The sequence below is a fragment of the Dreissena polymorpha genome, chromosome 2 (genome assembly GCF_020536995.1).
Source record: "Dreissena polymorpha isolate Duluth1 chromosome 2, UMN_Dpol_1.0, whole genome shotgun sequence".
Classification (NCBI taxonomy): domain Eukaryota; kingdom Metazoa; phylum Mollusca; class Bivalvia; order Myida; family Dreissenidae; genus Dreissena; species Dreissena polymorpha.
The window spans coordinates 133,533,387-133,594,158 of NC_068356.1; the positions used below are offsets into that span (position 1 = coordinate 133,533,387).

A 60,772-nucleotide genomic window follows, 5' to 3' on the forward strand; every position below is an offset into this window, starting at 1 on the left:
AATATTTGCTTACACGTGCTTACAATATGTAACATTAGTACAAAACATATACAAGTAGGTTAACAAACTTATATATATAGTGTATTTCATCTTGTTTTGGTTTTACATGTACATATTAAGTGAATATTGTTAGATGTGTGATAAATGTAGAAACTAATGTAGTTCACACGTGTACTTATAGGACGAAATAACCATTGACATAAGTTCGCTGCCAGTATACTGTGGATAATTACTGATCATTGTTGTTGTTGCTATTTTACTTAATGACATTTACTTGGTCAATCAACTTTATTAGACACAATTAAGCACTAAAACAAATATCCGTAAAAACAAATATACTGAATATAAAGCACATCATCGTTATATGGGAAGTTCGTTAGATACACCCTAAAATGTGATAGAAGTGTTTAAAACACTATACATGTATCGAACTCTACTACAAAAATGACTGGGCTCCTCGACACGTGTTATGTGATTTGCATATCGCTTTAACAAAGTCTTGAAAATATGTCAGCGCATTAAAAATGAACTATTCGTTATCTGCTGCGTTATCTTGTAAACTAATTATGCCAACTTCATTTAAGTTATACTCAAAAAACACACACAAAACTCAATTAAAGAAGGACACCCACGGTAAATTGGCGCATTTGTTTTTTTGCAATGGAACATTATTTCCAAATAATTAATTGCCATTTCTTCAAAACATTACAAAAGTTTATTCGTTTAAAATTTTTTTGGCCTTCCGACCACAAAAGCGAGATATTTTAAATGTGCATTGGCACGACGAATCGGTTTTGTACAATATATTCATTCTTACACTACGTACATCATGAGTATAAAATGAATCAATTAGTCGGTTACAAGTTTAAACAGCTATAATTCCTGTGGCTTTCTTTCAGCATCCTTTTTGAATGACATATTCGACAAATGCATAAGACCAGTTGGTTTATATGCAATTTCGAATGAGGCAGGCTTTCATGTTGTCAGGAAATCGCCAATGCGAAATCTGCTGGCTTAATTAAACACTATTTTTAGATTTGATATTTCTTGTCATGAATCAATATTCTCAAACTGGCAAATCATTTGCAGTAGAATCGTAGATTTTCAGTTACTGCACACATGCGTGTTTGCTATTATCTGATTGAGCTAAGTCATGGAAAAAAAGAGCAATGTATAGTCACTAGAGGATTAAATCCAACACAGACCACACCTAACGATTGTAAATTAAATATTCATCACGTAATATATTAAATCGGGTCTGCTTCATAAAGGCAAGTCTCATGTAAAGAACAAAGGCATTCATCGGTTTCAAACATATGAGACGCGTTCTCAGAAAACTGGGATTGATGCATGTGCGGAGAGTGTCATCCCAGATCAGCCTTTGTAGTCCGTCCAGGCTCATCAGGGACGACACTTTCCACCTTACCTTGATTTTTGGTAAGGAGGGACTTCATTGAAACTAAAAATACCATAAAAGCGGAAAGTGTCTGCCCTGATTAGCCCTAGCGGACTGCACAGGCTAATCTGGGACGACACTTTACGCACATGCATTAAGCCCAGTTTCCTCAGAACGCGACTCATATTTATTATAACGCACTTTATAAGATAGCGAATGCAATAAGAGAGGAATTAGAATCTCAATCAAATTATAGCAGCAATTTGATGTCCTAACCATGCTATATGGATTGACGAACATTTAAAGATTTTCAGTTATTGCCTTCATGATTAATCATTTGACAAATTGCATATTTCTCTCTTGAGGACGGTATGAAGTACATTGTCCAACAAACCCGACCGTCGTATGATTACGGCTAATTGAAATGTGTAATGCACATTAAATACGTATTGATAAATAATACTTGATCATTATGTTGTAAAATATGGTCAGTTAAATTTAGTTCAATTTTTGTTTTAAATATTTGTTTATTGTTTTAAGTAAATTAAAATAGTATGATACGTTGTTAGTTACATATATATTACAAATATAAACACGGAATATCAATTCATAAAGAAGCGTTCTTTCAGCGAAAAATTCCATATAGCCAAAAATGTCCTCCCTCATTAGCCTGTGCGGACTGAATATCATAATAAAAAAAAGAAATGCAAACTGGTCAACAGTATAGTCATAACCGCACAGCAATTGACGTACGTAAAGACATGCCACGTGTTTGACTGAAGAGAGACGCTGAATTTCTAACGAACATACCAAGTAACCGACGTACGTAAATAGATGTCACTAAAGAGACAGTCGCATCGACAAAAAAATGACCATTGGACATTGAAAATTAGATTAAGTAGTATAAATAAACAAATTTAAGTAATACTAGGGTAAATCACCCATCTCAAACAAAACGCCATTAAACAACTAAACAAAGGTGTAAACGTTCGATACAGACTGGACTAACACATGCTTAAATTTTCTTCTTATGTATGGATTTTTTTATCGTTGTATCACCCAGGAATCTTTAGGGAAAATATACCATGTAAGTATGCGCTCTTTGGAAGAAGCGGTTTATATTGCTTTGCACCTGTCCGGGTTTCGATCTGATGTTCGGTAACTGGTACTTCGACATGTTGTTGTAACTTCATCATGAGACTGCTTAGACCTTCCATTATGCGCATTGGCAGGCTGCGGACTTGATAACTCTTTGCAACAATCCATTTTAGAAACTATCAACCGATCCTTATCAGACCGTTTGATAGTAGCTTCGCTAATTATTGGATTCGTAAGCTATAATAATACTTCATCAATAAATGCGTTTAAACATGGTTATGAGACACACACGTACACCTTAGACCTTCCATTATGCGCATTGGCAGGCTGCGGACTTGATAACTCTTTGCAACAATCCATTTTAGAAACTATCAACCGATCCTTATCAGACCATTTGATAGTAGCTTCGCTAATTATTGGATTCGTAAGCTATAATAATACTTCATCAATAAATGCGTTTAAACATGGTTATGAGACACACACGTACACCAATGTTATTTATCATTTATTGATGTATATGGCTGGCTAATATAAAACTGTAGGGGGATTACAATCATTACCCGTAATTGCAAGTTTCTTTATGTGAATGACGCATTTGTTTACATGCTATTGAATCAAACATTATATACAGTGCTGAATATACTGCCAATCTCTTTATCTGGATATTGCACCTCCCATACATTCCTGTTAATCGCTGTCATATTTTCTGTTGTTCTATGCATTGGCGAAAGGTGCATTAGTTTCAAAGACTCGTGTCGCTGTTTCTTTTATATTTTAATCAATAAATTGTGTTACCATGTTCAAGTTTATTTACTTAAACTTCATATGTTCAATACACCCATTCCTAATATAACAACGATATAGTTTTCAAATGTAACCTATCGTAGTCTAACTCTAAGCACACAATGTAATGCATTTTACAGATATAATTTTCTTGATTTTCATGATTTTATGTTTGTATTTATTTGACAATATATTGTATATTAACAATATAATGACGTTAAAGCATCTTCAACGTCAAATCACATTCAACACTTTTTACGTTGAAATAAGATACTTTAAAACAATATAGGCATCTGTTATAAACAATAGAGAAACGATTCAAGGACATCATCAATAACGTTCAGATTTGCATGTTTTTTTAAGTTACATATATATTCATTTATTTCAAAACACAAGTATCTGTCACCTAAACACTAAATTATATTTATAATAAAAAACATTTTATAAGTTATTGCATGTAAAATTGTAGTTTGTAGCAAACTAGGATTCTGCTTCACTCAATATAAATTAGCTTAAATGTAAATATGTTTTATATTGTTGATTACACAGCATGTCAAATAATCATACTAATTAATGCATGCAGATAAAATTTTACAAACGGGAAATAAATTATAACAAAATGCAATAAAACAAACCTAATATATTGTTTGGTTAAGCAAGCATATTTCTCAAGGTATTCATTTATATGTGACGTACGATTAGGCTGATTACATGTTAATATTCTTTTCAATGTAATATTTCTATTTACAAATTTGCATTTGCAGTTAACTTCGAGTTTACGTCATACATTTCGTAACTACTTTAAGAAGCATAGCGCAGTTGATTTAAGAATGTTAAGGCAATACAACTAAATATAAAGCGTAAATTGTGTGTTGTCTTATATAAGTTGTTGGAAAACATTTCTTTTTTAAGGTGAGCAGCCTTATGAATCCTTAGTTACTGATCATCATTTCGAGGCACTCTATCCGATAAGATAACCCATCTTTAACTCCTTAAACGTTCGGCAACTATGCATTGACAACATATTACCAAAATTTAAAAAACAATATTTTTGAACGGTATATGTTTTATTGGTTATGAGTATGCATGGAAAATATATTCAAGTCTTAGTGGGTTCTTTAAAAAAATCAGAGTGTGTATACATTTTTATAGTTCATCGTTCTACTATGTAAATGCAAACAAATCAAAAGTAAAATAAACAACACCTGGTGAGAGATAATTCAGCCATAAACATACATTTAACTTACACGTTATTAATATCAATTATTAACACAGCGCACTGGTGTCTACGTTTCCAAAGTGCCTGGTATTGCATATCTTTATAAATCCGTGTTAGTTTTATAATTAATTACCTGTCATATATCCATCACTAACAAAAACCAAGATTAATGTAAGGAGCAGGAGTGTAAATATTATAATCAATAAGTTGTAAATAAGTTATAAAAGATAGTGTACACTTTAATTGATTCAAATCTCTTTATGTCTGCTATAAGAAAAGAGAGATATAGGACGGCACAATTGGCCTTCTACTAATGGTCATTAGTAAGGCTGCTGAACGACTGCCGTGGATGTAAAGGCGTGGAAACTTGCCAACCAATTAAAGACAGGATATAATATCATTATGGTTTGTGAAATTTCCTGCTTCAAACCCGCGTAAGGAAATATTAAAGTCTTACTCACCAATCATACATATTGCCAAAAACTAAAGTTAGTGGTCGTTTTTAACATAAGATTTAAAGCAAAAATATGTTCATTATAAATAAATGCGCAATGCTTCAATAGCAATGAGACACTTATAAATGAATCAAAATATTTTCGGTGGACTTCATATTATAAAATTCGTTTACTTTCATATCCGCTCTGTTCTTTTCTATAACAATTTTAATGTTAAACCTGATGATTGTATCGTTCCAAAGATGCGATATTAAATTGAAACAAATTCTGAATTATGTAAGATTTCTTAAGAACCAGTCTTTGCTTTTGCCATCATATGCGAACTGTAAATTGAACGATGTATGCCTTCCCCCCCCCCCCCAACACCCCCCTCCCACACACACAGGTATGTTAACATTTTCAATTATGTATGTATTTTGATATGCGAACTGTAAATTGAACGATGTATGCCTCCCCCCACCCCCCCCCCCCACACACACTGGTATGTTTACATTTTCAATTATGTATGTATTTTGATCTTAAAATTGTATGTATTGTCCTTCTCTCAACTCTTTCAATTATACAATATAATGTTTTATATAATTTTAGATACAGGCAGAAATTGCTTGCAAATCTCGTTGACATTGACCTTGGGCATTGACTTGCTGATATAAACGTGAATACATGACCTTTGGCATGGTGATTTTAAAACCAATTTGGATCTTCCTGTTTTCATAGTGACCATTAAATCTTTTTGGATAATAGTTTGCCAAAGAAAACTCGAATTCGTTTGCGGAAAATAAATTCATATGACATTGACCTACAGAACGAAAAATATAATGGACAGACAAGTGCAAATAGTGTACCCCTAAAGGCGTGAATACATATAAAATACGTCAAAATATAATTAATACAAACTTTCACAAAAAATTGAACAACGCCAAGATAATTGAAATATCATTTAAACAGAACTATGTATGACACGCTTTGTTACTCCTGCAACGTATAAGTTTCGAACGAATTATCGATATTAATATTTAATATTTTCTTCACGTTGTCGATCTGTGTTTCCAAATAGAATGTGTACTCACGTTTTGCCTTTCGTAAACACGTGTCATCAATCGCGAATATAATATCCATTATACAACTGAATATCTGAAAACGTTGTAGCCCGTTTTGTGACGGTACGCATTTAAATTAATTTTTAATCAGTCTACATAACGTGTGTACAAAATCAAGCGTCAAAATCAAAATGTGCAGATCAGTACGTAATGTGTGTATGACACATTTGTAGCGCAAGGTCGTTCTGTTTTTTGGAAAACTAGACAGAACAAACATGGCCCTCTCATTTCACCAAGCATATATATTAACTGATTTACCGTATAACTGTTCGTGTGGTTAATTTTTATTTTTCGCATTGTATTCATATTTTAAGAATGATTTTTAAGTAAAATTTTATATGACCACTGTATACAAGATATTTCGATAACTCCCTTAGCATTAGCATTGTTCCGTCCATGTCTTTATTAACGCGAAATAAAATTAAGAATATTCTGAGATTTCCACGTACGCAAATAGCTTAAAAGGTCCTCTAGTTATAACGCAATTTGTTATATTTCTAAAGGAAAGGTTAAGAATTACAAAATTAAAGCATTTTATTGTACCAGCAGTAACTTTTCCAATTATCATCTTTGTTCGAATTATTCGTCTGTTCAACTAAAAAGGCCGTTAATAACCGCACTTACAACCTTTTTCTACAGTGACTGATATTGAATTTGTGTTCACTTGTCTGAGTTCGTCATCTACTTCAGAAGCCATCAGAGAACTCTAGTACATATTACCAGTTGTTCTAAATTTAAATTGCAATGCGGCAACAGATTGTTAATACTTATCGGTATTAAATAAGTCAAAATATCCAACTTCGGCATACTGGAATGTCTTAATCTAGGAATAAGAAATGTTCACATTTAGATACATAATTAATTTAATAACAAACGGTATGTTATATTAGTTAATGAACTTTAAACGTTGTTTGTTAGGTATACGTGTATCACTTTTTCAAATTCCTAACTCAATTATACACCTAAATAATCCCATGTTAGACGAAATAAGCAATGAGTGTATGCTATTTCATCTGACTTTGTATAGATGGTTAACTTCATATCCAATGTCTGTATATGTATTGCCCAGCATTAGTACACGAACATCAACTCTAAATGGTAACATCAATAGCTACAATTAGTGTTCCCTTATGCTGTTATAAATTTAGGAATGTGGCATTTGGGATGCAAATGTCAATGAGATGGGATGTAGTAGATAATGAGAGGACATCACCTATTGGTTCAAGAAATCTTTAAGTAATATCTTAGAGAAATATGTAGAATAAGCGCTCTGTAATCTAGACGCGTTTGCGTTCAAACATTATTTAGCTCTTAGATTTTTTAATAAATTTGATAATGTCCATAAATGTAAACGTTGAAATATATGTTACTTTAAAAGTCATTCGGTATAAATATACAATATCGCACTGTCCAAGCATTTGGTTTCAAAATGGTTTATTAATATCACAAATTTTATGGTTAGATAGCAATGTGCGTCAATATGACGTGTTAATTAAACCAAATATAAACAATTTAAACGCAGATAGAAAACAAATCATTCCCAGTGTCCAACTTCCCTGGTCAGTTTTGTTGTAATTGTGCAATTTCTAAATGAACGGTGATAGAAACCGCCTTGGTTGAGTCACGCAAGGCATGGTACGTGTCCGCAAGTATGTGTTCCACTTCTTCGTGACATTGATCAAACACGGAGTTAACAAGCGGCCACCAAAGATAAGTATTCAAATACAGCTCTCAGTGTAGGCGTCCATTTTGATGAAAACATATATTTTGCAAAAAAATAGGTTAATGCATATTTGTATTTAAACACATGTATTTTCCATCAGATTAAGAAATGGGTACTCTTCTCCGTGAGTTTGTTTATGTAACAAATGTTTATATAATTGTTTCCGGACATTCAGGACTACACCAGACTTTCCATTTATATAGGATTGGCCAATGTATTGTAAACTGCTTAAAATGTATGGGCTTGTCTATCCAACAAAGAGAGCTCGTTGGAGAGAATTATGTGAATAATAAAAAGCTCATAAGTTATGTCTCAGAGGGAATTTTGTGATAGAAAGTAATTTAATATCATTGATCAAGAAATTTTACTATTTCGCTAAGACGTTTCCACAAATCAACAAATGAAGATACAAGCAACGGCCAGCTGTTACTTATTGTATTTAATATTTGCTTTTATGTTGAAGTTTTTACTTTAGATCATGTATGATTGATGAAAACAACGCAAACGTCGTCGATTATCATGTAGTGTCTACTGCATTATTTAAAACTGTTTCGGCAAATTAAGCTTACAGTCGTTAACGTTAAGAATAAATAATTTACGCGAATTTACTGGTAACACTTAAATCACGGGTTGATGTAAGCTACTAGCCTTACAGTTTTTAGCATTATGGCATTGTGCTAAGTTTTAAAAATGTCAACGGAATGCGCTAAACAAAAAGTATCTATTTTGGTTAATCAATCAATATATGTGCTTGTTATCAAACCAACCTTAGGCTCCATATCAAATCCATGACTTAACAGTGGCAAGTCATTGCGGTAAACGTTCTAATAAATACAACAGCTTGGTGAGCCAATCCTATTCGGGCGGGGATGGGCTGTAAAGCTTTGACCTCTTAGCTGGCCTTTTGGAGATATGTTTTAAGCAACAATTGATGGAACAAATTTTGTTTACTAAACAAACACTGTCATCTCCAGCTTTGCATTTATACTGATTGAAAAACGTAATATAGTATGTGGGATTATATGCATTCAGAATGGATATTTATTAAATCACACCATTACATATGTGTTCACATATCGTGTCATCAGGAAGCCAATACGAAGAACATAACCATTTTTTACCACGAAAACACTGTTTTCATTATTATTATTATTTTTATTATTATTGTTTTTGGTTCTTGTTCTTGTTTCTGTTTTATTATTGGCTAAATTTTAAACAAAATGTATTGAATAAGATTATTTGTTGAAATTCAGTTTCAACATAAAATATGTCTTATAAAAACGTTCATATTATTCTACACTTAGATGATTTGTCTTGTTTGCGTTTAAAGGCTTGTTGAGATTAATTTATTTATTTAAAACACAGAATGTCTACAATAAAAAAAACTATCTATTATAGATCAAAATAACTCAACAACAAAATATAGATGTAGAGTGTGACAATAATAAAGGTAAAAGGTATATGCAGAAGATGCACAAGTAATCTAAAGAATTACATTAAAAGCGATTTGCTTTTAACAATATTTTTCGTGATATATTTTTAGTAGTAACACACACCTAATACGTTTGGGCAAATGGTTCAGTACATTGTGTTTTTATTTAGAAATCGAGTTGTTTAGTTAAAAACTTGATTTGGTTGTTGTTGTTGTTTTAAGATGTACATTGTTATTTATTTAACATTCTTGTTTATTATATTTCAGCATCAGTTTTACAATCTAAGTTTCAAATTCTGTTAGTAATGTTTAAACTTAAAAACAGTACAAAATGTTCAAGAAAAAGTTGCGAGACTGTTAATGGTGTTTGAATGGTCGTTGAAAATGTTTGAGGGGGGAGTACTGTGAAAGATAAGCAAACGTCATGGTGTGAGCGCATATTAAGGGGCCTTTTCACAGATTTTGGCTTTTTTTTAAGTTTGTCAGTAAATGCTTTATATTGATAAATGTAAACATTGGATATAAAAAGCTTCAGTAAAAAATCAAGAATAAAATTAAACAAAGAAAAAAATGTAACCCTCAGCAGGGCTCGAACCACTGACGCCTGGAGTACTGGAGTAAAAAGTCTACGACTTAGACCACTCGGCCATCCTTTCTAAGGCTTTCAACAGAGATTTATCTAAGTTTGACATCGTTAAAGAATTATATATGGCGTGTTGCGTCTAACCCAATTGTTGAACTTTATTGATGTTAAACGTTTTATATATTTTATTTATAAATATAATCGTTAAATTGGATGCATGAACTTTTCGTCTTGATCAAATTTCAAATACATTGGTTTGTCTAATTAACATGATATACGTACCCATCCCTATAGAGGGAAACAACGTATGGTCAATCCATTGGTGGCAGTCAACCGAGAAATTTCGATTGGTTGACTATGAGTTATATAACCCTGTATGGGTTTTGATATTTATTTTATTATAACGAACAAGCAACCGTAACTTTGTTTAGCGCTCATTATAAAAGTGTTGAATCCGCAATCCGTACTTTCAAATATACTTAGCATGACGAGTACAGCTATTTTAGTCTTATACATAGGTCTATACCGCAAAGTAACTCTAGTTAACAAAATTCACATGAAATCTCAAACATACTGCTCATTATAACTGCAAATGGAATTTCAAATGTTTCTTGATAGATATAATTTGCTAAAACCAGATAAAATACTTTACTTCTTTCGGACACTTAAGGTAATTTAAAAGATCACACCAGTTTACTTAACCGATCAAATGAAATACGACAAATAAGTTTGTGTATTAAAAAAACATGTACATTGTTGCTAAATCCACACTTTTTGTGCTTTGTTCATACGATATAGACACATGCTATGCTTTTGAAACAAAAGGTTTAAGCATAATAGTTAGTTGATATCAAGAAAATAAAATCATACAAAAACTTAATTGATTATGGTAAAACATTTCCCATCTCCATGCACGCTATATTGAAATAACACCCCATCTTATGAATTAAGGTGTTTTAAACACTGTTCATAACAACTATACGCGCCAGTATACTGACGTCTTTTTATGTCCCCCAGTCTATACTGGGGGGCATATTGTTTTTGCGCTGTCTGTTTGTTGGTTTGTTTGTGTCAAGCTTTAACATGCCATAACTTTTGCAATATTGAAGATAGCAACTTGATATCGGGCATGCATGTGTATCTCATTGAGCTTTCAATAACAGTTAAAATATATATCAAAATGAATAAAATATACCATTCCTAAATTGTTGAATAAATGTTCAAATTGTTGGAAAATACCTACACTTCCAATTGCATTTTTGGCGAAACTAAAACGTGTCCCTTAATCGCAGGTGCTTTCACTACCTTTCATTTGTAAATGATTTATTTTTTTTATTCTTAATTTCTTGCAAAGTCGATATTTAAAAAAAACACAACAAGTTTGAACAGAAATTCTTCCATTTATAGATGAACTTGTTGACCACACAGAATCCCAGCTGGACGCAAAACTATGCTAAATTATTTACTGCAATAAACACATATATATCAGTCTGCATTTTGTTAAACAGGTATCCACTGTTGTTTATATGGATAGTATAATAATACCAAACCCATGGATTAATATTACAATTATTTCATGTTTAACTGACAACTTTTCACATCAATTACTGACTTACAAACACACCATATACGTATGTGCTACTGCTTTAGAAATATGTATGTACACTTTATTTAAAAAAAAGCCGTGAAATCATTACTTGTGTAAATCGTATTATTCGATGTAAATTCATATTGGAGAACGTGCATTTAAATATTCAAATGCAGCAAAATGTTTGTGTTTTATCTGCAATTTTGTTTTAAATAGTATCAATCTTGTCTGCGCTACAATTGTAAAAAAAAAAAATTTCCTGCACATGCATGGGATAAACATAAAGTGTACTGAGATGCAAAATTGGTATATATTCGAATCGGTCGCAAATTCATGCAATTGCAGGAACGCGAGTTGCTCGAAAAGCGCGATATAAGACCTTCATCAAAAATAAGTAATTACACAGAAGTTTGTTTGGAGCAAACTGTAGCATTTATAAAACTCAATATCTTTTATCTAGTGTATATAATTTTTTAGTTTCTCATTTTTAGGTCTCCCACCACTATAGTGGGGAACATATTGTTTTTGCCCTGTCTGTTGGTTGGTTGGTTGGTTGGTTGGTTTGTGCAAATTTTAACTTTTGCCATAAATTTTGCAATGTTGAAGATAGCAACTTCATATTTGGCATGTATTTTTATCTCATGAAGCTGCACATTTTGAGTGGTGAAAGGTCAAGGTCATCCTTCAAGGTCAAAGGTCAAATATATGGGTCAAAGTCGCTCATTTACTGTACACTTTTGCATTATTGAAGCAACTTTTTAGCATGCATGTGTATCTCATGGAGCTGCACATTTTGAGTGGTGAAAGTTCAAGGTCAAGGTCATCCTTCAAGGTCAAATGTCAAATATATGGGGACATAGTGTTTCACAAACACATCGCTTGTTGGTATTGTTTTTACATTATACAATTGTTTAAAAAAATAATATCTAACAGGTTAGGGTTAATTTATTTTTGGTCGTCAGTTATACTTATGTATTATTTTTGAAAAGACAATCCTTAATTACGACATTTGTGTAGGCTTTGTTTTCACATTTCCAATAAATGTGAATCATAAAGTACATGTGCAATGAGTATATTGCACAACGGGTTGTTATAAAAAGTTCATATTGAATTAAGATACTCAAAACCGGTTTTCAATGTAATTATTGCAAATGCATCTGTGATGATCTTATATCAAAACTTGTTCATTGCAAAACGGATTGTTATACAAATTTCACATGGCAATAATACACTCCAATCCGTTTTGCAATACAGTTATTGCAAAACATGTTAATTGCAAGACGGGTTGTTTTGGTCAACGTTTGGACAATCTTTAATTATCCTCAGAGTACAGTGATTCACAGTGACACAATAGGATTAAAACGTATTCTAGAGTGTTTGTTTTACCTAAATGTATATGGCTTTGAGGCGAGGTTGATTTCACGTATAATCTTCTTATCACCAATTAGACCAACATCAACGCCATATATATATATATATATATATATATATATATATATATATAAATTTTATTTTTTTTAATGGTTACAGGCATTCATGCACAGTCAGATTGACGTAATATCACAAGTTTTGGTATTATAAGACAGTGAAGGCGTTCCATATTTAACGGTCAATGACGAAAGCCTGGTACTCGGTGCTTACATGTACGAAGATAGTACGTCCGGTACAAACCACGATTATGTCGATTAATGATTAATAAATGGATTATTTGCAAGAAGAAAAATAGTAACTACTTTACACTGCGGGGCCGTACCCTGACCCTGTGCCCCCTAGTCGAGTTAGGTTGTGTTTTTTAATTATCGGTCTACTGAAATTGTGTCCCTCATGAAAGGGTCCACAGTACACTTTCCCTCAATACAAAAGAGAATATTGTTTTATTGTCCCTGATAAACAAGGGGATTAGCGCTAAATTACTCGCCTTTTTTCCAACACATTTAATTTCGAAATTGTAAACAAGGACATATACAAAATACATTGTAACAATAATTATTTGCAATACGACACAACAAAAAACAAGCATGTAATGCAACCAACTCATATCTGAAGTTATTTATAGTAGTAGTCGACAGTAGGCAATGTTTTCTTATTGCCTTGAACACATCCCCGAACAGTCTCTTGTGATCCTGAATGCTTCATTTAGGTCAGAATACACTAAATAGTTTCCTATATAATTCAATGTGAAAGCGACAACTTTAGGCCAAAATAAATGCAACATTTTGCACATAAAGACCCCGATAACCATACCTTTTCTTAAAGGCCATTCTAAGCGGAATCGATTTATGCAATAAAAAAGATATGTCATGTACAATGCAAGAAAGAACTTGACACAAATCAAAATCGACTGTTTTTGCAACTTTTTTTTTCGGCCGTTTCTTAGTGGAGTGTAACCTTTTTCAGTGCAATGGTTTACTATAGTCTTCATGTTTATCATATTTCAGGGATTCAGTAGTGAACACCTATTCATGCCCTACCATTATCTCCGAAAGATAACACCCGAATACGAATTAAAAGTGTAAAACATGCCTTCCTGTCAACTATGGTATTTTTTAGAGAGTACAGCCCTTCATGAAATTCATGAAACGGTCATTTAGTGTACTGTAACCTTTATCGATGGTTGACGTAACACTTCTTTTGAACGGAACGGAAAGAACAGCAGCAAATATAAGCAACTGATACAGGAGGACATAGGTCTGAAAATTACTGACGTTAATAATTTGTGAAAAATAAATAATGTTGGTAGCAATAAGAGAGGTATGGATAATCGTCGTGCAAGGCCCATAACGTCAAAAATCAATGGACCGGAACAAAATTCATACTTCATCTGTAAGTCAAGTAGGTAGACTCACACAACAAATATCAGTTCAATATTTGTTACGGAAAATAACATGCCGGGCAAACGGAGAGACGAAAAGTCCAACTGCTATATGCCACCCTATCGGAGGCAAAAAATAATAGCTTAATATCTGAAAGAGTTGCGTAAAAAACTATGGGAAAATGTTATTATAGAGAGAGAAAAATAAGTCCAATGCCCATAACTTTGCCAGAAAACAATGGACCGTAACGAATTTCACACTTTATCTGTAGCTCATGTAGGTGGACATACATACCAAAATCAGCACAATTTATGAGAGCGTTGCGTTAAAAAACTCCGAAAAACTGTTTTAAAAGACAACATGTATAAGTTCAATATAATGTCGGAGTTGTAGACGATTGCGATGGTGAATATCTGTTTGTATGACGGTGAAATTAAAAATGTGTAGTAGATGATTTTATTATGAATTTAATTTGAAACTTTAGAGGAGGCTTAAAAGCAAAGAGAGAAGACTTTTATGGTTATATGTCAGTAATACTTTATGGTACATTTCTTCATTAAGGATTTTGATTTTCGAAGTTTGCAATCCTTCTTTGTCAACATCATGCATTCCTGAAATCTAAATGTATAAACATTGGTGTGAATTTCACAGCAACGTTTAAAGCTTTTGACTTCAGAATGGTACTGATTTACTTGTTGTATACCATAAATTTGTATCACAAAAAAATCAGCATTTAAATTCACATTAAAAAGTGCCAAATTCATTAAATTGGCAGGGCCCCAGGTCAAAGATTTCTGCGTACGGCCCTGTAGTCATTTTGTCCGTAAGATGGAGCAACTATGACAACAAGACACAGATTATATCTGTTGTTGTCTCCCGTGATATGAAAGACTTCAAGTAAAATATAGATCAAACTTTTCGTTATTCGTTTGTTAGGTCATACAGTTGCTGTTTTGTTAAAATACACTTACTTGATGTAAATGAATAATTAAAGATCAATAAGCACTCAAAATCAACTAATACTTGGTTAAATGAGCCTTGTTCTGAGAAAATTCCGCACAGGCTAATCAGGGACGACACTTTCCGCTTAAACTTGATTTTCGGTAAGAAGGGACTTCCTTGAAACTAAAAATACCATAAAAGCGGAAAGTGTCGTCCCTGATTAGCTTGTGCGGACTGCACAGGCTAATCTGGGACGACACTTTACGCACATGCATTAAGCCCAATTTTCTCAGAACACGACTCAAATAAAGTTAACGCATAAACAATCAGTATTCCTTATACCAATAGCAAAAATTTCCACGCTAGATGTGGTCTGATAATATTGATCTAACAGGATGAACATTGCTCGTATGAAGTGACAATATATATATCCCAATTTGAATTTCCGGCGACGATATCCGAACATTTACGAGCGAACGCGAGATTGTCTTCGGGAGACGTCAGAAGCACGACGTCGTTCTCATGAATAATCATTATGTTATTTACTAGGACGTCCTGCTCTCATCGATTAACAAAAAAAAGAGAGCGTGCAAAAATGAAAGTGATACATTGCTGAATATAACCTCGTGGAAGTAAGAAAATGGTGTTTCCAATGATTTTGAAGTTGCCAGTTAGCATGTATATCCGTAGTATCGGCTCTCTTAATGAAAACATCTTAAATTTAAAGTGAACAAATTAAAAACACGCATGGGTTATATGTCAATCTGTAGTTAAAGTGTATTCTTGGACCTAACAACGAAAACTGCATTTAAATCGGCATTGTTTTGACAAAATAATGCCTAGACTTAACTCCACGCCGGGTTTGCGGATACTTTGATACCAGATGGCACTTCGATGCCAGATCACAACAAAAGCCACGCGCGAGAGGTGAGTTCTTCAAGTTTTTTGCATTTATATTCCGTTCCTTTGGTTTTCAGACACGTAACATTGTTTGGTCGATTAATGGTTTAGTACTTCGTATTGAGGAACAAGAAATTCGTGGAAAAAAAAGTGGATTATAATTTTAAAAAGTTAAAATTCCATTGATAATCATCATGAATTCGATGATCAGCACGTATTTCAACAAAATAAAAATATTTGGAAATAAATAAAGAACGTGCCAACTAATCGAAATAGAAGATCAATATGTCCATCAATGTAACAAAATGTTAAATTTTAGTTAACTTACGTATTTAAGGAAATTCAAATGTTTTAAGAGTCGGATGCCAAATTTTCATGGACACTCTCAAAGACAATGGCACTTCGATTCCACATTAGTCGACACTTTTTATCAGATATTACACACTCTATTTAGTGAATCAGAAATGCAGAATTCGCTGTGGAATACTGTTATAGTAAGCAGGCAACACATAAAAAAGTATGTACTGACGTAAATTAAAAACGAATTACCGAAACATGTTCTTATTCCTTTGGAATATGATAATGATTTTGTATAAATGTGAAATCACATGAAACTCATTCGATATGTCTGATAGTACAGTCTGTATGAGTCACCCAACAGCTGGATTCGCATAGTGCACGAGCTTAAACTTTTTAAAATTACATTAAAGATGTTACTCATCAGACAAATCGAAAATGGTAATTTAAAATGATTTAACCTCGTGCACTATGTAATTTTAAATTACATTCTTTATAGCGAAACGGCTGATTTAAAGCATGTACATTTATGTCCTAATGAAGGTACTAAGGCCATTTAATCATATACTAGATAGCGTGTCATGAAACATCACTCTGCTAAAACTGCACTTTAGAGCTTTAGAACATTTCATGCACGCATTCCTTTTTCCAGAATCGCTTGTTTTATCAATTTAATTCAACTTTCTTACCCTTAATTTTTAATTCAACCAATTAAGTCATTTAGGGTCAGGTGAATCGCACTGCGAGCTAACGTTATCGTTGCTTTAAGGGAAGTGCTTCCTATAAGTAGAGCTCAATTAAAAGGGGGTTTTCCAATCTCTTTGACATTTTGTGGCTACGCATTAGTATTGTCTTCATGATGCGATTCTAACGAGCACAAATGACAAAGGATTTTATGAAGAGCAATTTTGTATTTGCCGCTTTAAGACCCCTTGCTCCCCTTATATAGAGTCTTGCTATAAGTTCAATTGAACACAGTCGTGTTGATCTACATGATCCGTTGTATTTTCAATACTCTTAATCTCAATTTATCAGTTAAAAACAAGTTGATTATTTAGACAATTATTTTCGGTCGTCAATTGAAATATATTACTTCAGAAATAAACATTTGAATATTATTTAGAATTTGCACTTATAATATTAATTATACGAATTAATAGTTATACGATTTTTGAAAACGAACATATGGTAATATTTTACATGTGTATGTAATTACGCGCTTGCCAATGCAAATTTATTCGTACTTCAAAATGTTTGGTTAGAATAGCCATAATATACATAAATGCCTTTCAGGTAGAAGAAAAAACTCGGTTATCATAGTGCCCGATTTGTTGAAAGTATCTGTTATCCGAAGTGCCCTATATCGGGTATCAAAGTGTCCGCAACTTTATGCATACCACCTATTAAAACATGCTCTATTTTCGTTTATATTTCATTGAATACTATCAAAATTTCAGTATTTGAAGCACAGTGATTACTCTACATGCTGGAATATCAAACAATTTATTGCAATATTTCTAAGTAGTTTTAGTTTGTTGAAATGTTTACTGTTCATCCAGTTTATGCTGTTTTCCGACCGATTTTCCTATTTTTGGGGGGAAAAATTTACCATTCTTCCGTGATTTATTTCTTTCCAATAGAAAAGGATACACCATTTATAAACTCGACCATTCTCCATGTCTAAATAATCAATCTTTATGATATAACTTAAAAAAAAACACTGATGAACTTACCTCTCGCGCGTGACTTTTGTTGTGATCTGGTATCGAAGTGCCATCTGGTATCAAAGTATCCGCATACCCAGCGTGTAGCTCCCTGTAGTAGTCTGTAGCTCACGATATACCAAAAGATTTCCTTAACAAATTCAATTTAAAACCAACAACTTCAACGAAAAATAAAGTCAAACATTTGCGCGTAGACACCCTCATAACCATACCTTTTCTTAAAGAGCATTCCAAGCTGAAGTGATTTAAACAATTAAAAAGATAGGTCATGCAGTATGTAAGAAAGAACTCGACGCGAATCAACGGTCACTGTTTTAAGGCCATCTTTTTACCGGCTTATCACCAGTTGATGATGGTTTCCCGCCATCTGTCAAAGTATCATGCAGTCTCCAACCTAAAAGCAAAACATTGAATTTGTAGTATACAACAATGTTTTCCCTACCACATGCACACAGAAATATTCAAAAGTAAAGTCATGACAAGTGCCCATAGAGAGAATTGTGTCTTCAAATAAATGACGTTCCATTTTTTCGAGGTTAAAGCATTGAACACCAAAAGTATTTAGTATACTGTAACCTGTATCGCGAACAATGTTGCTCATAGTATCGGCCCTTCTGATTGGTTACTAAGGTTTGTTAATATGCACTTGTGCTAGTTTTAAAAATAGTATCTTAATGGAAAAACGAAACCCTGGCTTATGTTGTTCTTAAAATACTTTTACATTTTATTAAAAATAAGCGGTATATAAAACATTTGATAAAGCTACTATTAATCCATAAATAAATAAACATGTGGTAGCGCGTGGCTATGATATTAATTATTTCAATAATCATTTTGAATGAAAAATAATCAAATTATTGCGAGAAATCAACTTCTCTAAAAAAAACTCACTATCAATTATTTTATAACAAGAGATTCAACTCATCGTGACCCGAAAACAGGGTGCATCGCTTTGGACAGCCATAACTTCATCAAGTGTGCAGCGAATTCCATGAACTCGGTCTTATTCAAAGACGAAATGAATTTTCTTTCTAGAAATGTATATGCTGGGTCAAATTTTAAGAAATACCACAATACACAACTCGCGTGACATCGATCAGACCAGATCCAAGACTGAAATCTTCACGGAGTAAATGGTATTTTCCCTGCAAAGTTCACGGAACTGTCCAGTGCCGTTTTTAGTTGTTCGCTTGCGTTTCAACCCAGTTTTCGTAAATACGATAAACCTGATAACTGCCACATCCGCACCGAGAAAGAGTAGTATAATTAATGCCAGAGTTTTGAGTTCTTCAATTATATTCATTCACAAATGAAAACATAGTGTGAATATCGTGTTTAATGAAATATTTTTTTACGGAGCGTATATAGAAAAGAATCAATAAATAATGTTAGAAATATACGTGTCGCGGAAGAGAATGTTTATGAATTATTAAAATAGTCCACTATCTGCTGCGTCTTAATCACCTGGTATTTAAACTCAGCACAGGACATTAATAATCTGAGGCGATTAATATCCAGAGTCCAATACACTATCACGCATGTGCTGGCTTCTTCAGCGGGTTAAATTTGATATGTCTGGGAAACGTTATTTTGTTCTCAACAGGTAGCGGTAGTATCACATGTATTCCCAATTGCACGAGTGATAACAACGCAATAGTATAAGGTAAGGCTTGTTTATATTCACAGTTCTCAATTTATAACACGTTGAATATAAGTTGCGAAAATGCTGACTTTGAAATAAAGACAGTTTGAAATTTTCGTTTCTTCATAATTTAATTAAAACAAAAAGTTAAACTAGTGTGTGTGTTTCCACTTGTCTGTCGCATACTATTATTCACATCATTAAAAGTGTGTTATTATATAGTCAAACCACACATTAGTGGTAGTAGATACAAATTATACTACGGGAGTTCACATCATATGTGCCCCCACATGGCTTATTATGAGTGTATGTATACCCCATCGAAATATATCGTATGTTAATATATAACACGCAGTTTTCTTTCGAAACATTGTCATCAAACATTTATAGCCGCGTCATGCGAAAATGGGTCTTATTGCGTTTCGGCCAGCGTAGCTCAAGCCCAGCCTGTGCATGTGCATGTGCGTAGTCTGGTCAGAGGCGATGTTGTCCGTTATAAAAGCAGTTAATGTTTAATGGTCTCATTATGTATATCCTGACCAGACTAAGAGATGAGCAGGCTGGGTGGGCTATAGCTATAATTGGCGCATATGGCATAAAACCCATTTTTGCATGACGCGGGTCTTTTAAAATCTTATTGCCAGTTGTAAATGGCATATTTTAGAACAATGCATTTCGATATAAAATTGAATAAAAAAAGCAAATACAGCAAATACAGCAAACTGGAAAATAAGGGTAGCCTATTTATGCGTTCAGGAACGAATTCCAGACGTGCTGACCGAGTACGCAAATATTTGTGGTAAGATAATTAAACGGTTTTCTCTTGACGTGAATTTATACTATTTCGGTAGTGTGTGTTTTTCTCATGTTGAAAGCAAAACTGTGTTTATCGATAGTCAAGTATGTCTTCTCCTGACGATTTAGTGACCGAGTACAGACCCTGAAATTCTGCTAGATGGATTTTAACGCGTAATTGTAACTGGGCCACAATTTGTGTCTATGTGTCGTTTGAACACGCAGAGAGTAGTCCGGAATTCCGTTCATTGAAAAGTGTTACATCCTTTACGCTGCGCACAGACACAGTGATGCAGCAAAATTTCAGGGGATTTCTCTCCGCCTTTAAAATATTCGAATGTATTCATTCGTGACTGCTGGCGTTATGTAGATGTCATTTAAGGTGAAAAGCTGGGTAAAACAGCGACGCCGAAAAAGCGCGCGAGTGTTCTATACCGATGTTAAGGTAAGAGACTGGTTGACACCGTGTGAACTGCTAGGGTAACAAGTAATGCATCACCAACAAAGTTAGAGTAAACAGCGTTTTCTTTATGACTACCTATTTCGTGAGTAAAAACTAGTGCTCGCAGATTATTTTTTTTTTATTTTCATCAATTATTTTATTGTATATTTTGATTTGTATATGATGTAAAAAAAAGTTTTATAAAGGGAATTTCCATCATGACATTATATTCTCAGTGTGATAGGTATTCGATATTCCAACAATATTCATTTAATGTGATGGCGATTGCAAATTTTATTTTATATTAACTGGTTCTCATTATACCATTGCCATCATATTTTTAGAACGTCAAAAAAGAGACATGTTGTTGTTGTTTTGTCTAAGTTATCTCTATACATAAATATGAGGATAAACAGTGCACACACATCTCGTTTTATATAAGCATTGGCAGTTTATTCGGACAACCGCTATGCTGTATATCTTTTGCTCGATCAAATTTATGTGGGCATCGAACGGTTGGTGATGACTGACCTCGGAAATAAGGAGAGTTTAGACCGGCGGGAACCGAAAAATGTCTGGATGGCGCTCCTGTGATATGATTTTAACCTAGAGAATCTTTCTCATGCAGGATTGTACATTATTGCAAAGTGAATTCGCTGAAAGAGGAATCGAGTTCATGCCGCCGCATTTAAATTCTGATTTCTGTACAGGTGGCCGTCCGATGTCTGCACAGGCTTTGTCCGATACCTAGATGATAACTGAACATTGCTCAGTGCCTTTCCTGCCACTAGATGCCTACACGATCTTATTCGAAATCGGACGATGTTTTCCCGTATAAAACCTTCACCCGATTTACCCTTTCCCACTCAAAAGCAAATTAAAAATGCCTATGTGAGTAACTCGCAGTCTGTTCAGGTTTTATGCTGGTTGCTGCTCATCAGTATGTAAGGGTTGGAAATGAAGCCTTTAATTTTTAATTTAGTAAGAAAGGCCTTTAATTTAATTTAACTTTCTATGGGACTACACATGCGTCCAAAAACGTCCGTAATTGGTAAAGGGTTAAATATGTACCACCACTTCATCTGTTGAGTTGTTCTAATGGCGTGACCGCACCTTTCTGAGATGTGATCAGGTGATATGGTAAGGTGTGAAACTTGATTGTTTAGACCATTGGTTATCGGGATATTGAATTTGATAGATGTGTAGTTCACATAATAAGGTAAATATGAAGTTGTGTTACGCATGCTGTGTCGATGTGTCTTTGCAATTGTATGTTATTTGTATTCGCTATGAAAAAGAGAGTACTAAACAATTCTTATGTTCTCCCAAATGTGTATGTGTACTTTAACGGATCGTTTTGCGCTGCAACTTATTTGGAATAAATATAGCAAATTGTCAGTTGGAACACTTTTCAACTTTAATCAATAGATTTGGGCAAAAGATATTGGGGACAAATTCTTTGTCTGTATCAAATATACGTCATGGGTGGTATCTCTAACATATTTTTGTTCAACAGCTGTCCGTGCATTGGGATACGGGCAGGAACTCTAAATGGGCTCCGATACACCATGGTCAACCGCTGAAGGTCACATACACGTATACCAGTCTGAAGTGTGGACCGTCATCCCTGCTATTGATGTGAATACAAAGATAAGTGATATTTGTAAAGGTCAAAGATGACGTAAGACAGGTATTCTTAAAGAGGTACTTGTGATGTGAGATTGTCGTTGACTTTCTTTGGTAAGCATTACTGCTGTTGGTATGCAGTCAGACAACACTGTCCATTCGACTTGATTTATAAAGCTAGGACGTTTTAACATTGTTGGCGCTAAAACTCGGGCAAGGCTCCTCAGTTTACAGCGAGGGACACACTTTTTTGCCCGCAAGCGTAAACACACTGACGTGGGTCGAATGTGCGAAAGCGAGTCCGAGTCAGCGTAAACAGTGTTAAAACGCCTTAGCTCTGAAAATCAAGTCTCATCGATAGCGTGTTCGTTCTGTTTTCTAACAGCAATACTGTTTACCAAAGGCAGTAAGTAAGGTCTTGCATCATCTTATCTCTTGTTTTCAGTGCAGCGGTATAACGTAAACTCTGATCTTTTGTTGCAAATGGACATATCCTATTTTTTCTATATATGCTAATACGTGTTAATGTTATTTACCTGCAACTAATTTGGAAAAAATATAGCACATGGTCATTTGGAACACTTTACAATTTCATCAATATATTTGGACAAAAAATATGTGAGACGTATTCTATGTCTGTATCCAATATAAGTCGTGGTGGTATCTCTAACATATGTTTGTTCAACAGCTGTCCGTGCATTGGGATACGGACAGGAACTCTAAATGGGCTCCGATACACCATGGTCAACCGCTGAAGGTCACATATACCAGTCTGAAGTGTGGACCGTCATCCCTGCCATTGCTGTGAATACAAAGATAAGTGATATCATTTTTAAAGGTCAAATAATACGTTAGACAGGTATACTTAAAGAGATAATTGTGATGTGAGATTGTCGTTGACTTTCTTTGGTAAGCATTACTGCTGTGTGTATGCAGTCAGACAACACTGTCCATTCGACTTGATTTATAGAGCAAGGGACGTTTTAACATCGTTGACGCTCAAACTCGAGCAAGGCTCCTCAGCTTACAGCGAGGGACACACTTTTTTTGCCCGCAAGCGTAAACACACGGACGTGGGTCGACGGTGCGAAAGCGAGTCCGAGTCATCGTAAACAGTGTTAAAACGCCTTAGCTCTGAAAATCAAGTCTAATCGATAGCGTGTTCGTTCTGTTTCCCAACAGCAATACTATTTACCAAAGGCAGTAAGTACGGTCATGCATCAATTTATCTCTTTTTTAAGTGCAGCAGTTTAACTTTAACTCTGATCTTTTGTTGCAAATGGACGTATCCTAATTTGTTCATATACGCTAATACGTGTTTATTTTATGTATCTATTTTCTTATTTTATTGGTTACTCATGTATGGTTTTGTTTAGCTGTGCGCTTGACGTAATCTTGTCATCGCCAGAAACATGTAGATAACGTAAACACGTGTAAAGACCGCAAATAATGTTGGGCGAACATAAAACCTACCCTTTTTTCATGTGAGTGGATTCGATATAAAGCTGTGATATGTATACATGTATATCTCATTTATACATCCTTTAATCGGCATATTGACAACAAATGCAGTATCATGTTTTCAAATGATCTTTTAGTTGGCATTTATCTAAAGTAATTGATTAAATCATATATCTCGCTTTATATTTATAAGAAAACATATTCACTTTCATAATAGTTAAACTTCGTTCACCCTGACACTTGGTTTGAGTGGGAAATATATTGCTGGTATTGTTCATGTATTAAGTAAATACAGTAATGGTTTTGCGTGTAAAATGCACGCGTTACTAGTTTTTGCATTTATATGAGGTGTAAAAACATTGATCTGCTTTCCAATGTGTGTATTTGGTGGGGTTAAGATATGGAGAAGGAGAAAAAAGCGCCAATTGTTGATTTTCAATAAAGTAGCGTTTAATTTATTTTAAGTTCAGTTTTCAGGTCGTGTCAGATGGAACCCTAACACGATCCGGTTCCACTGCTGGAGAAGTATTCTCCAAAGAAATTGTAGCGACTGAATAATATGTTTAAGGAATCCCGTTAAATACAAACACACATGCTTTATTTGTCCATGTATAATTACTATTTATAAGAAAATACATTTTGTTAAATCAACAAGGAAAATAATGATTTGCAAGATGATGAGGATTGCGATGGTGGTTGAGGAAATGGTGATGGTGCTGTTGATTGTGGTTATTGTGGTGGTGGTGTGGATGGTTGTGATGATGGTGTTGGTGATGATGGTGGATATGGTGGTGATGAATGTAATGGTGGTGTTGATGATGAAGTTGATGTTGGTGGAGATGGTTATGGTAATTGTTGTGACGGTGGTGGTGATGGTTGTGATGGTGGTAGGGATAGTGGTTACGGTGGTGGTAATGGGAGTGGTGGTGATTGTAAATTTGGTGATGGTGGGGGTGGTGATGTTGGTGATGATGGTGGTGATGGTGAAGGTGATGGTTGTGGTGTGATGGTGGTGATGGTTATGATGGTGATTGTGATGACGGTGATGGTGGTAGTGATTGTGATGGAGGTGGTGATGGTGTTGAACGTGATAGCGGTGGTAATGGTGGTGGTGATTGTGATGGTGGTGATGATGGGGAAGATGATGATGGTGGTGGTTATGGTGGTGGTGATGATGGTGTTGGTGATGGTTATGGTGGTGGTGATGGTAGTGATGGTTAAAGTGATTGTGGTTATGATAATGATTGGTGGTGATGGTGGTGAAGGGGGCGATGGTGGTGATGATGGTGATGGAAGCGGTGAGGGTTCATAGTTGTGGTTATGGTGGTAATGTTGTTGGTAGTGGTGGAAATGTTAATGGTGGTGATAGTGGAGGTTATTTGTCATGTTGTTGCTGATTGTTGGGGTGGCTGTGGTGGTGGTGGTGATGGTGATGGAATGGGTGGTTGTGATGGCGGTGTTGATTGAGATATAGGTGGTGATTAAAGTTTTTTGGGTGATGGTGGTTGTGATGGTTGTGATGGTGATTGGAATGGTGGTGGTGATGGTGGTGGTGTGGGCGATGACGACGATGATCGTAATGGAAAATGTAGTTGTTATGGTTGGGTTAATGGTAATTGTGATGGTGTTGGCGGTAATGGTGATGGAAATGGCTGTGATGGTGGTGTTGGTGGTGATGGTGGTAGGAATGGTGATGAAAGTGATGGTGGTGTTAGTGATTGTGGTTGTTGAGGTGATGGTTGTGGTGATGGAGCTTGTTGTGATGGTGGTGTTGAAGGTGTTGGTGGGGATACGCTGGTGATGGTCCTTGCAGTGGTGGTATTGGTGATGGTGGTGATGATAATTGTGGTGATGGTGACGGAAGTTTTGGTGGTGGTGATAATTGTGATGATGTTGGTGGTGGTGGTGCTTGTGGTAGTGGTGCTTGTGATTTTAGTGGTGGTGGTGGTGGCGATGGTGGTGTTGGTAATGGTGGTGGCGATAGTGGTGTTGATTATGTTGGTGATGGTTTGGTAGTGATTGTTATTGAAGTCGTGATGGTGGTGATGGTGGTGTTGGTTGTGATAATGTTGTTGATGGATATTATGGTGGTGATGGTGATAGTGGTGGTGATGATGGTCATGGTGATAGTGAGTTTGTTGATGGTGGTGATGATAGTTATGGTAATGGTTGTATTGGTGACGGTGGTGGTGGTATTGTTGAAGAAGGTGCTGATGGTGGCGGTGTTAGTTGTAGTGATGTTCTCAGGTTACTTTCGGCGCAAAACTGTAATTTTCACCGTCCAATCGGTTCCGAGAATGCTTATGAGGGCGGGGTTATGTGGCGACTATTATTTTTGATTGACGTCGGTCAATAAAGTCAGCGTTTACAGCAGATTGTTTAACAAATAATTACAGTTTTACCATTTACGTAATATAAAACGGTAATTAATACTGTACATTAAAGACAATGTCGGGCATCATCCTCACCTTTTATCTGTAATTACTTATGAACAGTTAAAAGCAAATGGTGAGAAAATTGAATCCTTATGGCGTGTTATTTGATAAAACAAAAACTTTTAATGAATCTACGCGGTAGCAATTTAATTTCAGTACATGTATATTTCGATTTTCTATAGCCATGTGCTAATATTTTCTGATTTAAGTCCCTTCGTACGAATCTAAAAAATCGTGTTTTATTAGAGTGCGACATTGTTACTATCGTCTTCCAGTTCCACGCATAAAAAGCGTGCGTTTTGCGACAACAAGGTATACATATAGACGTGCAAATTAAGTACATGTAGTATTTTATGATGAAAATTGTAAATCGGAATAAATGCACACGATGAGAAAGGTTTGACCCATTTAAACTATAGAAAACAATATGTTAATTTACGACTTAAACATTGCATTAAATGATACGTTCATTAAAATATTTGTGACGGGTGGGAGAGTAGAGGAGTTACACGTTAATGTCAGTGCATGATAATGAAAAAAAATGAAATGGAAATACATTAAATGAAGCATTTAATTTCAGGCAAAAAATATTAAACATTTTTTAATGTGGTTTGATTGAGATACGATGCTCGTTGATACCAATACATTTATTATTAGAATTATGTTGTGGATCATTCTTTGTTAGACTCACTGACTTTTCTTTAGCGCCAACTTAGATATACGTTGATTTATTTTTCATCTTTGCTATCATAAATGGAGATTGTGTGAATCGTGTATAAAATTATGAGAGTTAATAAATGGCATTTTGCTCCTTGGTGTTTTTTTTTAAATCTCACCACTGTATTAAAGGTATATTACATGGGTGTTTGCAGTTTTCGTAGCCGGTCGATTGGCCTACGTTAAAAAGTCGAACTTAATGTTCTGTGGCTGTACGTAATATTAAATACGTTCAAAGAGTTAAAAACTGAAGTGCCTTCAGCGCTTTGATAAACCTTTGTTTACATACATTTCTACTGGCCGACATTTTAATCACACGAGTGATTTTATTGGTCCAACGCGAAAGTGTGTCTTTGCTTCTGAATATTTCATACTTGAATCGGGTCTTATCGATGCGATCATCCGTAAAATAAAACAAGATGACATCGTGAAACGATTTTTAGATGCTGAACGGTTGCATAATGTTTGTATTTTAAGGTTTTTTAACCAATATTACTTGTGTAAGGGTATCCCTATTTTGAAGGGGCCATCGAACAGATTTTGTCATGTATTGAAGCTTGCCATTAAATGCTTAAAATGCTTTATATTGATAAATTTAAACACTTCAACTAAAAATCTCCAGTAAAAAATTAAGAATACAATTTAAAAAAATGAAAAAAAGTAACCCTCAACGGGGCTCGAACAACTGACCCCTGGATTCCTGGAGTAAAATGCCTCCCGCTTAGACCACTCGACCATCTACACTCATGTTTAGAGCGGATGTATTTTTTCGGCGAAGCTGTATACGCCAGCTTTTCACCCTACGTGACCTTTGTAACTGTCCAATAAAATTCAAATAAAACTTCCCGCGGCTAGGTCAGAATGAATAGACTTCATTTATCCCATAGGCTGATTTGAGCATTCCACCAGAACATTGGAAACATGTCCGCGTTGTAATACTGTTTTACTGTGTGTTCAGCATGAAACATTTTTATCTCTAATGAAAAGGCTTAATAGATAAAACAGTTTTACACTCAATCTCGACATCAATACAGTTTGTGCGTGCACCTTTTATTTTCAGAGGCAAGCGTTTATAAAGGTTATGTTCTCATATTTAGTACTGACTTCCATATTCCTGTCAACATGTTAACATGTAAAAGTATAAAGAGCAGTGGAAGCGTGGCCTCACTTTAATGCATGGCATCGGTATCACGGGCCAGTTTGCGGTTAGTGTGTGGTTTATTTACAGGTCATAGCTTCGTCTTCGAATACGCTTATGTGCTGACCTGAGTTCGCGGCCAGTGAAAGAATCGTTATATAATATAGACGCTATCCGTGAACTAGGTGAACCGGAATTTTCTTTAGACCAGAAAGATGTTAAATGAAGATATTCAGCGATATTATTATGGTATGTCAATAATAGATTCTTAATGTGTTTTCAACAATACCGTGATGAATATTATTTTTTTTATTTAACAAGAATTATTCAACTATATTGACTAATGTATTAAGCATGAGCGCGATGGTTCTCGATACTGTTAATAATCGAATCAAAAAGCAATTCCCGACAAACCACTTAAACAGGTTTGTGCGTATAAATATTTAAAATATGTACGGATACTTAGCGTGTGGCCGGTTGACTCATATGTTTAAATTCCACTTCCATTTTTCTTTTGGTTTTCTGTTTCGTATCTATAGGTTTATGACCAGCAATACGTAATAATGTAAAATAAGCCGCGAAAACTCCGCGTAACATCCCGTACTGCGTGTGATGCAGCTAAGAACTGCACAGAAAAAGATATTCGCTATCCTTGATCTCATTCATTGAACTATCAACGCCGTATATCTTTTTTAAAGATATTTCTTGTTTAAAGATATCTCTTGTTAGCTATATAAGCAATCCTCGTAGCTTCCCAAAATATCGTTTCGCGTCGATACGATGCTTTATCTGATGGACGGCCCCTTTAATAAAAATTCGTATTTCACTTTTTGTTGTTGGAAGTTTTTCTAACGTAACTACTAGCATTTGATAGTGTTTACGAATCTTTATCTCTTTTGCACATGTTTATAACTGTCAATATATGATCGCTCAGACATGTAAACGGCTTATATGTTGTGTTGTGATTTTATCGATTGATAATCCATACGTTTATCCTAAAATGCCTAAAAATGTATGTTACCGGTAAGGATAGATCTAGTATCTAAATATGTACCAAAACGGAGTATGGAGAACAGACTGTTTTATTTTCAGATTTTAAAATAATTTGCTAAGTTCTGTGTTTGTGTGTGTAAAATACTGAATATTCAGGTTTAAGAAGCCTACGCATGCTTCAATATTGGTTCAATATACTTGCTGAATATATTCATAAAGGCTTCGTTTTCCTAGCTAAAGGGACCAAAGGTTAATATAAAATGAGTCGCGTTCTGAGAAAACTGGGCACAATGCATGTGCGTAAAGTGTCGTCCCAGATTAGCCTGTGCAGTCCGCACAGGCTAATCAGGGACGACACTTTCCGCTTTATGACATTTTTCGTTTAAATTAAGTCTCTTGTTAGCAAAAATCCCATTTAGGCGGAAAGTTTCGTCCCTGATTAGCCTGTGCGGACTGCACAGGCTAATCTGGGACGACACTGTACGCACATGCATTATGCCCAGTTTTCTCAGAACAAGGCTCAAATTATCGGGGTGTAGTACCAACGAAGTATTTTCTTCAAATTTAACTTTATTGTTTCTAACATATTAACCTATGAGGACATCATACAAAATACAATGTACAAACATTGAAATAGCGGAACAAATGTGAACAGATAATAAAACAAAACAATAAATATACATATAAACAAAAACGTGACGCCAACGGAAAAAATAACTGTATGTAATTATTGTTCGAGAAGTATACGTGTTATTTCATACAATTATCAAACTGGCCTTCATACACAAAATCTATAATACTATCATATTATTTAATGAATGACCCAGTTGGTTCTCTACTTAATTTTCATTAAAAAGATCAGCGACTTTCACTGTAAATTGGATTATTATGCGTAAGGGAAGGAAGTAAGTAAATTTGACAGAAAATCTATCTAAAGTTGCCTCCCTTGTAATGGAATATATTAGATGGCATATATATACATACGTGTAAGACTATAAATCCAATAATTAGCCGATGTGTTTTTGTATAACTTTTTTTTACAAATAGCAAACTGTGGTGTGTTTCTTCGTTCCCGAGTCTGAATGGTTGCCACGTGCAAATAAAAGTGTTTATAATAACGGTTAAAAATAAAATGGGCGATTTTTTTATTTAAAGGTTTATGACGCTTTAACAAATTAACTGATGTGGTCGCCATAATGTCAAACATCTATACGATGAACAAATAATTCAACAAACAATTCTCTGTCCTACGTGTTTACTGGCCTGGGTGAATATGTTGAATCAATGCATGTGTGAAAGTTGACAACGTTTCACGGAACCTGTAAGTTTCAGGGTGCAGGATCACGTGGCTTTGTGGGAACCAGTAAGTGGTGATTTTTTCGAATAACTTTTAAAAACAATTTTTCTTAAGAATTTCAACTAGTGCATAAAAGACAGATTGTTATGCTGCTTATGGCAATGTAAAATACATCAGAATTACTTTATTAAATAAGAATGTGTTCTTGTTCAAAAATTATATGTCTACTGCATTCATTTATACGGTTATGCTTCACGCAACGTGACATTTGTCACCGATTTCAGACGTATTAAAGGATTTATTCTTATACCTGGAGATATCGGTACAAACTGCAAGAAAATCTGTCTTTTATGCACTCAAGATTTGTGCAGATTAATTTCAATAACTTGAGATATTTGCAAAAATAAAGTTCTTAACGGTGTGTTTACAATCCGTCCAGCCAGTGTGTAAACCCCAGAAAACCCCATTAATTCTGCATCCTGGTCAGCATTGAAAGAAAACAGAAACTGCGTCGATAAGGTATTTTGGAAGCTCTCTGCAGAAGACCTTTATAAAAATCACTATTATGATAGTATTGAAGTTGAACATTGCAATAGTGTGCGTTAATTACTACAACAGCATCGAGTTTGCTTCCAAAACGTCGGCCTTATATATCAAAATAAAGATTTGACTGATGATAATGTTGGTGTATACATGTAGTTTATTACATAAGGTAAGTATGTATTCAATGCATTATTTATCTCTGTAACCAGCTTTGAATGTCTTGAAACGGTCCGACATTTAATGAAACGTTATTACATATGTAGTTTCGAATCTCCGAGTGTGCATTACAACATCACAGACTCACGTTATATGTACACATTATAAATTTTAAATATGCAAATATGCGTAAACAAAAAATGGTTCACAGAAGTAACAGACAATCAATTGAACTGTGTAATTAAAATTAACATGATGTAGTACAAATCTTAAAACAAAACAAGCAATCATGTACAAAAAATATTAAGGTTGGCAAAATGAGAAGTACCGGTAGATTACACTTTGCCGTATACTTAAAATAATAATAATTACCAGCAATCTTTTCCAACTACTTTTTTTCATTAATTGTAAAATAAACGCCTTCGGCACTTTAGATTTTCTACGTGAACTGTTCATGACATAAATTAAAATAGTAAAAGCAATACAAAAGCAATAACAAATATCTTTTACAATGGCGAATCATAATACGAAAAAAATGCGTCATCGGATTATTTATGTATTACTACGCCGCAGAGGGGACCGAAGTTCGCATCTCGAAATAGTTCAAGAAACGTAAAAGGTCAGATGGTTATGTAAATGTTACTTAAAGAAATGTCATTGCGTTGAACAGAGGCATATAGTTAATTTCACCCGTATTATGAACAATAGCTGTTCAAGCAGTCAACCTGGGGTTAGCAGGAACACGAACATTTCGTAATTATTGGATATTGTATCCGAATCCACCTACACTTCAACAGTTGTCCTTTTCTATTAAGTGGACAGTGCCAACGGAACAATGTTCGTGTTTCTGATTTCGTGGGCCTGCACATCATTCCCGGGGGTATCGAGCACGACCGTCCGTTATAACAATGTCCCTCTTTGATCCACTGTGGCCAGAACCGGATACCAAGGTCCTTCCACGCGTACACGACGGGGCAGTGGGTATAGTTCCATATGTATTTCTTAACTTTTTGTTTCGCACGACTGTTCATGTTTAATCCCGGAACTCGTATGTGAGTTCCGTATCGTATGGGCTTTCCTATTTCCTTCACAAAGTTCGGACGCTGCTCTCTCGGGCGCCCCCTGCGATTATTTAACGAGACTGTCCCATTTGGTTGGAATACTGCAATTATGGGTCGCCCGATTCCCATGTATTCGGGGTCAAAATCGTCGCCCAATAATTTTCGTAATTTCATATGATTTAATTCCGATTCTGGCGGGTCAAAGGCGGCATTTGGATTCTCTATAAGATCCATGATTGGAAGTTTGTCAGACGGCGCCGGTCGCGACGTTCCACGGCGTTGAAACGCTGTGACGTCATTTATGTCCATGTCATTATCGGCTTCTTTCAACATGTCGAAATAAGCTTGCGTTGACGCGCTAACATGAGCAAACAGAAAGGAAAGCAGAAGAAGTCGCCCGCTCTCGCCCATTGACTTGTCAAGCAACCTGAAAATATATTGCAGAAAAAAATAGCATGCAATAAAAAATAGTATATCCTCAGAAGAAGAAAATGGTGCTTAATTCTTGTGAGTACAGTATCGTCCCAGGTTAGCCTGCGCAGTGGACGACACTTTCCGCCTAAACTGGATTTTCACTAAGAAGGTACTTCATTTTAACGGACAATAGCTTAAAAACGGAAAGTGTCGTCCCTGATTAGCATGTGCGGACTTTTAAGCACATGCATTAAGTCTCGTTTTCCCAGAGCATGTATCTTAACCATGTGCATGCTGGGAAATTTGTCGTCTGCTAAAATGTCGTCTGCTGAATTTCTAACATTAGCATTTTCTTCGATTTTTTTTTTTCAAAGAATACTATCAGAATAGCAAACATTTTGGATCCAGATGAGACGCCACGTTCAAAATTCGGTTCCCGCACTGAAAGAGTTAAAAGTGCACGTGTACTGTTTTTGCCGTTGTTATTTTACTATTGCTTCTGTGTGTGTGTGTTTTTATTGTTTTGTATTAGGTAAGAATAAATTATTGCACTTGTAAAGAAAGAAACCATTGAAATACTGGTCGTAATTTATTTTTGAAATTGTATATGTGGTCAAGATAAACATATTTCAAGTGTCGCATATTGTTTTCTGCTTCTAATTACCTGGTTTAGCGTGGGCATTTATGTATGGCGTTTTGTAATGAAATTTTGCCTATATTCTCTGTTTTTTAGATTGTTAATTTAGCAAACATTTCATAATGCCGTGCGACTTCGAGATATGCTTGTCACACTTTTAACTGTGTATTCTTTGAAGCCCAAGCACTCTATTCACTTCTGTTTCCACCTGTTCGAGATGGTTAACTAATAACTAATCGTCGCTTGATTGCTATAGTGCTCTAACTACCATTTTCATTTTTTGGAGAAAAACGCATTTAAAGGTTTAACCTTTATTTTCTCACTTATTTATGCACGTACGTGAAAAAATATACCGGAGTGTTTATCAGCAAACGGAGAATATGAATATCGATGGTCTCAATTTAAAATGTCGAACCTACAAAAACACAAGTTTTCAGGAGACCTATTTTAGTTAAACATGTCTTGCACAAAGTCAAATAAAGATTATTTTAAACATTTTTTAAAAGTGTCGCATGATAGACCATGTTCGTATGGAACTAATTTGACGTTAAGTTAATAAATCTGCTGTAAAATGTATCTTCGTCATTTAGACTTGCATTTATGTGATGTTTCGGCAAATTGGACAGCTTATTGTAATAGATTTTGTTTCAATAGAATAAATTTTTCCACTGTTGTCCGTTAGATATAGCAAAGCAATGCATTTTTTTCTGTTTTACACGGTGGAACAGAGGTGACAACCGCAATTCGTTATTTATAGTGTGGCCTCAACTTAGTAACTTGTGAGAACGACTAATAAAGTTGAGGGAACAACATCATAAGTTGTGGCTTCAACTTAATAACTTGTGGAAACAATTTTTAAAATAACTTGTGGAAACAACTACGTACGTTGTCCCCACAACTGTTTAAGTTGAGACCTCAGCTTAGTAACTTGTGGCCACAACTTCATAACTTGCTCCCAAAACTTATTAAATTGTGACCTCAACCTAGTAATTTGTTCATTTAACTTATTAAGTTATTCCTTCAACTAAATAACTTGTGGGAACAACTTATTTATTAAGTTGAGGCCTCAGCTCAGAAACTTGTGGCGACAACTTCATAACTTGTTCCCACAACTTATTAGTTTTTGCCTCAACTAAATAACTTGTGGGACCAACTAACTATGTTGAAACCACTAATTTAAGTTTAACCAATAATATCGGGCCTTTCATCTTTACCGTTTTATCACAATTAGTACCCCTTATTTTACTAGGTGCTCGGGTTCGAGCACTATCCCTGTTAGCTATGGATCCCCCGTTCGAGCCCTATCTGAGCACTTGCCATGTAAGTCATGGATTTCAGATTTGAGCCCCTATCTGAGCGATCGCCAAGTTAGCGACTTGGTTCAGGGCTCGAACCCTGTTGTGAAAACTAGGCACATAAGCGACGGATTCCGGTTGGGAATCCAGGTCTGATACCTCCCTTTTTAAACGATGGGTCTTTGGGTTTTAGCCCCAGTCTAAGGACTTTCCCTGTAAGCGACTTGGATTCCAGTCTGAGCATTCGCACCCTACGTAACGGATCCCGGCTTGGATGCCCTGCTTGAGCACTCACCCTGTATGCTATGCCCCCGGGCTAAAATCCCTGTTTAAGTACTTACCATTTAAGCGAACGGACCCTGATCAAAGTCGTAGTCTTATCGCCGGACCCGAAAAATGCGGGATTTATAGCTTACAGGGCTAGTGCTCAGACCGGCGCTAGAACCCGAACACCCATAGCTTGCGAGGCTAGCTCTCATTTCCGGACTCGAAAGCGGGAAATGTTGCTTACGAAGCTCATTTCCGCAGCCGGTCGCTTAGTAGGCGGGTGCTCAGTATGGTATGTTAGCGACGGCTGTTTGGTTCGAGTCCCTGTGTGAACCCGTAGCTTTCGGTGCGAACGCTCAGACTGAGGTTTGCAACCGGGATCCTTCCCTTACTGGGCAAGAGCTAAGACACAGGCTTGAACCCGGGATCCATAGCTTTCAGGACTAGTACTCAGACTGGGGCTCGAACCCGGGACCGGTCACTGTTGGTGCAAATTCTCACATCGGAATTCGAGCCGTCGCTTATAGGGTAAATCCTTAAACCGAGGATTGATCTAGAGACCCAAAGCTTTCAGGGCTAGTGCTCGAACTATGATTCGAACCCCGAGGCCGTCGAAAACTCCGTATTAGATTTTCAGACCGTCGAAAACTTAGGCATCTTGCACTCGCCTCGTAAGCGATGGTTCCCGGGATCGAGCCCCGGTCAGAGGAATCGCCCTTTACAAGAAGCGTCCCGGGTTCAAATCCAAAAACCATGGGACTCGAAACCGGGATCCGACGCGTACGTTGCTAGTGCTCAGACCGGGGATGGAACCCTGAACCCAGTCGCAAACAAGGCAAGTGCTCAGACAATTGTGGTCTTAACTTAGTAACTTGCGGCCAGAAGTTATAAAGTTGAAGGAACAACTTACTAAGTTGAAACCTCAACTTAATAAGTTGTAGGAACAAGCTATTAGTTGCGGCCACAAGTTACTAAGTTAATACCTCAACATTTTATATTATTTTGATATCTTTTTGCGTTCATCAATGCTATAAAATGTACATCATTTAATTATTTTATAAGCAAACGTTTACGTTTCGTCAATTTGCCTTAAAATACATGGCTATATTGATACTTTAATATATTAATAAGCTCGCAAAATGCCGACGTAACAATTTTTTTCAGCTTCGTCATTTTGACTTCAAGCAATTGCGGTTCGTCATTACATCACGTGACTATATGGAGCTGTTGCGATTGGTTAACTATTTTGTTGTTTTGGGGGTATATGTGCATTGATTTCCCGCTTTACACAATATCAAAATCGCGAAATGCCAAAAATGTAGGTTCGTCATTTTAAATTGGGACCATCGATATAATTAAATATTAACTTTAGTAAATTATATGTTAATGTTAATTGCAATTTTATGTATGGAGATAGAGCATTCTGGTAAAAAAAATCGTTAATGCTGAACTGCTCTATCGGGACATTTTCTCGATTACGGGTCTGGACATTTATTCATTGAACGTCATGGAGATGGATCATTACAGTTCTGAAATGAAACTCAGTCACGTGGTGTAAATTCTGGCAATTGATAGGCTAATCTACGGTGGAATAGAGGTGACACACTTCTCTTTTTTTTTAATTGCTCTCTTCTTTTTTCTATCTCGTGGCCAATAAATAAATAACTAAATAAAAGCGGAGTGCAATTAAAAAAAAGAGCGGTGCAGTAAATAAAGGCAGAGTGCATTAAACAAAAGAGGAGAGAATTTTCGCTATCTCGAGATCCCGAGTTAGTCAGCCAATCAAATTTTGCGTAACATGTGTAAATATTCTGTAAGCATATATATAGCTGGTCAAAGCAGGCAAGGCTCTGATATAACATAACATACTACTATTAGTACTACTATTACTACTACTTCTACTACTGCTGCTGTTGTTGTTGTTGCTGCTGTTCTACTACTACTACTACTACTACTACTACTACTACTTCTACTACTACTACTGCTACTACTACTACTACTACTACTACTACTACTACTACTACTACTACTACTACTACTACTACTACTACTACTACTTCTACTAATACTACTACTAATACTAATACTACTACTACTGCAACAACTACTACTACAACAACAACAACAACAACAACAACAAATACTACTACTACTACTACTACTACTACTACTACTACTACTACTACTACTACTACTACTACTACCACTACTACTACTACTATTACTACTATCAATTCTGCTGTTACTGCTTCTCCTCCTTCTCCTCCTAGTAGAAAAAAAGAGGATAGCAATTAAAAAAAAAAAGAGAAGCACCGCTCTTTTTTTAATTGTACGCCGCTTTTATTTAGTTGTGCACTCCTCTTTTTTCCATCTCGTGGCCACGAGTTAGCTATGTCGTGGCCACGAGATAGGAAAAAGAGGAGAGAAATTTTTAAAAAGAGAAGTGAATGTCACCTCTATGCCACCGTACTAATCTGAGCGTGAATTCTACTTTTCTCTAAGTCCCGGAGATGGTGCAGAACAGCATTCACCCGATTACGTCATATTAAAGATCTCGTTCTCACGAACACAGCGATATAAAAAAAAACTCATTTTTGAAAAAAAATAGAGATAGAGCACTATAGCAATTAAGCGACATAATGTTATACAAAGTATAAGCGTTTACACTGAGAAATGTGTATACATACCTAAACAATATCTATAGAAATGTATTGGAAACATAAAATTAAACAATGTTTTATCCTTGATTTTGGTTTAACTTTTACCCAACAACAATCTGTCTGCGCTCTCGGCGTTATGATTTGGTATAAATGCTTTACCGGAGATTAATATTTGGAAGGATGAGTTGAAGATGTACTTAGAAAGGAACATTGATTTAAATAAAATGGCATGACGCTGGTAAGATATGACGCCGCTTCAAAACATTGCTTTAAAATGTTAGTATCACAGGGCTTCGGGAATGCTGTAACACAGGGGTCCAACACTAATACCTGATAAGGATTGTGCATTACCATCAAATTTCGAACGCAGAGACGGACTGACTGACGAACAGAGATATGTCCGACAGATTGTTGAAAAAGAAAAGGTAATGCATACGTGTCACGTGACATTTTAAAAGTATATCATGTCTCACAAGAGTACTGTCACTAATTATTGAGTTGTCATATGAGTCTTTTTCTGAAAAAACTGGGCATAAGAAATGTGCGTTAAGTGTCGTCCCAGATTAGCCTGTGCAGTCCGCACAGGCTAATCAGGGACGACACCTGCCGCCTAAACTAGATTTTTGCTAAGAAGAGACTTTCTTTAAACAGAAAATATCATAAAAGCGAAAAGTGTCGTCCCTGATTAGCCTGTGCGGACTGCACGGGCTTATCTGGGATGACACTTTACGACATGCATTAAATCCTCTTGTCACAGAGCACGGCCCAGGGGGTGAGTGTTTTAATTTCCCAACCGGTGTTTCACTTAGGGGACATTAGGTTGGCCCTTTGTCCGTCCGATCGTTTGTCAGTATGTCGACAAGGCCGTCCGAAAATCTAGATCATATGAGTCGTGTTCTGAGAAAACTGGGCATAATGCATGTGCGTAAAGTGTCGTCCCAGATTAATGCACATGCATTATGCCCAGTTTTCTCAGAACGCGACTCCCACTGTTCCCATCGAATTATCAATGAACATAGAACCAAGCATTTATGAAACGTATTTCCCACCCTGCAGGCGACATAGTCGGGACACCGTGGCGATTGCCCGCATAAATTGCTTTTGAAATGTGATCGGCCTTGTTTGATTTATATAATAAATTCCTCATACCATTAACCAGTTCATAGGCGATTAATTAAATCTTATAGCGTGCCATTAATGACACCGCGCTCTTTCAATATATCCGACAAAACGATAGTGCCGGGTTCATTCGGTGCATTTTGCATTAACTTAGAATGGAATGTGTCAATTTTAAGGCGCTGTATTAAAACAAATATCCTTGTATGAACATCGTTGGCCTTCTTGCTTCTTGTATGAGTGTAAGCGTATTGTGGTATAGTTAAAAATTGTGTTGCTTGTGTGATATATTTTTATGTTTTGGCGACTGTTTCGCAGAGCTTTTAATATTTGTTTGATAGCCTTATTTTTAAGCGGGAAGGTCGACGCTTTTAAATCGATGCGATTTAAAATGAACAATTGCTTAAACTGGCTGAACGTGACGGAAAATTCCGAAACGATTTCGATTTTGTACTAGAAAATATTCAGGAGTTTGAAGGTATCCAGCAAAAGAATACGCATAGAAATTATAAAAGAAGTTGCGAATTAGAACATGATAATCGAGTCGCGGGTTCAGTGTAATAATAAAATTGTTTATATGCAATATAAATCAATTTTTAGGTACAACAATGTGTAATTATTTTTTTTATTAAACTTTTGAAAGTTCTGTATGCATTTCATTAGTGCTCTGTGCAATGCAATCATCCAATTTTCTTTATTTGCTATTAAAAATATCAGATTTGAAGTAGACACTTCGCTTCCATATGGTATTGAACTTTTCACAATACATATTTCCACATCTTAATACTATGTTTCTAAATCATTGATGAAAACGCTGTGTGACTGTAGCAATATGATTCAATTAATTGCATTCCATTTTTTATTGAACAAAATTGTAAACACTGCAAAACACTTAGTCCGTGTGTTTAGTTAAACTTTATCCATTCTCTATCTTTTCTACTCTTAAAAATCTATACACAATGAGCAATCTAAGCGCCGTTAACGCTTAGCCTAGTGACTCTAAAGTTTGTTTCAATTGAGAAAAGGGGAAAATCTATGGAAAACACTCGAGAAAACATTTCTGTTGAACATTACAAACTTCAAAACAAGAGCGACATTGGGTGCTTTAGAAATAATATATTGCGAGAAGTTTGGCTCGCATAGACTAACATTGGACAAATCAAAGGAAATAGTTTTAAGATTATTGAAAACGTTTAGCGAACCATTAAAGCGTATACAAAACGTGCAATGTTTAAGTGCAGATGCAAAAATATTAAGAATTATAATAAAATAGTATTGTTTTGTACACGTACACAAATAATCAAATTGTTGTACATCTTTTTAAATGTAATGTATGTTTGTATGTGTTTTACGTTTGGTTAATTCTTTGCATAAGTTTCTGTACTCTTACCAATACGAAGTGGATCTATTTATAAAAAAAAACTTTAAATTAAATGTTTATTATAAGTAATGAAGTCCCCATCGTTTATTCTTGTGTGCGTGTACGAGGTTCAGTTGTTTCGCTTTTTTCCCAGAAAGGTGTCAAAGATAGTATTCCTGCAAAGTCTCGGACATTGAACGGACAACACCCGGAACAACGAGTTAGAGGCGTTTTCATTCCCATTCGAGCAGAACTAAATGAGGAAATAAATCACAACTAGTACATGAACGTATTTAAAACCAACGTCATCACTATCATACTCAGTTAACATTACATATATTTTTAACGAGTGTTTGTATTTGATAGGTTGAGCACTGTATGCTGCAAAAAATATTTGTATTGGCCAGGTATGTGTATTATCTAAGAGAGGTTGCAGTTTTAACTATAAATACACCATTTTAGTAGACTAATAAATTCTTCAGGTCTAGTAAGTAGTTATGAGTCTGTAAAGACGCGAAATTCCTTTTGTTGCATATTGTTATTTAAATTCCTTCGGTCAGAGCAGAAGTCTCTGAAAAGCGAGGAACAATCAATGCCGAGTCCGACCGGGATCAAAAGAAGAATTGAATGCCATTCACCTACGGTTCCAAACCACTATGGGAATAGTTAATGTCGTAAGAATAGCGCAATGATGAGCCGAGATTGCAAATGGCCGCCGTGGAATAGTCGTCTCGACAAGCTAGACGATTTCGTGGCAGATCCTGATAGATGAGAGCGCGTCTAGTAGCGAGAAGCTGTCATTCAGCGCACATCTTTCGCTCTCATTTCCCCGGATCTAATGTGTTTACTTCCAGCAAGTGTCATCCCCAGTCAGTCTGAGTCATTGTGGAAGAAAGGTTCACTTCACTAAGCGATCCGAGGTTTCTAAATGTCATCATGCGCCGAGACGAGAGATTGTCAAACTGCGTTTTGCGGGAAACATTGTTTTGCAATACGTTTTCGGCAGCGACTAGGAATAAATCCGGTCAAATGCATCGCACATAGGGAAAGCACGCATTATCTGCAATGACATGTAGGTTTAAAGAGGAGCGGTCAGGACACACTGTTATATCGTTTCAAGTGAGGGTACAAATTGAGCTTCAAATCGGAAAATATAAATACATGTATCCATAGATTTACTAGGAGAGACCATAAATATTAAGGAACACTCTTTCATTGCAGTTATTCGTCGGAATCAGGTACCTTATGTATGCCTTCTGAAGCCTGACTTATGATTTATGCCGACAATGCTAATGGTAAAGCGTAACAAATGTACAAAAAGAATGTTTCCCCTCATAATATTAACCAAAATTAAGACCCGATATATGTTTTCAAGTTGCTCATTGGCACATTTGTTTAATACAAATCCATATAAAAAAAACATCTCAAGGGCGATTAAAAATATTTGACAAAACCACAAGAATGATACCCCAGCATCACCGTAACCGCAAAATCCGCGAAGCGAGCCGTTCACAGAGTACATGGATCTCGTGTCTGTGTCGAATAACGAGAGGGAGCCTGGACAGGAATGCCCAGCAACCCAATACGGTCGCAGTCGAGAGGGTCACTAAATGTATCAAGAGGAATTGCGTGCAAAATGGTCTAGGTTTCAATTTGATAGACTGGTCCCACGCGTTGCAGTCATGTAAAAAAAAAAATGTGTTCCGCGTGCTATACTAAAGCCATTAATGTCATCTTCGTATTTTGTTGAGACATCAGTGGTAAATAACGACTCTTCTTTGAAAATGTTCTGATTTTTTTGTCTCATTCGATATAATGCAATTTCTACTCGAATTTTTCATTTTCTTGTAATATGATTCCACTAGTACCATCCTATTAGATGGCCGGGTAGCGCGTGGGTTGGCTTCTTACCTAAGCGACCCGGGTTCAATCCCCGTTCCCGGAGGTATTGTTGGTTGGTGGTGACCAAACCTGACAAGTGGAGATTCCTGTGGGTACCCCGGTTTCACCCCATAACACAATAAGACACCAAAAGTTGAACATATTTTCAGTAACAACTTAATAAATTATATTTAAAGGGCAGCTATAATTCAATCATTCGCCCCAACGTTTGTGAGTCAAGCAACTTAATTAGGAAGGAGTGCTGCAAAATAGTCCGGGTCCACTCAAAATGCAGCCTCAGGCGCGGCAGGATTTCATTAACATTTATGCCTAGCGTCTAGAAAAAAGGCCTTAGCAAACAGCGTAGACCCAGATGAGACGCCGCATGATGCGGCGTCTCATCAGGGTCTGCGCTGTTTGCTTAAAGGAATTACTGTAAAAAATATTCTAAGTATAGAAATAAATATACTAGACATCCCTAATTTTGGAAATAAATTGATCCAATTTAGAAGAATGGGAAAGTCCACTCGGCATAAATGGATTAAAAATACACACACACGTTTCCTCCTATGAGAAGTTGCCAGTCTCGGAGTATCATCTTCGTGCCGTGTTCCAGTCGATTAACCCGGGCATATTTCACATAATTACTAAGTATATTATTTCTTACTCGCTATCAATTAGCTATAAAACCATTAAACCCTGTGAAAAGTTAGCCCGTGCTTCGTGTGAACAATGGGCCACAAACGTATACCGATGTCCCCATAGTGTTACGAGATACGTATAAATGTAGACTCTAAGATAGGTGTACTGTATAACGTTCGTGCCCCTTACTTGTCATTAATACTTGATTCTTCAAAAGCGTTATTATCATCTTCATACAGGGCGAAGAACCGACAGGTTAACAACTTCGTTTAAAAGAATATATATAATAAGCATAAATTTAGCAGTCCCAACATAATGATACGCGCGCGATTGGATGCAGATTTTGTGTTGATTACACGAAACCGTTCAATTATTTGGTCAGATATATTTTTCGGTATTTTTTTGTTTTACTTGGAATCAGTGGTTTTATGCTTGACATATGGTTCAAAGTTACTAGCGACGAAGAGTTTTCATATTGTATTTGTGTACGTCAGTGGGAGTTTCCGGGACAAAGCGGGATATGACTTTTGGGCCACTTGCTACAAATGACCCCGTTCAGCTAACAAAACTGCTCACCTGCTAATGTTTTCTTCATAATAATTGTGAAAAAACATATCAAAACAAAGATTCGGAGAACATGTAGAAGGTAAAAATGCATGTGCGTAAATTGTCGTCCCAGGTTAGCCTTCCCCGCAGGCAATTCAGGAACGGCACTCATAAAATTTTCAGCTAAGAAACCTATGACTTTTAAACTCTTAAAATTAAAAAAATTGCCCAAGAAAATATGGAAAAAAGCTAAAATAACAAATTAATGACATTAAACAGCCATATTGCAAAACCTATGATTTGAACTATCGAATATTTAATATAATATATGTTTTAGTGAGTGATTATGCTCGGTATTTTTTAATGGAATCATTTTGCACCGAATATGAAAGTCGTGACTTCACAGTCAGAAAAAAAATCAAGTTATCTACAATTCCATCAGTCTTCAAGTCTGCGACATCACGATGACATCAGTTGTGTAAAGACCATACGTATCTAGATTCATTCCCTTTCCCGCTGTCGTTTGTGCTGCTGTTATTGTTGTTGTTATTTGTGTTGTGTTACTGTTTTCCTTTTAAAGTTAAACATACTCTAAATCTTGTTGAAAGAAAAATCTTTTAAAGACTGTCTGTGTACAATATTGTTAAAAACATCGACGTCTCAAACCAACACACACACACACAAGTTACACGTTTTTCATGGAAATATTCATTTCTTACAGTGTGATTTCTTTCAGTTCTTCGCCGGTATTCGCAGGTTGTAGTGTAACACGAGGCCGTAAACCTTTAATTGGACAGGTTCGCAGATTGACTATTTGATTTCAATCTAACACAGATTGCAAAACTAAAAGAAAAGTAAACTTAACCCATTTATGCCTAGTGGACTCTCCCATCCTTCTAAAATGGATCAATTTATTTCCAAAATAAGGGATGTCTAGTATATTTATTTCTATATTTAGGAAATTTCTTACATAAATTCCTTTAAGCAAACAGCGCAGATCCTGATGAGACGCCGCATTATGCGGCGTCTCATCTGGGTCTACGCTGTTTGCCAAGGCCTTGTTCTAGACACTAGGCATAAATGGGTTTAAGGAGACAAAAAATACTACCGAAAACGGAAATAAAAAAGGTTAAAAAATAAATATAAGTAACGTTTCTGTAAAGTATAGTCATTATATTAAACAGAACGTAGGAACGTCAGACGTTATTTTGTTAAATTGGTGAAACACGTAGATTGCTCTCATTAATTAAAACTTGCATCAACAAATATTGATTTGTTCATGTGGCAGCCTAGAGACGGATTGGTACTTGTTCAAATCCTGCCGTAACAAACGAGTTTTTTTCTTCTTGTTTCTGGAAGTGTTTCGTGTCGACGCTTAAATCGTTCATTAAAAGACATTTCATGACACCTTTCAAATGTATACACCAATCTGTGAGCAAGCCCGTTTAACCCATTTATGCCTAGTGGACTCTCCCATCCTTCTACATTGGATCAATTTATTTCCAAAATTAGGGATGTCTTGTATATTAATTCTATATTTAGATTATTTCTTACAGAATTTCCTTTAAGCAAACAGCGCATACCCTTTTGAGACGTCGCATCATGCGGCGTCTCATCTGGGTCTACGCTGTTTGCCACGGCCTTTTTCTAAACGCTAGACATAAATGGGTTAATTGAGAAAGTTATCAAAGCCGTTTTCACACCGACCGGTCGTTATCGTTAGGTCGCGCCACTCGCGTCTGACGCCACGGTGCCGTCGGTTTATCATATCTGTCAAATTAGCGCGCTGTTATATCACCCGACAAGACAAACATTGACTGCGGGTTATTAAATAATAATACCAATAGGTTCATTTTACAGCCAAACAGTTTTTATGAAGTAATTAATTACGTATTAAAATATTACTTTTTTTAGAAATTTCAGTTCAATTTAATGCTAATTTACAGTTTATATATGTTTTAGTTAAAGTAAAAATAACCCAAACAAAACATGTATATACTAGTATTGTGTTTTTAGTCTGTTTGTCTAAAAAAATGATTATTAATCCATTTATGCCTAGCGTTTTGAAAAAAAGGCATTGGCAAACAGCGTAGACCCAGATGAGACGCCGCATGGTGCGGCGTCTCATCTGGGTCTGCGCTGTTTGCTTAAAGGAATTTCTGTAAGAAATATTCTTAATATAGTAATAAATATACTAGACACCCCTAATTTTGGAAATAAATCGATCCAATTTAGAATCATGGGAGAGTCCACTGGGCATAAATGGGTTAAACAAAAAGTTTACACTGAACATTTTATTTTTAATAATCCGTAAATACCAATCACACATTATTAGAAATTATGGATTTTTTCACCATTGAAATTTAAAAGCGCAAGAAATAAAGCTGAAAAAGTGAATGGAACAGTGTTACGTTTAAGTTTTAAGTTTAAAAGGAAACAATTTTAGTCACTTGCGCGTTTTATAACATCTGCGCGCATTTAAAATTCACTTACCATTTACTTTATGGATTTCACGGCAAATTTAACAAATTGCAATAACCACAACCGCGAGAAGAAAGACACTCGATGCATTTAAATCTATTTGTTAACATATTGTTACTCTTATGTATTAGTTGACGAATTTGAATGCTGTAAACTCAAAGTTTACTTCACGATGCAAATGGCTATAAATATATTTCAACTGATACTGACAAAATAAAGAACATATATTAAATGTGTCAATATTTGTGTGTACATGTAAACGAACAATTATGCAACAGCTAACAAATTTACGTCTGTATTTAATATGCTATTTCATATTCAAGCGTCGTTGAACAGTTGACGTTTTTCCCCCAACATTTACGAAGGTTATAAAAAATCTTACCACAGCTATCAATGAAATAACGTAAACCGGTTATAAAGGATACAACCATTAAACATTTATCGCCAAAAAGTCTCAATATAAAATATTTTATATTTAAAAAAATTTAATTTTGTTTGAAATATATCGGAACGCTCATGCGAATGGTCAGTGTAAAATGCTTCCGACCAAAAAGTCGTATGTAAAGATCAACGTATGTGAGTTAAAATCCTTTACTTGTATTATGTCAGTATGCGTTTGATATACAAAGTTAAGCTTTTAATTAAAATTTGCTAAATAACAAACATGTGAACATGTACTGTAAAACAACTTAAACAACTTAAACATTTGAGCCTTGTTCTGAGAAAACTGGGCCTAATGCATGTGCGTAAGGTGTCATCTCAGATTAGCCTGTGCAGGCTGCACAGGCTTATCAGGGACAACACTTTCCGCCTAAACGTGATTTTCGGTAAGGAGGGACTTCATTGAAACTAAAAATACCATAAAAGCGAAAAATGTCAGACTAATCAGGGACGACACTTTACGCACATGCATTAAGCCCAGTTTTCTCAGAACGCGGCTCATTCAATGCACTTAAGATTATTAGATGTCATGGATTGTCGTCGCAGCAGTTAACATTAAACAGGTAGTTGGAAGTGTCAGTTGTGTGCAGTAAGTCAAGGGACAATTCAATCAAAGTTTTTGTGTGTACAAGTCATAAAGTTATAAAATGTGCAATACTACATGCTTAATGCTTAATATGTTTCAGAGATTTATGTATTAATATATAAATGATACAAGACTGTTATTCGTTAATATGTTTAAGATGCATAAATTAAGTGCTATATAAGAAAAAACCTATATAAAGACACATAAATCATGCAACGACAAGACTAAAATGTTTTAATTGATATTTTATCATAACGAAAATGGTCGATGTGCAAAATGATAAGATAAGATAGTTAGATGTCAGCGATGCGGCAACCGTATAAAAATATATACACGTAATTAAAAAAATCAAAGCTATTGCTGAGCGAAATAGATATAGCAATATAGATTCGGTGCAATACTAGTACTATAATTTACCCGTACAACTATACATTTAATGCTATTTTCGATGAATGAACTTTACGTGTTTGTGTGAATGAAAATACAAAAAATACTGTTCGCTGACGTTTGAAAAATGTTCATGATAATTAATTTAAATCGCCGTTAAATTAAAACGCGGCAAAAGAAATTAAAACCAAGTACCCTATTCGTATAAGCTATTAAACGCATACGGACTTTACCGGCTCGTGATTTGCCGGCTTTTTGTCGCACACATTGATGGCAATTTAGCGTTTAGATTCATATCGGGCATCTTAATTTACCGTGATAATTATCCGAATTCATTTGATTAAGATCTTATGAATAGTCGCGGCAGACTCTTGGTCACCGACATTTGCATGTTCCCACAATTAAAACCCACACCGCCCCGTATAAGATGTTGTCATGTCGATTAGAAAAGTGTTAACAAGTCTCTATTAGCCTTTTGCATCATTCGAATTCTGGTCCGATAACTTTGAAGTATGATGAATATATTATCGTATATAAAGCGATTTTATATTGGAATATTAATGAACAAAACATATTACAAAAGCTATGCCAAAGTTCATCACGTATCTTTTGAAAAGAATTTTATTGAATCACCGGCGGCAATTACATACGCAGCCTTAGTCATACGGGTTTAATCACACACAAAAAACGCCCATAACGATCATAATTGTTCCTTATCATCTGAGGAAAGACAAATGACGAATCTCACCAACGGTTATTATCAAACCCTCCGACAGCGAAACATGTCAACAACATTCAGACGGAAAGAGGCCACATCACATTACGAACGACAATTGAAATCACACTGATTGTTTCAATCACACTGATTGTTTCAATCACACTGATTGTTTCAATCACATGGAAACGAAATTCAAAGACTATTGCATCAAAGACGCTCAAAACAACAAACATAATAATATTAATATGGTGATTGTCTCAATCTCAGATAAAAAGACAAGCATACACATACACGAATGTATATTGTTTTAATCTCATAGAAAGTGACCATCGTAAACACACACGTATGTGCATTTTTTCAATCACACAGAAAGCGACCATCGTAAACACACACGATGTACATTTTTTCAATCACACAGAGACAATCGTAAACACACACGAATGTACATTGGTTCAATCACACAGAAAGCGACAATCGTAAACAGAAAAAAGCGACAATCGTAAACACACTCGAATGAACATTGTTTCAATCACACAGAAAGCGACACTCGTAAACACACACGAATGTACATTGTTTCAATCACACAGAAAGCGACAATCGTAAACACACACGAATGTACATTGTTTCAATCTCACAGAAGGCGACAATCGTAAGCACACACGAATGTACATTGTTTCAATCACACAGAAAGCGACAATCGTAAACACACACGAATGTACATTGTTTCAATCTCACAGAAAGCGACAATCGTAAACACACACGAATGTACATTGTTTCAATCACACAGAAAGCGACAATCGTAAACACACACGAATGTTCATTGTTTCAATCACACAGAAAGCGACAATCGTAAACACACACGAATGTACATTGTTTCAATCTCACAGAAAGCGACACATGCTAATGTACATTGTCTCAATCACACCGTAAATGATAATAATAAACGCACACGCATGATTTACATTAAATTAATATTTTACAAATATGTTCCAGATGGTAATTTTCGAGCGAAGTCGGATAATTCATTTAATTGTGTTTTAATTCTGGGATAAAAATCTGTATTACTAGTATTTTTCAAATTCTGTTTTATTACACATACATTGAGATTTTGTCAAAACTGAGCATCAGTTACGATCTCAGATATTCCGTAACCCGGAGTGATCCAAAACAAAGTTCAGCGAACTTCTTAAACGACTTCGTTACCATAGTTCCGATGAACATACATCAATTAAATACCATAAAACACTTGAAATTCCAAAGATATCGAGAGAATGCTTTGTAACACCTCGTTTATAGGTCGTTACAGTGCATGCATGAAATAATTTTGGTCTGTAATAATGAACCATTTTTAGAAGATAGAACATGATCATTTTGAAGAAGTAAATTAAACGTTTGATTTTAGTAAAGTGCATACATTTGTATTCCTTACTCGATTCTTAATAACTAATCTTGTCGTCTTTATATCATTTATACACTAATAATAATAATACTTAAATACTACTAATAATTATATGTATTTATTTTAATTTAATTGAATCATTGAATTACATTTTGACGTCAAATTTAAAGAAGCCGATCAAATGCATTTCATCAATAGATATATCATTTTGGTACCGATTATCATAAAAAAAATCGAAACATAGTGGGTTATCGCAAAATCAGCAATCATTTTGAGATTAGATGCAAGAATTAAAGGGGCTTTTTCACAGATTTTGACATGTATTGAAGTTTGTCAGTTAATGCTTTATTTTGATAAATGTTAACATGGGATTTAAAAAGCTCCAGAAAAAAAGCAAGAATAGAATTAAAGCAAGAAAAAAGTAACCCTCAACTGGGCTAGAACCACTGACCCCTGGAGATTAAGTCTATCGCTTAGACCACTCGGCCATCCGCGCTCATACTGTGAGTTATGTATTTTATACTTCATATAAGCAATCCTCGTAGTATCCCAAAATCTAACGACAATAACAGAACTTTCCAAATTATTCAATCGTTTCGCGTTGCAACGCTTTATAATTTTCAGGTTTTTAAATCGTTAAAAGATGCATAAAACGGATGTTTCAGAGCATGGTAAATATTCAGTATTACTGTTTCCTCACAAATATCATAACTACAACGGAAATTAGCAAATCTGAAACATTTGTTTTCAATTTTGTCAATTTACCAAAATGTGAAATGTGCGTTAGCATTAGAAAGACCCAAATTTGTTGAATGGAGCGCTATTGACAATAATTCGAATATATATTTCGATTCTTAATTGAAAATATGGTTGCATTTGAAATTTGATCCAAACCTAACTATCGTGTGCGAAAGTCTGAAAATTCCATCTGCGTTCTTAAATGGATAACGCTTATTTCGTTCTTTGTCTTTGGAAGATACACGCGTATCATATTACACGGTAACGTGTTAAAATATTTCACACGATTTCAGAATTATTAAAAGCACTTGTTGAACCATGAATAAAATACTTGTTTAAACATTTAGGAACGGTGAGTTTTAAATAAGGATGAAATTGATTATAACTCTAAAGCGGCAATTGCTAAAAGCTATAAGTGCTCTTCCATTTGAAAAGTAATAAAAGTCCATAGGTTTGCCGAGCATGATTTGGTCCATTGTTTTATCTAATAGGATTTCATAAAGCACTAACCGTACACTATCGCACGTCGAGAGCAAGGCAAATTAAACTTACTTGATTCACTATTATGATTGATTTAATCAGTTTCTTCGGGAAAATAGCTATACATCACCCTTAAAGAGGCTTATTCACGTTTTGGTAAATTGACAAAATAAAAAAAAATCAGATTTCGCAAATTTTCGTTGTAGTTATGATATTTGTGAGGAAACAGTAATACTGAACATTTACAATGCTCTAAAATATCCATCATTTTTTATGCATCTTTTGACGATTTAAAATCCTGAAAATTATAAAGCGTTGCAACGCGCAACGCGAAACGATTGAATAATTTGGAGAGTTCTGTTGTTGTCGTTATATTTTGGGATACTACAAGGATTGCTTATATAAAGTATAAAATATATCACTCATTGTATGGGCATGGATGGCCGAGTGGTCTAAGCGATTGACTTTTACTCCAAGGGTCAGTGGTTCGAGCCCAGTTGAGGGTTACTTTTTTTCTTTCTTAAATTGTATTCTTGTTTTTTACTGGAGCTTTTTAGATCCTATGTTTGCATTTATCAATATAAATCATTTAATGACAAACTTCAATACGTGCCAAAATCTTTGAAAAGGCTCCTTTTACCCATTTATGCTTAGCGTCTAGAAAAAATGCCCTGGCAAACAGCGTAGACCCAGATGCGGCGTCTCATCAGGGTCTGCGCTGTTTGCTTAAAGGAATTTCTGTAAGAAATGTTCTAAATATAGAAATAAATATACTAGACATCCTTAATTTTGGAAAAAAATTGATCCAATTTAGAATGATGATGGAGTCCACTAGGCATAAATGGGTTAATCATTTAGTTCGAGTTGACCGCAACTGTGTGGTCATGTCAGTATATTTTGAATGGGCGCAAATACAGTTGCGGGATCACAAGAGAGCGACTCGTACACCTTAAAACACTTGATAAGATTATGATTTCAAGTGTACCATTAAGTGACCCAATATTTTATTTTCGTGACTTTTGACCGCAATAAACCAGCTTAAATTGAAAGGAATGGTTTCCACGTGTTTACTTGTCTCTTGGCAAACAGATAATTGTATTCGTTTGCAAAAATCATTTGAAACCATTCATTGATGTGCGTGCTTATGATATTTTCAAGAAAAGAATGAATATGTCTTCAAAAACAGCATCGTTGGTTTTGCTCACTTCCTTTTAAACATAACGTGAGTCTGAATATAAAGTAATTACTATATTCATGTATATTAAACTTTGGTAAATGAGATTTAACTGAGTTTTTTGTCCTGAGTTTATAACACTTTACATGGTCTCAAATACAACTACATTTATAAGGTTCGCCTTTCAGCCCAATCATATGTCAATGTCATGTAACTTGTGAATATGTTACTATGTCATAATAAATAAGTTTAAACCAACTACATTTGCATAGATAAAGCAATGCATACGGAAGAGAAGGGAATGTATCACAATTGTATTTTCCTCGTGATCTTTGCCCTGCAAAATAGTCCGGTTGTGCTCTGTTCATTTGGAAGCAAATATTTAAATAAAAAATACATCTACTATGTGAAAAATACTACTCTAGATGTAGCATTATATACATTAACATTAGCGACGATACAAGTAAAACTATTTCAGTAATCACAAAAGATATATACATACGCATATGTAGAGTCAGGTATTGTGTAGTACCAACTATGAGCATGGTAACGATATTATTACTCAAATAATATATTAAAATAATACAAATATTAAGCGTAAGAAAAGCTTTAATGAATTGACATGTGTATTGCTTGTCATTTGAAGGGTTTGTTAATTAATCTTGAAAATAAGCAAATATATCTTTTTTTTCTTTCATACCAGCCGCACTCAGGTAAAACACCGGTTCATGATAACTAATTTAAATCGCCGATACGATTCGCGGGTACGATTCCCCGCTTAAAGATAACCTACCAAGTCGTCTTTGACTTAAGACGATAATCGAAGGCACATAGAACTGAAGCATAACATAGGGCATCTTACATATTCATATGGTCTTGCATTTTGCACAATACCACATGAACATGTTGACGCCAGTGTTATCATTGACTGGTGTTTAGTCCGCTAAATGCATGTAGGCCAAGAATCGTCCCAGAATAGCCTGTGCAGTCAGTACAGGCGAATCAGAGACGACGCGGTCCGCCTTAACGAAAACTACCATAAAAGTGGAGCGTGTTGTCTCTGATCAGACAGTGCGGTCTGCGACTCATACTTATTTGTGTCTAACTCTTTCAGTGCTGGAACCGAATTTTGAAGGCCTTTGCAAACATTTTGGATCCAGATGAGACGCCACAGAACGTGGCGTCTCATCAGGATCCAAACTGTTTGCTATTCTGATAGTATTCTTTGAAAAAAATGAAGAAAATGCTTATTTTAGAAATTCAGCAGACGACATTTTAGCAGACGACAAATTTTCCATCATGCAAAGGGCTAGCCAAGGCGGCAGCAGAAATGGAGCCAGAAAAGAGGCGAAGAAGCCTCCTTTTGTACACCGTATTTTATCTAGTTGTGTGCATGCGTATTTCGAAGTTTAGTCCTTTCGTGTCCGAGGTAGCATTATAAAATGGCCCGGAGTAAGCCAATGCACTCTTACCAAATTCACTTTCTAGAATCGCGAATGTTGGAACAAATATTGAATATTTAATGGCATCAGCACTTTTAAGCTATCAAGTTTATAAAAGATCTTCAGTTTTGGCGTGTCCAAGTGCTGTTGGGGGAAATCACAGTACCCGGTGGAAACCTAACCTGTACGGTATTGAGACCACCAACCAAACTCACATTTTGAACCAGGTGTGTCATTGATTACATCTATAGGACATTTCGAATAGATTATTGTGTAGGCATTTTTCATTTTCAGCGTTTGGTCGTCGGAAACTGTAAACATATAATATCGAGCACATTTATCAATGAAAGTCTAATTCGCCTTACTATGCAACTCAATAGATTAAGTTACGAACTGATCCAATATCCACTATGCGGTCGTTACATTCATGAGTTGACGTGTAACTCTAGCACGGTTTCACGTGCTACATCTTTGCACGCGACTGTCTTCTCTCCGGATATTGAAAACATAATCCGGCTTCTGTTACACGGAATTTTCCGCACTAATGCAGCATTTTTTTCTGCTTTGTGATTTGGGTCATTTTCCGTTCTCTCATTCTGTCATTTTTGCAAGACAGTAACATACAAAATATATTGTTCAACCAGAAAACCTACATAAAACAAAGATATTTTTAGTTATTATTGTTTCAAATCGCGTTTCAACCCAATGCTAAAATCGTGGTATTGACCATTTACGAGCCAGTACCGTGGATAAACCCAATCCTTTGCTTGTAGATTTTATCTTTTTTGAAAGACGACAGTTTGTGTGTGTACCTTCCGCAGTTTATAGAGGTTTTTAAGTGTTGTTTGGATTATTGCTGATTTCCAGTCAAAACTATTTCAATATTGTTAGTTCGTGTTCAAAATGCATTTCATTTAAATTGTAAACCACATATCAACTTTTGAATAAACAATGCGCTTTATGCTTAATGCCAATTTCTGAACTGTTAACTCTTCATTCCTAACTACACTGCGCGAAAGAGAAATTGCATAAAAAACAACATAAAAATATTAGTTTTGACCGAAATTGGGCCTGTTTCGATCCATCTTTAATGTTCCAAAGTACCAGTTAGTGATTTTTTATTTGACTGTTCTTAATGTGTGTTCGTTTTATTGAGCAACTGAGTTTTAGACTTATGTTTTTGCATGAATTCGAAAATACGGTCTCATTTCCTTAAAAGAGATAGTTATTACGACCATACAAGAGCAATCGGGATTGTCAGTAAATCGTAGGCCGCACTGAAAAAGATTGTTTAAATCTAGAATAAAGACCATAATTTTATTGAAATAATAATTAGATGAAAAATTAATTTTGTCAATTTACCAAAACCTGAAAAGATCCCTTTATGGAAAAACTGTTACAAACGGCGAACAATCCAACCAACAAAGCAAACAAATAACTAAGCATTTGGCTTTGAGCGTTTGTCGTTTTGCGTATTGCAGTTAAGAATATGTTAAAAATTAACATATGACTCAACGCGGGTTGTAACTAAAAATTAAGGAATGCAAAACGAGTCGATACAAGCAATATCATTTAAAAGTAAAAAGTTACAAAAAATGCATTTGTAATATTAAGAATAATTTGTTTAAAAATAGTTTTAATAACAAGATGTTGAAATAAGAATTAAGTTATCAAAATAAAGTTTGAATGCCGCTCTTTAGAAGTATGTATGGAAGCGAAAATTTCCCCTTACTGCCTCAGCACATTGTCTTATCGAAATCGAAATTTAAAGTTTCGGTCCAGGTTACAGATAAGATGATATCGATTGCTTTAAAGTTCGTATTTTATCACTGAAGCATGTATTATAACTTCATCATATTGTGCATCATTGCATTATCTTTTATAAAATACTCAAATCGTGCGTTGTTTCATTTAAAACAACATATTAATGGCGAGTCGACGAATCGTATCGAGAGCGAATCGTTCTTCATAACCTAATATTCAACAGAAATTACAAATCTGACAAGAACTCGTATTTTATTTTAGACTATTCAACGCATTTTTATAGACTCGCGCTGCTTAATCGATCGGGGCTTAATGCATGTGCTTAAAGTGTCGTCTCAGAATAGCATATTAAGCAGTCCGCACAGGCTAATCGGGGACGAAAAGTACCACCTTGACTGGATTTTCGTTTAGAAGAGACTTCCTTTAAGCAACACATTCCATTAATGCGCAAAGTATCCTACCTGATTAGAATGCGCGGACAGCACAGGCTAATCTTGGACGATACATAACGCTCATGCCTTAAACCCGATTTTCTTATAGAGACGCTCATTTAACCCATTTATGCCTAGCGTCTAGAAACAAGGCATTGGCAAAAAGCGTAGACCAAGATGAGACGCCGCATGATGCGGCGTCTCATCTGGGTCGGCGCTGTTTGCTTAAAGGAATTTATGTAAGAAATATTCTAAATATAGAAATAAATATACTAGACATCCCTAATTTTGGAAATAAATTGATCCCATTTAGAAGGATGGGAGAGTCCACTAGGCTTAAATGGGTGTATTATAGCTTGCCAGAAATTATCGCACTTTAGTTACCATAACGCAGGTAAGGAACAATGATATACTAGTATTATGTCATATAAAGACTTAAGTCTATGTTTGCACTTTTACAAGGATATCTTGTGTAGAATCAATATCGGATGTCGAAATATAATGCATTGGTACATCATTTGAAAGAAAAATGAGCCATAAACTTTACATAAATACGTGTTTGTCCTGATAGACCGTGCGGTTAACATCAGCTCTTAACACTATAGTCAAAATTAACTACCCGTGTATACATCAAGCAATATCTTATATAATTAATAGAAAACGGGATAAGTAGGTAGACTGTTCAGAGTCGTTCGAATAAAGTAATCATAGACCTTGTTCCAACTCTATAATAGAAGTTCACGATTAAAACAACAACAACAACATGTTATCATTTAAACAATACTCTACAGTGCACGTATATAGTATATCTGAGCGCATATCTCTTCAAATTATATATTAATTTTGATGTGAAACGATACAAAAATATTCCAAAGATTTTTGAAACCGACTATAAACAAACTCTCGTGTTTCTAACCACGGTTTACCGCTAAAATGTCGATGAAATAATTGGCAATAAAATCAGACTACCAACATAATTGAAAAGTCACTTAGAAAATTTATTCGCTCATAAAAGTATTTGATGCTCGGTAGTCAAAGCTTCAGAAAGTAATCTTTGATGAGATAAGCCGAGGCCTGGTTAGTCGATGGATTTGCTTATTGTGTCGAAAGAGTGACCTATTAATGTAGACGCACACATGTCATAAGTTTTAACTAAGGTCAAGCTATTCGTCGTTTTCGTTGATGGTGTCAAAAGGCTTTAAATGTTAACATTGGCGCATCGAATTCATTGTGTTTTTTGCAATATTTCTCTTAACGAAGGCGAAGCTATGCAAATTAGCCCATTTATGCCTAGCGTCTAGAAAAAAAAGGCCTTGGCAAACAGCGTAGACCCAGATGAGACGCCGCATGATGCGAAATATTCTAAATATAAACATAAATATACTAGACATCCCTAATTTTGGAAATATATTGATCCAATTTAGAAGGATGAGAGAGTCCACTAGGAATAAATGGTTAAAGTAATCCGCTATGAGTTCGTAAACCTCCGAATGCGTTCTACGGCCTTACCGAGAGTTACCGCTATACTCAGCGCTTTATTCATTAAAAATGTGCACATGTGTCTTTCAAACTCTCACTACAAACAATTCAATACGCCTAAATTGATTTAAACGTATTTAACAATAAATGAACCCGAATTACCTGTCCCCCATTATCGTCGAAAGCGCTTGAGCTTCAAAAGAAAGAAGTTCAAAATGATGTTCGAAAGTCATTGAAATTTACTCGTTATTGAATTCAAATTGGTGATGATTATTTCGTAACAAATTTACAACAATTTCGAGAGGCGGATCTTTTTTTGCTTTGCCAACGAGTGGCTATGATTCAAGAGGGAAACGCTGAAGGACTACCGTAATGTACTAAAATGATTTCTCAAATGCTGACGATGCTCTCTCTCTCTCATCGCAATGTTTGATATGATATTGTAATCTAGCTTTTTGCGTTCCCTTCGACACACAATTTTATTGTTTTCTGATATTTCACATGGGCTTCGATACTAAAGAATACCTTCAGTAAATAAAAGGCACGTGTTTTTTTTCTACAAATGATGTTATCAGTATGCAATTGCCATTTAACTGTTTAACCCATTTATGCCTAGTGGACTCTCTCATCTTTTTTAAATTGGATCAATCTATTTCCAAAATTAGGGATGTCTTGTATATTTATTTTCATTTTTAGAATATTTCTTACAGAAATTCCTTTAAGCAAACAGCGCAGATCAAGATGAGACGCCGCATGATGCTGGGTCTACGCTGTTTGCCAAGGCCTTTTTTTCTAGACGCTAGGCATAAATGGGTTAACATATACTTTACTTAACGCTGTTGACGACTTCAATCCAGCTTTATTTAAAACGTAATCACGTTTTGCTTATAAAATAAAAAAAAACAGTAATCAGTTTTAATATTTCTTTTTTGTCGTTATTTTTATGACATAGCTGTAGAGTCTAAAACATTGGTATACCTAAATGCATACCACCAGTATACATAAAGTTTACATAAATGTCAGTTTGGAAAAGTGCACATGATAAATGGACATGTTAACATATTCACGAATTGACCATTGTTCAACTATGTGTTACATTTATTCAAAATAAAAGAAAACAGTATACAAAGGAATAAAACATATCTCAACAGACATAGGCTTAAACTGAAACTAACTGTTTGTTTATGAGTTATCATCATTTGATTGTGGTAAAATTACAAACCGTTTCAAACGCAACAATATTGAGTATTTCTGTCGTTGTCCTTAAAATCTTGGTGAACACGTGGATGAAGGAAAATAAACAGTTATATGTAGATTAGTATCCACATACAAGTAATTACGTTGTCCTTATTTGCTAGATATGAAACTCAAGTGAATCATGCTAATTTATATGGTGGCTGCAATAAAATTTAACTGGTGGTTCTTACAAGCATTCGTAAGAATCGTTAAGGTTATTATTATTATTATTATTATTATATATGATTATTTATTATTTATTTATTTATTAATTAATTAATTAATTAATTTATTAATTAATTAATTAATTAATTTATTTATTTATTTATTTATTTATTTATTTATTTATTTATTTATTTATTTATTTATTTATTTATTATCATTATTATTATTATCAGAATTTTTATTATTTCTAATTGTTCTTAAACATTACAACGCAGAATTAAACAGCACACGCATACTAGTCTTAATTTGTCTTTTCTTTTTTCATTATTTTTATTATTTGTCTCTATGAAACCACTACGAAGAGCATAAAACCCACCAATAATATCACACAGAATCATCCTTCATCCGTTTATATTATTTTCCCAATCAAATCTATGAAATAAATCATATTCAGATTCCATAATTATTTCCATACACTACTGGTAATACATAGTATACTTACATTCTCGACGTAGACGTTTTCTTGGACGTTATTCTTAAACTACATTGTTCCCATTCGCTGATTTGTGCGAGTATTGTGCCATAATCCAAAAGAAAGTGTCCCTTGATGTTCAATAAGCGCCGCTGCTATACTTTATTCGCACAAATAAATGCACTGGAGTTTAGAAAAAGAGTCGCTAATAGCTCACTATGTAACACTTTTTACCAGTAACACAACCAAATAATTACCAATCATTTCACATGCCGTGGTGTCGCGTCATATAATTTAATTTCCATCAAACATTAATGAGCACAAATAAGACCAAATTATGATGGTGCGCTGTATGAAAATATTTCCAAAATTGATTAATTCGTGAATCAACAAAGTTGCAAAGTAAACTCCATTTAATTTGAAATAATGCGTACTCTTATATTCAATATAGATTTTAAGTGACAGTTATATTTTTCGATACTATTTCACACGCAACGTCGACAAGCGCTCGGAACTTCCGGTGTGCAGCTACTCTTCAGCGAGAAGGTGCGGCGTGTGATCGGACACTTCCTCAACAACTCCGCACACTAAGCGGAAGATCGGAGAAGCTTTATTCCTATCTACATTGATTGAGCGGCAGATCCCCACGGAGTTGATTTTTCATTGATTGTAAATGAGGCGAACAATCGAATAAATCCACGAGATTGCAGCCTTTTCAATTCCTGTTCCCGGTGAATTCTCCACCAACGCTCGATTCGCACGCGCTTTAATACCTCCGATTGTTCAATGCTGATCCAGGAATCTGTATTAAGATAACACCCGTTTGAACCTTTACCTAATATAAACAGACCAGCGTGTGAAAAATGTGACAATTTCGCCACTGATCAACACGACAGACTTGTCAAACGCGACCGTGAATGGGTTCCTTCGCGCCGCGGATAAATACATCAGCAAATAGTCCCAATCTCAAGCCGACATCCACATATTTATTCGTCAATGGCATATATGTTATCCGCTATTAATCGCTTTGCAAATATTTCACCTTGTTTCTATTTCTCAACTTTATTCGCCATTAAATCACGATTGTTTCCAATCTGTCTATCCACAGCCTGTCAATTAACACGTTTAACTACCTTTCAAGTGCCGAGTGTAAACTCCTTCGCCAGGCCGGGTACAATATAACGAGTGGGGTTTATCGAACGTCGTCTCAAACTCAAGTACCCTGGATGGATGCTTACAACGATCAGTTAATCTACGCTGAACTGTTGAACGGAACAATCACTCCGACTTTAGTTCTGACATTTAGTAACTCTTATTTGCTAGTGTGGGATTTCGGTCGCATTGTAAGTTCGAACAAAAAATCCTGATAATACCATGAATGCGGATTTGCTCCGAATTTCACACCACATAGTCTCGCGAATTTCTACCGGAAACACCTGATCACATATCCCGGCGACACGCAGTTATCCGGGCAATTGTATTAATAATCCGAATAAGAGTTGACTTCGTTTAATACCAGAACAAGCGAACACTAATTGAATAACAACTACTTTTAATTAACAATATGTGTTAGGCAAAGAAAAATCCCTTATTCCGGAAGCATTGCATAATATTTTTGTTTGTTGAATTTTCGAAAGCAAAATTCGGTTGTCACCTACATGCTTATATTAAAAGGATTGTTGAAAGAAAACACCAGTGAATGCCAAAATGTTATATAGAAGAACCTGTAATTGTTATAAACCACCGTGGAATCCTTTAAACAATTTAACTAAGTATTAATTATTCTTGAAACGAGAAAAGAACTTTAAAGTCAAACCGTTTGGTGTGTGTGGGAGAGGTAACAAGTATTTAGCAATTTAATGGCGACAATTAGTACCGGTTTCATGTTCGTAATGTGAGATCCGCGCAATTCAACTACTAAAAGTACCGGTATATCATGACTCGACATATGTAAAAGCGCTAGGGTGTCGTATAAAGCCTGATTTTAATATCTTGACTTTTAATGTAAAGGTAGGTCATTCACGGAGCGTGCCGCATCGCAAATAAAATGTCCAGACGATAGTTTCGTTGGCGCCAAGCTTTATCCGCGAGCTTTTAAAGGACACATGGTCACGAAATCGCGTTTAATTTGTGAGTATTAGTCCGTACTGAATATCTAGATATTTATTTAGATTTTTCTGTGGTAAGTATAAAATAAGAAAA

The 60,772-nt window shown here is 35.3% G+C and overlaps 1 protein-coding gene across 1 annotated transcript; it reads right to left on the reverse strand.

Moving 5' to 3' along the window:
* Window positions 1–29,860: 29,860 nt before the first annotated feature.
* Window positions 29,861–59,421, reverse strand: LOC127869068 (noggin-2-like). The gene is made up of 2 exons (XM_052411348.1): window positions 58,601–59,421; window positions 29,861–32,786 (listed from the first exon to the last, which is right to left on the reverse strand). Coding segments are annotated over exons 1-2 (759 nt in total). The 5' UTR covers window positions 58,603–59,421; the 3' UTR covers window positions 29,861–32,029.
* Between the last annotated feature and the right edge of the window lie 1,351 nt (window positions 59,422–60,772).